This window comes from Dicentrarchus labrax, unplaced genomic scaffold (genome assembly GCF_905237075.1).
Source record: "Dicentrarchus labrax unplaced genomic scaffold, dlabrax2021, whole genome shotgun sequence".
Classification (NCBI taxonomy): Eukaryota; Metazoa; Chordata; class Actinopteri; family Moronidae; genus Dicentrarchus; species Dicentrarchus labrax.
The window spans coordinates 1,805,717-1,874,236 of NW_026136711.1; the positions used below are offsets into that span (position 1 = coordinate 1,805,717).

The 68,520-nt window shown below is 42.1% G+C and overlaps 1 long non-coding RNA gene across 1 annotated transcript; it reads right to left on the reverse strand.

Annotated features, from left to right (window-relative positions):
- Positions 1 to 21,756: 21,756 nt before the first annotated feature.
- LOC127372059 (uncharacterized) lies at positions 21,757 to 37,970 on the reverse strand. Its single transcript, XR_007886504.1, has 2 exons — positions 37,436 to 37,970; positions 21,757 to 22,306 (listed from the first exon to the last, which is right to left on the reverse strand). It is a non-coding gene; the product is annotated as an uncharacterized LOC127372059 (long non-coding RNA).
- Positions 37,971 to 68,520: the final 30,550 nt, after the last annotated feature.

Below are 68,520 nucleotides of genomic sequence, written 5' to 3' on the forward strand. Positions count from 1 at the left end.
AGTCTTACTGCTCGTGTGTGCGTGTGTGTGCGTGTGTGTGCGTGTGTGTGTTTGGCAGAAACCAAAGGTCGAGAGGTCACGGCGTAAACGATGGCAGGGCCTCGTCGAGTGACGTTTCTGGGCCCTGCTCGGCCGTACGAAGGGCTAGACACCTGCGACCGCTTCTGACTGAAAACTGACATCCCCCCAATAGTGGGGCTCAATTTTTGTGGCTCTGGCACCACAGGAAGTGCCTCAAATTTGGCTGTGAAAAGCCGCTACCCGCTGCACCATTTGTGCTGCGGCTACGGCTGGAAGCACATGTGCTGCCCGACTCCACTTCTCCCGGGGTGGAGAGGCGCACGGACTCGGGCTTGGTGCCGTCGGAAAGACGCTAGGCGGCTTTGGTGGGGTATGTCTGCCTCCCATATCTCTGGCACCTTCCCGTCAAAAGGTATTCACCGGAAACGTCCTGCACCGGGGTGCACTCATGTCGATACCCCTTATCCTACAGACCGTGGCTACAGGCCGTGGCTCCTGGCCTTAATTTATTCTAACCTCAGGGAGGGACATTTAAAGCCCATATAATGTACAAAGCCACTAAGCCACCCTTTTCACTTTCAATCTGTAAAAAATTTTCCTTTTATGATAAAGGACACTTGTGTGTCTTAAACTAATAAAAAAAATTAAAAAAAAACTCCACATGGACTTAAGTGTGCATGTCCAGGCACAGACCGCAAAACTGAGGAGTCAAATAGTGACAAGATGCAGAACGGCACCAAACAAACTAAAAAACGAAAGAGCGCCCTGATCCCTGACACAACTTCTGTGAAGAAGTCCAAGTCGGCCTCCAGTGCAGAGGAGGAGGACAACTCCCATACTACCCTCCTCCAGGTTGGGCCATAAACAAAAATCAAGCAAGGAGAGTCTCAAGGACAAGGTGAAGGGGATTTTTGGACCGGGACCCCGAGGCCACCGAGCACACCAAATGAAACGAAAACTTCCACGTTCATGGTCGCAAGAATTACGAAATGTTGAAAAAAATCAATCATGGTCTGAAGTTGCTGAACAAAGAAAGCAAGACCAAGGTGTCGGTGAAGCAGGAGTTCGCTCTGCCTTCAAGCGGAAAGAAACTCCTGCAAAGAGGAGAGAGCAGTGACAGCGACTGAGAGGCTTGTTGCTGTCCCTCCTCCAGCTTGGGCCATGAACAAACAACCTAGCAAGGAGAGTCTCAAGGACAAGGTGAAGGGGATCTTTGGGCTGGGACCCCCAAGGCCACCGAGCAAACAGAATGAAACCAAACCGTCCGAGTTTATCCCCCCCTCCCACCCCGCCCCCCACCCCATGGCCTCTGTCTCTCAGGTCTGTGTTATTAATGCTGATCCCACTCACTTGAGTCCCTTCCCTCTTGAGCGGGGTCCCTTCATGTCTGGGACACCAAAGCAAGTTATTGTTACTGTTTGTGTATGTTCTGTAGCTGTTTGGTAAGGTAGATTGTTAGGTTATGATTGTTCATTGTTCAATAGTAGTAGTTTAATAGATTGTTCAGATAGGTAGATTGTTAAAGATTGTTAGTTAGTTAGGTTGTTCATCTTTCATTGTTCAATAGTAGTAGTTTAGTAGATTGTTCAATTAGGTAGATTGTTAGGTTAGTTAGATAATTAGTTAATTTGTTTGATCAAGCAGGCAGTGTAAGACCCGATGTGGCATCCTGATTTTTTATTTACATTTTTCTTTAATCATACGCTGTGTAAGTCCTGATCATGGCATCTTGTAAGACATGACTTTTCTTTTGTCTTTTTGTATTTCTGTTCCCATTTAATCCTCCACATGGACTCTGCCTTGACGTGGCGTGGGGGCTTGTGTGCCTCAGTGATCCCAGGGACTCTGCAGATTGATTTTACACAGCAGAGCTATTCCTGTCCCTAGGACCCCTGAGGACAGACCAAAGAGTCCACAACTCACCCGATACCTGACTTTGTTCAGTTATACTTACCTTATACACTCCCCCACTTGGCGTGAGAACCAAAAAAAAAAATACAAACCTGTTCCAATCCACTCAAAATGGCCTGAAATGTGCTCCTACACACTTTCTGAAAAGTCCTCACTTGGTTTTCAACATAGCATCCACCCCATTCACAATTAATGGGCGCACGTTCGGTCCAATAACTCCCGAACCGGGCTACCCCACCCAATTCGACCATGGTGAACACGCAGGACTTGACCCTGTGTCTCTACGACCTACGGTTGCTGAGATACAGCAACGTTTCAAAGTTCAAAGTTCAAAATGGCCGTAACTCTTAAACGCAAGGTCCTACCCACTTGGGACCAACATTTATGGAAAAAGCGCCGCCGAAAATGGTGGGGTAGGTCAAGGTCCCAGATTTAACATATTAACCATTCCATGGCAATAGTGACTAGTTTATTTGTTATTATATATTTGTAAATAGTTACCACAGTATTTAATATAATTACAACTTAACTTAACAGAAAAAGGAAAATACTCACGTATAAGTTAATTAAAACACTGGGTTTCTCCTCAGATGGATTTTGGACACACTAGCGACTTTCTTGAGCTCGGTACCGCCAACACTCATGCCATTATTGGCCCCTTTAAGGAACACTTTGAGTTCAAAGACTTCCTTCATGACCCAGAAGTCAAAGTGCCAGTCTTTAGCAGTTGCTATGACTGGGGCAAGGGACTTTTGAAGACCAGGGATATGACATCGACAGTCTCTTTATTGAGCTCGAGAGCTTGGAGTCCATAACGGACCGAATTTCATACATCAGACTGCTACATGTGAACCATGTCTCAATAAAGAAACATTTTCACATGCTCAAAAAACATGTGGCAATAGCTGGATCCAGCCAAGCCCAACGCCTTCAGTGGAACAATACATTCAGCCACTGTATTGCACAGACCTCTCTGTGGTACCACGGTACCACCAATCACGTACCAACATTGCAGGCATGGAGTTCACAGACCGCAACCAAGCTGTGGACTTCATAAACAAGGTCAGGGCTAGTTTTACAGTGGAGCTAAGGGATCTAAACCTGAAAGATGGGAGCAGGGACTCAGTCCAAAAGAACAGCTTGTCTAACCCATCCAATTTTAATGTGTTGGCCCAGGACCAAAAGTTCATCTTGGACAAGGCCATAGCGAAGGCAACACTGGACCTTAATTATGATTCTACATTCTCTGTGGTCCTGTAATTGACAATGTTTGGCCGAAAAAGCCCTGAGCAAGCAATCTGACATTAGGAAGCAGGTCGTCCGTCTCTTGCCTGTCTCCAAATCCATTCCTGGGTCTCCCAAGGAGCTCTCATTTATAAGGCTAGACAAGGACCAGACCCATAGAGATGCCTACAAGGAATACATTAAAGCCTGTGAAGCAGAGTTAGTGCCTGTGAGGCCATTCGAGGGCTTTACTAAGAAAAGAAGAAATCTGCTGAGACAGTGAGTTCCTGTCTGTTAATGTGTTGTTAGTGGGAGTTACTGTTACTGCTCGTGTGTGTTCTGCGTAAACAAAAAATAAAAAGAATACGAAAAAATCCCACAAAAACAAAGGAGTGAGTGTGATACAGTGTGTGTGTGTGCATAAGAATTAGATTAGTAGTAGTTTAGTTAGGTAGATTGTAATGTTACAATTGTAGAACTTTAGTAGTAAATTGTTCAGTTAGGTAGATTTTTAGATAAGTGACTTATTTAGGTTGTTCATTGTTCATTGTTCATAGCAAAAAATAAATAAAAACCCAAAAAGAAAGTAGTGTGTGTTACTAGAATTCGATTAGTAGTAGTTTAGTTAGGTAGATCGGCAGAGAAAGTAACTGTAAGTATTTTTAAGAATGTATGCTTTGTTTTTCATTGTTCATGTAAGGTAATTAGTTAGGTAGGATTGATGCTTTGATTAGCACACAGCAGCTCTGTGATTTCACTGTGTTACTATAGTTACTGAGTCTGTCAGACTTTATGTTATAATACGAGGGACAGTGTGATCGTTAACGCTCGTTAGCCATTAATTAGGTTGGAGCCTGGTGGTTGTTTTTCATGTTGCTTTTTGTGTAGTCCCTGTCTTGAACATGCTAACGTTACTTCAGCTAGCGCTAGCGCTCAGGTGTGTCTGTGTGCTGCTGTATGTAAATGTACCGGAGGTAAAGATAGAGCTACCGTGAGAGAGAAATAGTCAAACTGTGATCAAGCCTCCTTAGAAGCTAACAAAATACAGGGAGTAAGTTATGATGATTATTTTTCATGATGCTTCTTGTGTAACTTTATACTGACGTGCTAACGTTATCTCAGCTAGCGTTAGCTTTGTTGTTCCTCTGCTAGAGCTACAGTGAGAGAGAAGTAGTCAAACTGCAGGGATTCATTAGTTTAGTATTATCGTGTAACTTTGATTAGCACCGAGCAGCTAAGGTTGCTCACTAGGTTGTTTTGTGGAGTCAAACCGCGACCAATAAAAGTTTTCGGATCTGTTTATTTAGCGTTACTGAAGTACTGCTATTACTGACGATATAAGTGTAGGTCCAGTGTAACATCCTATACTCATATAATCTCCTATTGTATTATAAACACTGAGGCTCAAATGTCTGTTATTGCACCGGGAACTTATTACAACGTCAGTTACAGTCAGTAAATGTCCTGTGTGTGTATCTGCTGCCATTAGATAGCTTATTTTATAACATAGGACTACTGTGAGCCACAATGAGCTGTTGTACTGTATTATATTATACTGTATATTATATGCTGCTTTACAAGTAACACTGAATCTGCCATGTCCTACAGGTGACCTGATGAAGCTCAGGTGTTCCTGGACCCATCAGAGGACAGAGACAGCTGCAGCTTCAGGACAGTCTATTGTTAGGGATAAATATTTCAATAGCAATACAAGTGCTGTATTATATCAGAAAAAGTGAGTGTTTTTATATTACTTAACATAAGTGTTATGATGCGCTCCCTCACAGAATAATTGTTTGCACATTAAGTGCGTGGTTTGGTTACACATAGGTTGTTGTTGTTAAAGGCTGCACACACAGGGTATAACCGTCAGCATGCTCTTATTGTGAAGGGAGTTAACAGTCAGGGAGAGGCAGCACAGGGTTCTTCCTCCCCAGGTTGCTGACCCCTTCCGATTAGAGACAGGAGCAGAGGACAGACATCGAGATGGGCCTATCAGGGGGAGCTAAGTCTAAACCACGGCTCCTCCCCATCGACACTTCTAGACCAATAAGATAACAGCACATTCTCGTACAAAACTCTCTATACCTGTTAGTTCGGCACTTCTTTTTTGGGACGTTGGCTGCAGCAACTCGCTCACTCTTAGAGTCAGTGAACTGTGGTTTTCAGAACAAAGAGAGTCCATGTACATGTTCTTTTAATTCCTCAATGCTCAAATACATTTTCTAAAACGGACTTCCGACTTGGAGTTCTCCTTACTTGCAAATCAACGAACGCGCTAACAATATCCAAAGGATGATGCATCAAGATGAACACTGACTGCAGAGCTCCATTACCAGCTCACACTTAATTATACTAGAAACCACCTTGATGGAGGACATGATGATGATGATGATTTACATAAAAGTTATAGCTTTGTTACTTACAACATGTGTAACTGGAATATGAATGAAACATAGTGTTTTCATTTTAAGAAGAGTTTTGGTCATTTTTAAGTTCAGTAATAAGTGTGGTTTTATATAAATAACATTAAGTTTATTATTTATTAAGTAATAATTAATCTTTCTTTATTATCAGGATATGTACCACAGTCCTTTAAAGTAGCTGTAATTAAACCCCCTTCTTAAAAAGCCCACTCTTGACCCAGGGGTTTTAGCCAACTATAGACCGATTTCTAACCTCCCCTTCCTCTCTAAGATTCTGGAGGAAGTAGTCGCCAAAGAGTTCTGTGACTTTCTACATAACAATAGTTTATTTGAGGATTTTCAATCAGGATTTAGAGTTCATCACAGCACAGAGACAGCTCTGGTTAAAGTTAATAATGACCTTCTGATTGCTTCTGACAACTGCTTGTCTCTGTAGTTGTATTATTAGATCTTAGTGCTGCATTTGACACCATTGACCATAATATTCTTTTAGAGAGACTTGAGCATCAAATTGGCATTAAAGGAACCGCACTAAGCTGGTTTAAGTCATATTTATCAGATCGCTCGCAGTTTGTACATGTTAACGATGAATCTTCAATAAATACTACAGTTAGTCATGGAGTTCCACAAGGTTCTGTACTTGGACCAATACTATTTACTTTATATATGCTCCCTTTAGGCAACATTATTAGGAATCACTCCATTAACTTTCACTGTTATGCAGATGATACGCAGTTATATCTATCAATCAAACCCAATGAAATTAATCAATTATCTAAATTACAAACATGTCTTACGGACATAAAATCCTGGATGACCTGCAATTTTCTGATGTTAAACTCAGAAAAAACGAAATTCTTGTTCTTGGCCCCAAAAACCTTAGAGACACATTGTCTAAAGATATAGTCACTCTAGATGGCATTAACTTGGCCTCTAGCACCACTGTCAGGAATCTTGGAGTTATCTTTGATCAGGATTTGTCATTTAACTCCCACATAAAGCAGACCTCTAGGACTGCCTTCTTTCATTTACGTAATATTACAAAAATTAGACACATCCTATCACAGACAGATGCAGAAAAACTAATCCATGCATTTGTTACTTCAAGGCTGGATTACTGCAACTCTTTATTATCAGGTTGCCCCAATAAGTCCATTAAAACGCTCCAATTAATTCAGAACGCTGTAGCACGAGTACTGACAGGAACTAGAAAAAGAGATCACATCTCTCCTGTACTAGCTTCTCTGCATTGGCTCCCTGTAAAATGTAGAATTGAATTTAAAATCCTCCTCCTTACCTATAAAGCTCTTCATGATCAGGCCCCATCATATCTTAAAGAGCTCATAGTACCCTTATTACCCCACTAGAACACTACGTTCTCTGAATGCTGGGCTACTTGTGGTTCCTATAGTCTCTAAAAAGTAGAACAGGAGCCAGAGCCTTCAGTTACCAAGCTCCCCTCCTGTGGAACCAGCTTCCAGTTGTGGTTCGGGAGGCAGACACCCTAACCACATTCAAGAGTAGGCTTAAGACATTCCTCTTTGATAAAGCTTATAGTTAGGGCTGGATCAGGTGAGTCCTGAACCATCCCTTAGTTATGCTGCTATAGGCCTAGACTATCGGGGGATTTCCCATGGTGCACTGAGCTCCTCCCCTTCCTCTCTCTTTATGCACTCATTCATGTCCCATTAATGCATGTTACTAACTCCACTTCTTCCCCGGAGTTCTTGTGCTTTCTCGTCTCGCAGGTTCTCATGGATCCTGGTGGAGCCTCCTGCCATGGTCCTGCTTGACTGCCATTGCCAATACTGTTGTTGCTGTGCACCTGTCTGTCTGTCTGTTTGTCTCTCTCTCTCTCTCTGCCCCTCTCTCTCTCTCTCTCTCTCTCTCTCTCCACCACAACTGGTCGAGACAGACGACCACCCACCTAGAGCCGGAGGATCTGTCCTAGGTTTCTGCCTTTTAACAGGCAGTTTTTCCTTGCCCTTGTCGCCAAGTGCTTGCTCATGGTGGTACTGTTGGGTCTCTGTAAATAATGTTATAAGGAGTTCGGTCTAGACCTGCTCTATTTGAAAAGTGTCCTGAGATAACTTCTGTTATGAATTGGCGCTATACAAATAAAATTGAATTGAATTGAATTGAATTGTATATAGCATGTAGCTTCAGAGATCTTTTCTGTCATACATATGCACATTTTGTCAGAATGCAAATATGTCCACTGGAATACCTGAATGTAAGAATACTAGTGATGAAATGTGTATTCACTAAAGGGCTGTGCTTAAGTATAAATTTGAGGTACTGGCACTTTTCTTTTATGCTACTTTCTTCTTCTACTGCACTACATCTCAGAGGAAAATATTTTACTTTTTACTTCACTACAATTATTGGACAACTTCAACCTTTAATGCTTTAATTATACTTTACTGATTATACTGAAATAATATTTTACTTGTGATCAGAGTATTTTTACAGTGTAGTATCAGTATTTCTTACTTTGTAAATAGACATGCTTTTAAGTAAAGGATATGATACTTCTTCCACAACTTAAGAATACGCACAGTATATGAAATGCATACCACTCTGTGTTTTTGCCAAGGCCAGGGATGTTCTGTGTCCAGAATGCTATCCATGCACACCGCTTGCTCGTATGGAACGAGACTGTTGTACTCCAATATATAAGATATTATCTATTGTATGTATATCTTCTTGTATTGTCAAGTATCTATCATACATAAGCTTGTATATATATATATATATATATATATATATGTATATATATGACACATGTTTACATTATTACTTTTCATTAATCATTTTATTGTTGTATTTTGTATGTAATTTTGCGCCTCATGTGAGCTGTTATGTCTGTTATTTATGATGTCTTATTTATTCTCCTGTACAGCACTTTGGTCAACTTTGGTTGTTTTAAAGTGCTTAACAAATAAAGTTAGATTGGATTGGATATGCACTGCATTCTCCCAACTGTAATCAGGTGAAACCTGCAGTCACAAGCACATGCACGTTCTTACTTACATCTGTCATGACCAACTGTCCTCCTGCCTTATCTGTGAAAACACAAGGCAAGCACACAAAGTTAAAGAAAGAAAAAAACTTGAGGCAGAAGCCAATTAAGAAGTTTTCCAATCCTCCCCCACCACCACACTCTACCCACCCCACCCCCCACCACTCTGTTACATAGACAGAAATCCACAAAGTAACACCATAAAGTATGGTATAATAATGTTGAATCTGTATTATACAAGACAAAAGTTAAGTTTTCCTGGTTTTTACACCCGGTTGGGCTGGTTGGAGTTGACGGAGTTGTTTGGAGTTTGGCTGCCCTTTGCCTCACGGACCTGGCAACACTGACCGCAGGCACGATCGAGGCACCTGAAAAATTCTGGGGCGAGGCCAGGCACAGCACTGCACGTTTAACGTTGGGTTATCAAGGTAAGGTTATATCGTCGTTATTAAACCAAAAACTTATGCAAATTATCCCAAAGGTCATAAGCCTAGATTCTCTAGATTGCCAAGAAGTTTATTTTGCCATTTTGTGCAGGACAATAGGATTTTTTCTGCAAAGTCCACGAGGAGTCAGACTTATTATATGTTATATAGAAGTATTAAAACAATATATCAAGGCAAAAAACGATAAGAAAGCATCAATTAATGACGTTTATTGACTTACATAACATGTTTGGGTTTTTTTTTTCTTAATTTTTTGCGTAGGCCTAAGCCACGGCACGCGACGTAGGGTTTTTCGTATAGATAATGTATGGCGATTGGCGAATCGATGATTCCATGATTAAAAACCACATTGTCATCTAGCAGACAGGCTCTCAGTGATGTATATAATATGTCGCAGAATAATGCCTGTATCTTGAATTCTATTGTTTGACCCCTGATGGACTTTTTGACTGCAGGCAGGACTTATGGACCTTAAGGCCTCCCTGCTAATTGACATGAAAGGAGCTGCCTTGGACTCCTGACTTTAGGGCACATTTTGGGGGCCTTCCTGGGGGATTACCATTAAATTATTAAAAAACCTTAAAACCACAACAAGCTAGACAGCTTTATCATTCAAGCTAGTCAGATAGCAATCAGCATCATTGTAGATTTAACTGTCACTTTTTTGTCATGGCAGAGTGTGGCCTTGTTCATCAGTTTGAGAAGTTTTGGAGTTTGAGACAAAAATGAGTAGACAAGGGGGTTATCTTGGAAGACTAGGCACCCACATTGAGATTTTCCACCTCATGAAGTGTTGTAACTACCTCAGAGTGATGAGGGACAATTGGAGCGTGTAGCTGGCATCGTATTGAACAAACGTTTCAACACAAGTGGACTTATTTATAGGAAATGGTCCAGTTTGAATGCCTGGAATGAATGCAACACTGTAAAGTTTATTATTGTGCCTTGCAAAGCAAGCACAATACTACTCTTCCCCATACTTACTTTTCTTATTATTCTTCCGTATGTTTTTCAAAAAAGGTGTCAAAACGTGCGGCTCGGTGAGGACATTAGTGCCATGACTTTTCTAAGCGTTTCACCAAACGGTTAACCAATAATCGCCAAAAACCAGGCCAAAAAATGAATGGGTGTGTATTGCGAGAATCTTCAGAGTGCGTGACATCATCGCTAGAGTGTGAGGAGAGCGAAACATTTGTCGAAAAATAAATTTGTAAACTGCTCTCAAGGCCACAGATGTCACTCTACAGAAATAATTTATTGATAGAAAGATAGGTAAATCCGTTGGGGTCGCAGTGATACCACCGCTGAAGCTGTCAGACAAATAGTTTTGGCGGGAGACGCACTGATGCGCCAGCAACTCCCTCTCAAGGTCCCATCTAGTCCCATGTTAAATGCAGAGGAGAAATTTTTAAAGGAGCTCGTTGAACCTCTTCTTTCTCAATCTCCAGAGGTCACATTTTTTAACTTCAACCACTGAAACTCGGGACTCCTATGGTGAACAAGATGAGGATGCTGACGGTGTTTTCGGTTTTCATTTCGGTCGTTCCTGGCCCATATGGTTCAAGGGGATTCATTTTAAGATTTTCTGTGTCTCTCAGGTGTTAGAGACAGAGAGAGAGTGCGCAGCTGCCGTGGCCTGCCCTGGTTGCCAGGACAACCAAAGGTCTGCCTGGGACACCCACATGGTTAGCTACACAGGATGACAAGGTATTAATATGCTAGCGCTAGCTACCTGGCTAGCCAAAGAGAATTAGAAGGTATTAAAATACTAGCTCCTTAAATATGTTACCCTGCTATGAGCCGTAACTTAATTTACATTAGCACTCCTTCAGGTGCATAATACAATTAAACACATTAACCAAAGCTAGCGCGTAGCTAGCGCTTAGCTCGTAGCTAGCAATTAGCGCGTAGCTAGCGCTTAGCTCGTAGCTAGCAATTAGCGCGTAGCTAGCGCTAGCTCGTAGCTAACAATTAGCGCGTAGCTATGGTTAATGTGCTTATGTGTGCTAGCTAAAGTGAATGAGTAGGTATTAAAATGCTAGCAGTAGCTAGCGTTAATGTTTTCCTCAGTGTTCACTGTATGCTAACAGGTAGGGGCTCTGCTGGACACTAAAGGTTTCAACAACCTACACTGCCTATGACTGCACATTAAGAATAGTTTTCTTTTTTAATTATATTTTACTCATCAATATAACTATTGTTATCAGTGTTATTGATACCATTTCTTCTTCTTATTGTTGTTGTTGTTATTATTATTATCATTATTACTACATACTTATTATTCCCATCATTGTGGTTATTACTTATTTAGTTACTTTAGCAATTTTAATTAAACCATGGCCCTTCCTGCATAAATCGCGGGACAATATTATGCCAAGCTCCATTTAAGAAATCTCATATATTAACAATTATTTGCGGTCACATAAAAGCACATAACTGTAGAAACAAAGGGAAAAAAAGTCATCATATCTCAACAATCTTCTTGTCAATTCGCCATCAATATAATCCATAAATACAAAATATTGGGCCGACTTTGTCGCATCAACTCATTACCAGGCTTGCTATTTCAGTGGGAGGAGATCATGGGAATAGATGGAATAAAACACGATTCATTATTAAAATACGGGGTGGTTGGTGGATAAAGTATACGCCGAATTAAACACAGGTGAGAATGCTGATTAACCGTGTATTATGTGTGTGCCATGGTGAAGGACAGAGGAGAGAGGATGCGATAAATAGAAAATATGGGTAAATATAGACGCACCCTCTCTGCTCTCTGACCTGCCTCTCTGTCCCCTCAACTCTTCCTTTCGTACGTCATCGCCGTAACAACAAGTTGCTCTCGCATTTCGTGACCTGATTTGACATTTAATAACTTTGATTGGAGGACAGTTATGGGACGAATGTTATTGGCTCCATTGAAAAACGTTCAAATAAATAATATGACATGAAATTACTAGTAGTGTCACTGAGTAGTGTCAATGTGTTTTGGTTCACAAAAACAATTTCCACAATATTTCCAATATTGCAAACTGTCAACATTTTGAACAGTCTTTTTTTTTCTCTCATATGAACACACACACAGATGTTGAAAGCTTGATCTGTCACACACCTAAGCGATGGTAGAGGTCACATACTGTAAACTACTCGGCAGTGTCAGTAATGTATGGGCCAGAGTGACGGGTCAGAGCAAGGCACAATCAAAATTTCTTTAGGAATTTTCTAGTTTAATAAATGTCATACAGAATGTGCAGGTGTAGTGTATTTAATAATTTACCATAAACATGTTGGATAAAAATAGATCTAGGAAAATCTACTTCCTATGTCATAAGAAGTAGAAAAAACATACACAACATAATTTCCAAGTTTAAATTCAATCAGTAATGTTCTTACCTTCCATGTTTCAATCTATTGTATAATGAATGCCTGTAGATGAAAACATGGACTTCCTCTGTCAACAGGAAGTGGGAGCTACAGAAGTAGGAGCTACAGAAGTAGGAGCTACAGAAGGAGCACTGGTGAGTAAGTGGTGAGTAAGTGTTAGCTCTGTAATTTATAGATTTTTCTCATTTTTATGCATTTTTTAACTTTTAAAAAGTCGTTTTTATTGCATTTTCTTTTAAAATGAAAATGTTATGAGATAGATGTAAATGTGGAATATCAATTTTATTTTCCAAATTTCAATCTACCTTCTACTTAATTCATAAAATCAAATAAAAAATAATAAAAGCTTGCAGCTTTGGTTTGAATTCTAATTCCTAGTTCAGCCAGATTCAGCATCCAAAGCACTAAAAAATCCTTTAAAAAGGTCCTTTTTATGCAGGTGTCAACAGGAAGTCAGGCGTGTCAACAGGAAGTCGGGCGTGTCAACAGCAAGTCACTCAGCAATGCCAGGCATGTTAATTTGTTTGCTGTACTTGTGTTTGCTTTCTAAAATTAATTTAGTCAGACAGAGGTTAAACTTTCTAAAATTGTTTATATCTAACTGACACATTGATAGATCATGCAATAGAAATGAGGATGCAGATGCCAAATGAAGGCCCCTCCATCCGACTTGAGATCCAACAACAACAACAACAACAACAACAACAAGGATCTCCCCAAGATGCACCATATAGGCATGTGCAGTTTCTACTTTAAATATATATAATTATTAGGGCTGGGACTTTATTGCGTTAATTACGATTAATTAATTACAGAAAAAATAAATAAATAACACAATTAATTTTAAATTTATTTTTGCATTCCAAACAGTGCGTAACGTTGCTCGTTGCGCGAGTTCCAGGTGTGTTGTGCCAATGTAGGTATCCCCGCCAGAAAGTGTTTCCCCTGGCCGCGGGAGCGTGCATTCATTCAGCGAAGGCGTAGGAACAGCGTTGCGCTTGCTTTCACCCAAGTAAATTAAAACTAATAACAATTGCATTGTTTAATTCAATGTTCTGGTGTTGTAATTATCTACGAGGTTTTGCAACATGGCCCACCCATCAAAATAAATGCTTTTATTATTTTGTACGTCGTACTACGTACTGAACGGGAAAACCATTTCCTCATGTGATTTGACATATAACACGCTGTAATTCAAGTCCTGGTATGAAATTTGTCGAACTAAATAAACGTCGATATCCAAAATCAAGATCACTGTGATTGTTTTCTGGCTTCAATTACGTCTATGAAATCTACTTCACTCGAAATGTATTATAATAGACAGATGAAGCCTGACCATCAAATAATTTATTTTATGTGAACTTCAGATACTACTCTATATCCTCTGTGATTATGAACAAGTTTCTTCTCTTCTAGCCAAAGATATGGGGCGAAACATATTATTTCAGACTGTTTACCTGTCTGCCAGATATTGTACCCCCCCCAAAACATTTTTTTTTTAAAACTTCAAAGACAGCAGAGACACGCGGAGCCTGTGGTAGGGCATTCAGACCATCACGGACTACAAGCCCGCGCCCCAGATCTGCAACGACAACATCTCTCTGCTCAACAACCTCAACAGCTTCTTCGCACGGTTTGAAGCTACAAATAACACAAGCCCACAGAAAACTCCACCCCCCTCCCCATGATCAGGCTCTGTGCCTGTCTGCTGCCAGTGTGAAGAGGTCACTCTCCACCATCAACCCCCCGCAAAGCAACAGGCCCAGACAACATCCCAGGCCGTGTGCTGAAGGACTGCTCAGAGGAGCTTAAGGACATCTTCACGGATATCTTTAACACTTCTCTGAGTCAAACTGCTGTCCCATCACATTTCAAGGCCACCATCATCATACCTGTACCAAAGAAACCTGTTCCATCCTGCTTCAATGACTATCGCCCTGTGGCACTGACCCCCATCATCATGAAGTATTTTGAACGGCTAGTCATGTCTCATATCAAGTCCATCCTCCCCCCCATCCTGGACCCCTTTCAGTTTGCATACCCAGCCAAACGTTCCACAGAGGATGCAATCTGCTCTGCTTTCCACCCAGCCCTCACCCACCTGGACACAACAGACTCACATGTGAGAATGCTTTTCATAGACTTTAGTTCAGCATTCAACACCATAATTCCACAACAACTCATCTATAAACTGCACCAGCTGGGGCTCAACACCTCCCTTTGCAACTGGCTGCTTGACTTCCTCAGTGAGAGGCCACAAACGGTACGAGTCGGCAACAACACCAAGAGCAGCATCACGCTCAGCACAGGGGCCCCCCAAGGCTGTGTGCTCAGTCCCCTGCTCTTCACCCTGCTGACTCACGACTGCACACCAACCTACAGCACCAATCACATGGTGAAGTTTGCGATGACACAACTCTGGTGGATCTCATCACCAAGAACAACAAGACCCACTACAGGAAGGGGGGTCAACCTTTTGACCACGTGGTGCAGAGACAACAACCTCCTGCTGAATGTCAGCAAAACCAAGGAGATTGTTGTTGACGTCCGGAGAGACCACACCGAACACCCACCACTGACCATCGATGGTGCTGCTGTGGAGAGAGTGAGCAGCACCAAATTCCTGGGGGTGCACATCAGCGAGGACCTCTCCTGGATCACCAACACTGCATCACTGGTGAAGAAAGCCCAACGGCCTCTACCTCTCCTTCGCAAGCTCAAGCGAGCAAAAGCTCCCCCACCCATCATGTGCACATTCTACCGGGGCACCATTGAAAGTATCCTGTCCAGCTGTGTGGGGCGGGAGCTGCACTGAATACAGCAGGAAAGCACTGCAACGTATAGTCAACACAGCTGGTAGGATCATTGGTGCCCCACTCCCTTCCTTACAAGAAAGCTACCTCGATTGTGAGCGACGCCAGCCACCCTGCACACACACTGTTCAGCCTCCTGCCTTCTGGAAGAAGGGACAGGAGCCTCCGTGCCCGCTCCACGAGACTCACAAAAAGCTTCATCCACCAAGCTTTCAGGAAGCTAAATTCCATTTAAATTGAAAAATGTTGCTTCTCGTGTCAAATATTGATATGCGATTAATTTAAATTAATTAATTACAAAGCCTCTAATTAATTAGATTAATTTTTTTAATCGAGTCCCACCACTAATAATTATTTCAAATAGTATGATGCTGAATCAAGTGATGTTTGTACTATAATACAATAATGTGGTTTTGTTTTCCTTTTAGATTGGGAGTGCTATGTGGACGAGCATGGGACCTGTGGGATGTGCTCCTACTTCTTATAATAATGATTGTAATTATTTTGATGTACTTCATTCTCATTATTGTTCTCCATCAGTACAAGTACATTTAGCAAGTTTGGGGTCATTAAGATTTTTGTTTTGTTTGAGATGTTTATTTTGGTAATTATGTAAGTAAAAAATATTATTTATAAGATTTTGTTTTTCAATTTGGTTTCCTTTATTAAAACAGTTCAAACTGCAAAAAGTTTATTTTTATTCCCTGATTTTGTGTGCTGCAGAACAACTGTAAAATAAATGTTTTCATCACCCTTCCTGTACAGAGCCAAGGCACACACTGACAATAACAACAACAACAACTACAACAACACTAACAGACAGAACGATGATGTGGAAGAGCCAAGACGCCTGTGTGCTTGTCTGGGGTCTTATAATTATTAATCATGCAAATAAATGATCATGAAATTTGGGTGGGGTTATGTTTAGGGCTTAGGATCAAGGATAGGTTTAGGATTTGGAATTATGGTTATGTTTACGGCCTGGATAAGGGTGAAGGGTTAAGTTTAGGGCTTAAGATCTGGGTTGGGTTTAGGGTTACAAATCATCATAGCCAAATCCTAAGTGTGCTGGGGTGCAGATCCCATCAGGTGCCACCGGAGGGCAGGCGCTGCCCCTAACCTGGCAGCACAAGTGATGCCACACCACATATGACTCAACCTGTAGCGGGTTTCCACAGAGAGTTTCTAAGTGTGTTGGTGTGCAGGAGGATTCCTGATTACAAGTCTATTTGATAAGTTTTTAATTATATTTGTATATGTATATAAGAAATCATGTATCACTTCATCTCTTTGTTCATTTATTTTAATTAATCAACTGTATACAGATAGTCAAGTGAATTTTTGCTCTTTTCAAAGATTAATTGAGCAGGAAGGAAACGTTGGGGTCAAAGGTCAAGGTATGTATACATGTACATATTAAATTGTTTGTTTGTTTCTGACTTGATATATTCATTTTTCATTAATCAACCGTATCATTAGACAGACATGTCTATTTTCTTTTCTTTTCTGGCAGATTGAGATCATGTCGGCTCCCGCAAGTCTGTCTCCCCCACACCAGACCACAGATACTGTTATGGTTTGGTTTATTATGTCTTTGTTGTTGTGCTTCTCTTTTTGTTCTCTCTCTTCCCCCTCCCCTTTCTGTTCTCTTGCAGAGCTTGTGTGGGGCAGGGTGGTGTGGCTGGCTTCCTCCTGTTGGCACACCTGTTTTCACTCAGGCCATTCCCTCCACTTCATTAGCCCGGTCTCTTCTCCGGCTCTCTGCTGTTCTGCTACTTACCCACGTCTAGTTTTGCCTGTGCAAGTCTTCTGAAGACATCCTCCTGCCAGCCAGCTCCTTGCCTCACCTGCCCGTTTCAGTTCCGGTTTTGTTTTGGATAACTATTAAATATCTTCAGTTCCCACACACCAGAGACTGTGTCTTTGCTTTGGGGTCCAAGTCTCTAGAGAACCTAACAGATACCACAGCCTTCTTCACGTGGCCTCCAAGACTCTCGAAGTCATTGGCGAGATTCAGTGGCGCTCCCTCTGCTATTCGATACACCTGAAGGTGCACTGAGAGCACGGCATGCCCCGGATGGAAACAGTGTTACAGAGGCTCCTAAAGGAGATGAAGAGAGGTTTGCTCCTGAAGACCCTGACCTTCATCTCCTGTGTGGCCATCATCCAGAATGGAGATAAATGTGCTTGGGGGCGTGTCGCAGGCGGGGTTGCAGCAGCTACAGATCCAGGGGGAATACAAGAAGAAGAAGAATCTCAGGATTTGGAGCCTGCATCCAACCGTCCCCTACAAGGTATGCATTGCCTGGCCTGTCCGTGTCATTTCATAGCACTTGTTTGTGATATGTTATTTGTGTTTTTATATGTTTATTTATTTTGTATTATTTTTGTTGTTTTTGTTTTTTTCCCAAGCACTCCACCATCCCATCCCTGTGACCACCACCGAGTGAGGAGAAGGAGGAGAAGGCCTAACTATAAGCTTTGTCAAAAAGGAAGGTCTTAAATCTACTCTTAAAGTTGAAGAGGGTGTCTGCCTCCCAGACTGAAACTGGAAGATGATTCGACCAAAGATGAGCTTGATAACTGAAGGCTTTTGCTCCTATTCTGTTTTTTAAGACTTAGTAAGTAATCCTGCATTCTGAGAGCGTAGTGCTCTAGTCAGATAATAGGGCACTATGATATTAATCCTTGATAATAATCGCATGAATGCTGGAGTCATACTTAAAAAACTCCCTGTTGTGTGAGACAAAGGTGTCATGACTGTATCCCATAGACCCATATTTGGCCAAACAGGTCTCAGTCATTCTCTAGCCAACTATGTATTTTTAAATAAATTAAGTGTCTCAAAGTTGGGTGTTTTTGCAATAAAATATGGGGAAGTTGTGTGGTCGTGGTGGAAGTAGCTTTAGAAATGACTAAGGGTCTAGAATCTGGTTTGGACATGTAATATAAGTGCTTCCTGACAAGTTCAGCTCATTTGGAGCTATATTGGCCTAAAACTGTTGGAAAAATTCAAATGTATTGCAGATGAAAAGACTGAGAGGCTTCAAATCACCACAGGACTAGAGTGCAGAATCACTGACAAAACTTTCAGCCTTCTAGCTTGAGAGGAAAAAAACTCTCCTCTGGCGGGGGAGTACATTTGGAGAAGTAGTTATCTCACAGTAGTGTTTTCTGTGTATATACATTTCATTATAATCACTATATACTGTCCTCACCATAGCCCTCCAAGGCAAACTGTGATTTGTGAATTTGGTCTATACAAGTTTGATTTGATTTATGCTATGTATATCATTGCTTTGGAAATTAAAGACCTTTCTTTATTGAAATACCTCACAGGAAGTGGATGGTGCTTTGTTTCAAGCAAAGCAGGCCCACTACGTGCAAAGGCTGAGAGAGTTGAGGGCAACAAACCCAATGCCACCAATGGTGTCCAGGCTGGACCTTGACCTTAAGGTCGGTGACAATTTATAATGTACACAGTGTGCCAAGTGCACTTGATTCTGTTCATGTGCTATAAGAGTACAGGTGTAAGTTCTACTGCACCTAGGTGAGGCACCCTTTCTCTGTGGCCTCTCCTGAGGTTTCTTCCATTTCTATTCCTTGTTAAGGGTTTTTATTTTGGGGGGGAAGATAGAGGTCACCCTCTATTTACAGATTGTACATGCCTCTGAGGCAATCTTTCAGTTTGAGCTATCCAAATAAAGTTTGAATGGAGGTCGACACCAGTGACTTGACTTACTTGTTGCAGTGGCCCAGGTTGGTGTATGACTCATAAGTTGCTAAAATGGTTCTCTTTGTTCTCTAGTTGGCCAACTGCATTGAAGAAGGCTGGGTATAAACCAACATCAGTCAAGAATATGCTCAGCAACGCAAAGACCTTCCCCTCCCACGTAGAGCTCTTTCACTGAAAAGAAAACCTCCTGACAGCCACCCGGATTGGCCAAAGACTGCATCAAGAGACTGCAGTCGGACTTTCTGGGGTAGGTGGTGGTTCATAGGCGGGGGGTCAAGAGGAAAAAGAGACATAAGTGAAGTAATAATTAGTTGAAGTTTTAAGGTAAATGCCTAATGGTTTGGGAAGAAAGCCTAGTAAATTTGGAAGCTGAAATTGGAAGGGTGATGGTTTTTCGAAGGAACACTACTAAATCTGGAAGCTGAAATTGGAAGTCTTAAAAGTCTTTTCATTAAACAATTCCCCAGTTTGCAATCAATAAAGTAAATCTTTCTATCTTTCAGGGAAGCTTATTTCATTGACAAAAAACAAAACAAACTGAAAAATCTTCCTATTAATGTCTGCTCAATGTTTGTCATGTGTATGACCAGGGAAACTGGTCAGTGCCTCGGAGGAGCAAACATTCATCATGGTGGCAACGATGAGGACCCCTGCTCTGCTGAGTAAGTATCCTCCTTATCCTTTGCTTTGTTACTGATGGGTTTTTCTTTTGGTGAAGGACAGATTGTAAAGCCCTCTGAGGCAAACTGTAATTTGCGAGTTTGCAATATGAAATTTGATTTCAGTCAAGCTAATGCACAACTTTAATTGTGGTCCCAAAACACCCATTAAGAGTCTCAAGAGCTTTAGGAAATCCCAAAGTATGACAAAGGTAGAAGAGGAGGCTCCTTTCTTGCTTTCGTGGGCCATACAAAAATGGACAGATTCCTCGTCCTTGCGACCATTCAAAGCGCTGTCCAACTCTAGTCAGCATTAACCCCATTCACACACATTCATGCATGTACTGATGGCTATGCCACCAGGAGCAATTGGGGTTGCTCAAGTATGCTTCGACGTGTCCACCATCTTTTCCAGTTGGTGGATGACCACTCTGCCTCCTGAGCCACAGCTGCCCCTAATGAAAGACTAATAATTTTTTTTCTTTTCCAGAGCAAATGCAGGAAAAGGTACAATTGGTCACCGTAGAGCTCCTGCAGGGTTACCTTATCGTCACTGGACACTGGCCAGTGGTGTACTGCAGCCTGACAAAGAAAGAGGTCTGGGAGCGAGAAGAAAAGGAGGGCTTTTACATGGTGTGGGTGAGTTAAACATGATTACCTGTGGCAAGGAAATTTAGTTGACCACAACTAGACTTGGTTATGTCTTTGAAGATATTTCACCTCTCATACAACTTTTATCATCATCATATATGATCATCATCACCAAGTCAAGTTGCATTATTTTTTATGTGTATTTTAGATTGAGAGTAACAAGACCCAGGCCACATATGGGCACGCCCAGATGGTATTCATCAGAGTGCTCGATTGAGTCTACCCAAAAGTGCCTCTTGTTTTCCATAATATGGAGGGAAAAGAGCACTGGAAGCTGGGCCTTCTGCTGAATGCGGCGTGGAGCGACTCAGGACTCACCAGTACTGTGACATTCAACCAGATCCACTCCAGGGTGAGAAGTCAGGTGAGCGGCACCTTTCACCCTAACCCACCACCCTCCACCATCAATCAGGGTTAAGTGTTAGCATAACCTTACTCATGTCTAAGGACCATTACTAAATCCAGGAGCTGAAAGTGGAAGTGTAATGGTTTTTTAAGGGGAACCAAAAGTCTTTGGAAGACTTATAACCAAGTCCATTTGCATTCGATTGAATTTCCCTGTGGTTCCTTTGTGTCGGTCCATGCTGCCTTCAACACCAGGCCAAGCCTCCGGTGCACTTTTCCCTCATTGTTGGGAAATATCAAAGGTATTTTTGAATATGCACTCTAAAGGAGTCTGATGAATCTCCGGAGCCATCCATGCTCAGTAGAATTGAGCACCATCTGGGTGTGCTTTGTCTAAGTCTTATGACTCTCGATCTAAAAAATAGCTTAACAATAGCATAGCATAATTTGAGTGGTGTTGATGACGATCATAATAATAATAATAATAATAATAACTTGTATTTATATAGCGCCTTTCAAAATACCCACGGCGCTTTACATGAGAATTAGCAGGGGTTTGGGGTGGGGTTAAAGGAACAGATTAAGGGAGAGAGGGAAGGAAAGACTGAGTGACAGACTGAGCCAAGACTGATGGGAAAAGGCCATGGCAAAGAGGTGGGTTTTGAGGAATGATTGAAAGGTGTCCAGGGTTGGCTAGATAGGACTGAAACCATGTAAGGGCTGTACCGGTTATGCCAAGGTCATGGGATAGGGATTTGAGAAGGATTGTGTGGGAAACAGTGTCAAAAGCTGTGTAGAGGTTGAGGAGAATGAGGATACTGATTTTGCCAGAGTCTGCAGCGATGAGAAGGTCACTAGTTATTTTGATGAGGGCGATCTCTGTGCTGTGGTGTGCTCTGTAGGCTGTAGGCTAAATTATAATTCATTTGAAAGCCTTGTTCTTAGTCTTTCTCACCCAAACTGGAAAACACTGCAGCCAGTTCTATTTATTATAGTGTACCGCGCTCCTGGACCGTACTCTGATTTTAGATCTGAATTTTTGAGTTTCTATCAAGTTTAGTCCTTAAAACAGATAAAGTAATTATTGTAGGTGATTTTAATATTCATGTGGATGTTCAATTCAATTCAATTTTATTTGTATAGCGCCAATTCATAACAGAAGTTATCTCAGGACACTTTTCAAATAGAGCAGGTCTAGACCGAACTCTTTAACATTAATTACAGAGACCCAACAGTACCACCATGAGCAAGCACTTGGCGACAAGGGCAAGGAAAAACTGCCTGTTAAAAGGCAGAAACCTAGGACAGATCCTCCGGCTCTAGGTGGGTGGTCGTCTGTCTCGACCAGTTGGGGTGAGAGAGAGAGAGAGAGAGAGAGAGAGAGAGAGAGAGACAGACAGACAGACAGACAGACAGGTGCACAGCAACAACAGTATTGGCAATGGCAGTCAAGCAGGACCATGGCAGGAGGCTCCACCAGGATCCATGAGAACCTGCGAGACGAGAAAGCACAAGAACTCCGGGGAAGAAGTGGAGTTAGTAACATGCATGAAAGGGACATGAATGAGTGCAGAAAGAGAGAGGAAGAGAGTAGCTCAGTGCACCATGGGAAATCCCCCGATAGTCTAGGCCTATAGCAGCATAACTAAGGGATGGTTCAGGACTCACCTGATGTTGACAATGACAGCCTTAGTAATGCATTTATATCATTAATAGACTCAATTGGCTTCTGTCAGAGTGTAAATAAACCAACTCATTGTTTTAATCACACTCTTGACCTTGTTTTATCATATGGCATTGATATTGAACATTTAATAGTCTTCCCACATAATCCTTTCCTACCTATGACCATTATTTAATAACTTTTGAATTCATACTATTAGATTATAAGCCATTAGGCAAAACGTCCTACAGCAGATGTCTATCTGACAGTGCTGTAGCTAAATTTAAGGAGGGGATTCCTTCAGTGTTTAATTCAATGCCATGTCTGAATTTAACAGAGTCCTATAACGACTTTAGTCCCTCTGAAATTGATAATCTTGTCGATAGTGCTACAGGCTCACTACGATCAACATTAGACTCTATCGCTCCTATAAAAAGGAAATTATTAAAACATAGGAGACTAGCACCTTGGTATAACCACCAAACCCGCCAGTTAAAACAAATAGCTAGAAAATCTGAAAGGAAATGGCGCTCTTCCAAATGATCAGAATATCGCTCAAATTGGCAAGATAATCTTAAAATTTATAGAAAGGCCCTCCGTAATGCCAGAGGAGCCTATTACTCAGCACTAATAAGAAGAAGAAAATAAGAATAACCCTAGGTTCCTCTTCAGCACTGTAGCCAGGCTGACAGAGAGTCACAGCTCTATTGAGCCACATATCCCCATAAACTTAAGTAGCAATGACTTCATGAGCTTCTTCTATAATAAAATTATTACTATTAGAGAAAAAATTAATCACCAACTGCCATCAACAGTTACCAGTGGCTCTCCAAGTTCAGGGACTTCTGTCAATGTAAACTTAGATATATATTTAGACTGTTTTTCTGCTATCGATCTTCATCAGTTAACTTCAATCATTTCTTCATTGAAGCCATCAACCTGTCGATTAGACCCGATCCCAACTAGGCTGCTTAAAGAAGTTGTTCCCTTAATTGGCACTTCTTTACTGGATATGATTAATCTTTCTTTATTATCAGGATATGTACCACAGTCCTTTAAAGTAGCTGTAATTAAACCCCTTCTTAAAAAGTCCACTCTTGACCCAGGGGTTTTAGCCAACTAAAGACCGATTTCTAACCTCCCCCTCCTCTCTAAGATTCTGGAGAAAGTAGTCGCCAAAGAGTTGTGTGAATTTCTGCATAACAATAGTTTATTTGAGGATTTTCAGTCAGGATTTAGTGTTCATCATAGCACAGAGACAGCTCTGGTTAAAGTTAATAATGACCTTCTGACTGCTTCTGACAATGGACTTGTCTCTGTACTTGTATTATTAGATCTTAGTGCTGCATTTGACACCATTGACCATAATATTCTTTTAGAGAGACTTGAGCATCAAATTGGCATTAAAGGAACCGCACTAAGCTGGTTTAAGTCATATTTATCAGATCGCTCGCAGTTTGTACATGTTAACGATGAATCTTCAATAAATACTACAGTTAGTCATGGAGTTCCACAAGGTTCTGTACTTGGACCAATACTATTTACTTTATATATGCTCCCTTTAGGCAACATTATTAGGAATCACTCCATTAACTTTCACTGTTATGCAGATGATACGCAGTTATATCTATCGATCAAGCCCAATGAAATTAATCAATTATCTAAATTACAAACATGTCTTAAGGACATAAAATCCTGGATGACCTGCAATTTTCTGATGTTAAACTCAGAAAAAAACGAAATTCTTGTTCTTGGCCCCAAAAACCTTAGAGACTCACTGTCTAAAGATATAGTTACTCTAGATGGCATTAACCACCCACCTAGAGCCGGAGGATCTGTCCTAGGTTTCTGCCTTTTAACAGGCAGTTTTTCCTTGCCCTTGTCGCCAGGTGCTTGCTCATGGTGGTACTGTTGGGTCTCTGTAATTAATGTTAAAGAGTTCGGTCTAGACCTGCTCTATTTGAAAAGTGTCCTGAGATAACTTCTATTATGAATTGGCGCTATACAAATAAAATTGAATTAAATTGAATTGAATTGAATTGCAGGGGTTCGTAGAGCTCATGGTCAGACAGATGTTGGTGAAGCTGGGCAGCCACTGCTTTATCCAGAACCTTGATGAGGAAAGGCAGGTTGGAGATCGGCTGGAAGTTGCTGAGATCATCAGGGTCCAGACCAGGCTTCTTTAAGATGGGAGTGATGGAAGCAGTTTTGAAACTGGGGGAAACAACACCAGATGCTAGGATGGAGTTTATTATGTCAGTGATGAAAGGGCAGAGGGCAGGGAGGTAGGCCTTGGAGTTGGCATGGGGTCCAGCAAACATGTCGAAGCTTTGGCCTTTGATATCAGACCCGAAACTTGTCATCATATATGATGATGACGATGAAACTTGTATCAGAATCAAAGACTTATAACCAAGTCCAGTTGCATTTAATTGATTTCCTTGAGATAACTATGAACTGGATGATGGAGAATATTCACAGACTTGCTTTTGGAAGGAACATTACTAAATATTTAAGCTGTAATTGAAAGCATAATGGTTCTGGAAGTGGAAGTGTCATGTCAGATCCACCCCAGGTGGCTTTTTAATGCTAAAAAATGAAACAAACATAACATTTTGAAGACTAATGTTCACCCTCTGTTTGTCATCTGTATGTGACAGTGAATTTATAAACCATTTCCTCCTTCCAAGGCACGGAGACAGCTGTCCAAGGATGAGTTTGGTCAGGTTGTGGCTGCCATGTGCCATGACATGGCGATGGCAGAAAAATATGACTGTGCTCTTCCGTTCATTAAGGAGGCCATGGAGGTTTGCAGCCTGAGGATGAAAGCCCTCATGGAGGAAACGGTGGACCCGCATCCTGCCTCCACCTCAGACTCTGGGGGTGAGGAACCAATGTATGCTGACAGCATGTACTCTGTGTCTGAGCTCTCTGAAGGAGAGAAGGAGTTAATGAAGATGAGAAGGCGGCTTTTCGGAGCAGCAGGGAGGGAAGAAAAGCAAAGGAAAGAAGGACAAGGGTCAGAAAGATGAGGAGACGTGCCCAAGCCTTTGAATCAGACACCGACCCTGAGTGCCTGATGATCATGACGGATGCAGCGGAAAAGCAGGGATCAGAAATGGAAACATTTTACTGAATAGAAGAGGAGGGGCAGCGTGCACACGGACCAAGGGGAGGGGAAATTGTCTAGGTTCCCATCCAATTGAGGATTTGTAGTTAAGCATTGCTGAGTGGAGTGATATATTTTATATCTGTATATATTGTACTTATGTATATTTTAAATCTGTAGATATTTTATATCTGTATACATTATCAATTATTTTATATCTGTATATATTTATTTATTTTATATATTTTGTTGTGCCTGTGCTGCAGGGGCTGTAAGATATGTGGAACTGGGACATTAACACATGCTGCCTCACCTCCTGGAGGTGAAAGGTCAAACTATATAGAAACTTAGTAATCATGTCATCAGAACTTCTCATCTTCTCTGCAGGTTAGAGGTTGTCAGTTGGGAGCAAAAACCTACAGAAAATAGTAACAATATGATGCCTGGAAATGTGGACTACAGTCAGACAACTGAAATTACAGTTAAATGAAACGGCTGCAAAGAGTTTTTGTAAGAAAAGTTTTCATTTCCATCAAATTGTAGGAGCAGTGACAGTACAAAAGGTCTTGCATTGTATAAATAGAAAAATAGATTAAGATTATGATAAAATTTTAAAAAATCTAATAAAACGCTTGTCGCTCACAGTATTTTAGCAAACAACTGTGTTCAAACATGTCCTTGTTCCCACAGGTCACAAACATAATGACCGATAAATTATGAGTCCACCATGTTGCTGTTAAGTGATGGGCTGGAGTCAGCTTTGTTATGACAAACTAAGGCACTAATGCCAGACCCATCAGCCACACACTGACTGTAATTGTCAGCCTGTGTTTGACGTTTTGAAATTGATTCAGTCTCTCGGCTTCTGTGTAGTTCTGGATGGTTTGGTGATGTGTCCTCGGTCTTTCTTGTAGATGGGAATACACATGAGTTTTGCCTTCTCCTGGATGATGTTGGTCACTTAGAGCAGTATCATCACTTGACTTAACACAGCAGAGGGTGGACGCTGCGGTGAGAAAAAGAGAGAAAGTTTACAACACAGAAGAAGAAGACTACTGATTTTGCCTAATCTGAGGCTGGACTGTCACACACAGAGGAGTCATTAACCACAACAAAACATGTATAACACATCTATTGTTTGTGCTGGGATGTAAGAGCACCACTTCTTTCCCTCTTTCACTATGATGGACATTACATGGAACACAGAGGGGAGATCTCAGTGTTAGCCTGAAATAAAATTAGTTATAAAAATCCTGTCTTGAGGCTACTGTCCATGTGATCACTGTCAGACAAAACTCATAACTCTATATTTATAGACAATTTTCATCTTTTAGTACAAAGGGTAAAACAAAGGACAAATACAAAACACTGAACAATTACACATATTCAAGGTTGGGTATTCAAGGTCTAGGTGATCAGTATCCATAAGACAAAATATTATACACAACACGTGGATGTCTTGAACATTTGGCTTTCAAACACAGAACATTCAATTTCGAGTTCTTGTCCACACTTGGGAGTTCTATGCATTACTTTGGATTGTGGAGGAAAGTATTGTCACTTACACAGGAGATGTTTCTCCCGTTGGCCATACTGAAGAGCCCTCCACCTGTCATAGAAGACTGTGTCAGTAGGAAAGCCAGCATCGGCCATCTGCTTCTTGGTTGGTGGCTGGCCAGTCAGATTAAGTGGAAAGGCCTGTAGGAAAGCTGCAAGGTCCTGTTCAGCTCCAGTCTCCCCGTTGTCTGCATCTTCTCTTCCTCGCTCCAGTGCCCGGTTGCTCCTCTCCTCACCTGAATCCTCAGAAGAGGAGTTGTAAGATTGAACAGGTCAAAGGATAAACACTGACAAACACATGCACCAACAGACACAGTGGTCGACTGACGTGCGTTTCAGATGATGGCACATACTGTCTGAGGTTCCTGAACAGGGTGCAGGTGTCCACGATGTTATCCAGGTCTTCATGCAATAGTGCACATTGGCCATGGGTGTGGAATGGGCCATGTAATAAGCCACGCCAGCTTTCTGCTCCTCGTGAACTGGGAAGCCACCTGAGTTTCACAACCCTCCTGATTTCCTGGCTGGTCACATTTGGGAGTTTGCAGCTGCAATGCAGAAGACATCTCAGTTGACTCTCACTTACAAATCTGAATTCTGAACTGTTCACTCAATGTGCAAATTAGGATGTCAATTTTGTCCCATTCTCTCTCTCTCTCTCCACAGTGCATATAGCAAGGTCATTGCTGGCACTCTTAGTGGGCCTACCATTTATGGCCAGAAAAAAATATCCCATCATCATCAACACTGATGTTGATGTAATCAGGGAAGATCCATTGACAGTAGCCCTCGAGCATCTGCAAAGACAAGACATGAGCCAAGTTAATATCTGTGTCGTTAATAATACTGCAATTCACAACGAGCGATTTCAGCCTATTAAAGTACTTACTGCTGCCTCCCCCATACTGAGGGAAAACGTGGGAACATGCATGGTTGCTTTTGGTTTCAGCATGCAGACCTCAATACTGACTACATGTTATACTGTACTGCACGCTACGAAACACTCGTGCAAAGTGTCAGGAAAACACACTTACTGCCATTCCTTCCACTGCATCGGGTGTTTGAAAATAACTGAGGATGATGACGGTGTTGCAGTAACAGCAAAACAGCGTCTTCTCCTCTGGAGCCACATAGAATAGAATAGATTTACTTAATTGATCCCAAAAACTGGGAAATTGTCTTGTTACAAGCAGCAGAAGTATAAACGTAAAAGTGCAGGTAGTTAAAATAAAATACAATAAAATATAAAATAAATCCTAATATATACAGAATATAAAAAATATCAAATATACAGAATATAAAATATAAAAACTATAAAAACAGGAAAAGAGTGAGACTGGAAAAACAATGTGGCAGTGAGCAGGTATGCAAAAACAGGACTATACAGCAGAGAGTTGTGAGTTGACTCTCACAGACAGATGTGAGTTATTGTACATTGTGTTAGCTTGTGGCAGGAATCATGACGACACCCAGGTACTTGTAGTCCTCCACCGCTTCCACATCCTCTCCCAGAACACACAGTGGCTGTGAAGTAGTCCTCTTCCTCCTGAAGTCAATCACCATCTCTCTGGTCTTGTTGACATTCAGCCTCAGGTGATTGCGTCCAGCCCACTCCACAAAGTTGTCCACCACTGCTCTGTACTCCCCTTCATCAACTTATACAGCCGACCACAGCCGAGTCATCAGAAAATTTCTGTAAGTGACATGACTCAGAGTTGTATTGAAAATCTGTGGTGTATAAGGTGAAAAGGAAAGGGGACAGCACAGTCCCCTGTGGAGCTCCTGTATCACTGACCACCGCATCAGACAGGACACTGCCCAGACAGACAAACTGTCACCTGCCTGTCAGGTAGTCAGTAATCCAGGAGACAATGGAGGTGTCGACTCCCAGCACCCGCAGCTTCTCACCCAGCAGCAGTGGCTGGATAGTGTTGAAAGTGCTGGAGACATCAAAGAATGTGATTCTCACAGTGCTGCCACCACTATCCAGGTGCGAATGGGCTCATTTCAGCAGATAGATGACAGTGTCGTCAACTCCCAGATTGGGCTGGTAAGCAAACTGTAGAGGGTCTCGCAGCTCCTTCACCTGCTGCACAAGAGAGCTCACCATAGGGAGGAGAGGGGGAGGGGTGTAAACAGTGTGGGTGAGTGGGGGGCTGGAAGGCTGCGAGCTAAACCTGTTAGAGAAGCCATTCAGCTCGTTGGCTCTCTCCAGACCGCCTGATGGTTGGTTGCCCTTCACTTTACATCCAGTGATCTGTTTCATCCCAGTCCACAAATCCCTCACATTGTTCTGCTGGAGTCTGGCCTCCAACTTCCTCCTGTAGCTGTCTTTACACCCCTCAGCATCTCTCTGAGTTCATGCTGCACTCTCCTCAGCTCCTCTCTGTCACCAGACCTAAAGGCCCTCTTCTTCTTGTTGAGGAGTGCTTTCAGGTCACTGGTAATCAATGGCTTGATACCTGATGTATTCTGTGATGCAGTCTGTCTTGTCGTCGATGTCCTCCCCGTGTGGCTCAAAGAGTACATCCCAGTCTATTGTCTCAAGGCAGTCCTGCAGTGCCCCAGCAGCCTCCTGAGTCCACATCCTTACTGTCCTTGTGCGAATATACATAAATAACATAAATAAAAAAATTTCAAGCAGCCTCCCATGATTGCCCAGCATGTCTTTCTTTGCCACACACAGGACTTTCTGGCAGTCATCAAGGCTCCTCTGATCCCTGAACCGCACTAAGCTAAGTCACTAAGTCATATTTATCAGATCGTTCGCAGTTTGTTCATGTTAATGATGAATCTTCAATAAATACTACAGTTAGTCATGGAGTTCCTCAAGGTTCTGTACTTGGACCAATACTATTTACTTTATATATGCTCCCTTTAGGCAGCATTATTAGGAATCACTCCATTAATTTTCACTGTTATGCAGATGATACGCAGTTATATCTATCGATCAAGCCCGATCAATTATCTAAATTACAAACATGTCTTAAGGACATAAAATCCTGGATGACCTGCAATTTTCTGATGTTAAACTCAGAAAAAAACGAAATTCACATCTCTGTTACTTACTTCACTTCTTCCCCGGAGTTCTTGTGCTTTCTCGTCTTGCAGGTTCTTATCGATCCTGGTGGAGCCTCCTGCCATGGTCCTGCTAGATTGCCATTGCCAATACTGTTGTTGCTGTGCACCTGTCTGTCTGTCTGTCTCTTGCTCTCTCTCTCTCTCTCTCTCTCTCTCTCTCTCTCACCCCAACTGGTCGAGACAGACGACCACCCACCTAGAGCCGAAGGATCTGTCCTAGGTTTCTGCCTTTTAACAGGCAGTTTTTCCTTGCCTTTGTCGCCAAGTGCTTGCTCATGGTGGTACTGTTGGGTCTCTGTAATTAATGTTTTAAAGAGTTCGGTCTAGACCTGCTCTATTTGAAAAGTGTCCTGAGATAACTTGTGTTGTGAATTGGCGCTATAGAAATAAAATGTAATTGAATTGAATCTCTCCTGTACTAGCTTCTCTGCTCTGGCTCCCTTTAAAATGTAGAATAGAATTTAAAATCCTCCTCCTCACTTATAAAGCTCTTCATGGTCAGGCCCCTTCATATCTTAAAGAGCCCATAGTACCCTATTACCCCACTAGAACACTACATTCTCTGAATGCTGGGCTACTTGTGGTTCCTATAGTCTCTAAAAGTAGAACAGGAGCCAGAGCCTTCAGTTACCAAGCTCCTCTCCTGTGGAACCAGCTTCCAGTGTTGTGGTTCGGGAGGCAGACACCCTCTCCACATTTAAGAGCAGGCTTAAGACATTCCTCTTTGATAAAGCTTATAGTTGGGGCTGGATCAGGTGAGTCCTGAACCATCCCTTAGTTATGCTGCTATAGGCCTAGACTATCGGGGGATTTCCCATGGTGCACTGAGCTCCTCTCTTCCTCTCTCTTTCTGCACTCATTCATGTCCCATTAATGCATGTTTCTAACTTCACTTCTTCCCCGGAGTTCTTGTGCTTTCTCGTTTCGCAGGTTCTTATCGATCCTGGTGGAGCCTCCTGCCATGGTCCTGCTAGATTGCCATTGCCAATACTGTTGTTCCTGTGCACCTGTATGTCTGTCTCTCTCTCTCTCTGTCTCTCTCTCTGTCCCTCTCTCTCTCTCACCCCAACTGGTCCAGACAGACAACCACCCACCTAGAGCCGAAGGATCTGTCCTAGGTTTCTGCCTTTTACAGGCAGTTTTTCCTTGCCCTTGTCGCCAAGTGCTTGCTCGTGGTGGTACTGTTGGGTCTCTGTAAATAATGTTATAAAGAGTTCGGTCTAGACCTGCTCTATTTGAAAAGTGTCCTGAGATAACTTCTGTTATGAATTGGAGCTATACAAATAAAATTTAATTGAATTGAATTGAATTGATCCCGAATGAAGCGGTCATACCTAGAATAAAATACAAGACAACAGTGAGCAGGAGAGTTACGCATGTGTCTGTATCACATAATCTTGAAATAGCAGGCAGATTAACAACTGATCGGACTTTACAGGCAACCCGGCTGAGAGACATTGCCACGGGTTCCCTGAAGGCCGCAAGGAGGTCAGTCCACCTGACACCTCAGGCCTGTGTTAGTGACGCTTTATAACACCTGGCTGACCAGATAATGGATATGGAGAAGAAACATCCAGACTCCCTGCTCATTGTTCTGGTGGATTTCAACAGAGCAAACCTCAGCCATGACCTGCCTAAATATAGACAGCATGTTAAGTGTCCCACCAGCGACACAAACACTCTAGACCACTGCTATTCAACATTGAAAAATGCCTATCGCTCTGTCCCCCATGCAGCCTTGGGGCACTCTGATCACTGCATGGTTCATCTTCTATCAACTTACAGGCAGAAGTTAAAATCTGCTACGTCTGTAGTAAAGACTGTCCGGAGATGGACCACTGATGCAAAGCTGGAACTACAGGCCTGCTTTGACTGCACAGATTGGAATGTTTTTGAGGCTGCAGCTTACAACCTGGATGAACTCACTGACACTGTGACATCATACACTATCTTTTGTGAGGACACGTGTGTGCAGACTAAAGCCTTCTGCACATACAAAAACAATAAACCCTGGTTCACTGGTTCAAAACTCAAGCAGCTTCGCCAGGTCAAGGAGGAGGCCTACAGAAGTGGGTCCTGTACAACCAGGCCAGAAACACACTGACAAAGGAGGTCAGAGGAGCAGAGAGGCATTACAAACAGGTTTTCAGCCAACAACCCTGCATCAGTGTGGAGAGGTCTGCAGGGTGTCACCAACTACAGGAGACCCTCCCCCCACACTGCAGAGAGTCCTCAACTGGCCGACGAGCTGAATGAGTTCTACTCCAGGTTTGAGAAATCACTCACACCCATCAACGTGCTGCCCCTGAGTGGCAGTAGTTGCAGCAGCTCCTGCTCAATTTGAGTTTCTTTCACTTATTTTTAGCAGTTTTTAGCGACTATACCAAAGTTACTGTGTTTGCTCTGTATTTTTTTTTTTTTTTTACACTTTCCGTGACCGGAGGGCCCCATGCCCAGCCACGGCCCTATTGTTTACAGTCGGGATCAGCTGTTAGCCCTCCGTAACACAGCGGTGCTGCCCCAGGATAGACCCGACGTTCCCTTTGAGTTAAAGAAGAGGAGACGGGGGACCCGTGCTGGAATTCAATGCCGTAGGAACAGTCGCTTCTGACCCGTCCTTCCGGCCATCGTTATGGGGAATGTGAGATCTCTTCCCAACAAGATGGACGAGTTAATGGTGCTTACCCGGCACCTATGGGAATATTGTGATTGTAGCATCATGGTGTTTACGGAGACATGGCTGAACTCACTAACACCGGACACGATCGTTTCTCTGGAGGGATTTAATTTGCGGTGCGCAGACAGGACACGGGAGAGCGATCAGAAGAAAGGAGGGGGGCTGGCTGTGATTGTCAACGATAGATGGTGTAACCCCGGGCACATCACTGTCAAAGAGCAGCTGTGTACCCCCCCCCGCTAATGGTGACGCAGCCTGTGATGTCCTGCACTCAGCTGTGAGCAGGCTGCAGACACAGCACCCACAGGCCCTCCTCCTCATCTCTGGGGACTTCAACCATGCCTCTCCTTCCTCCACTCTGCCCAAATTTACCCAGTATGTCACCTGCCACACCAGAGACAATAAAACACTGGACTTATTTTATGCCAACACCAAGGAGGCATATTCATCATCACCTCTCCCTCCATTGGGGAGATCAGACCACAGCCTGGTTCATCTCCTGCCTATGTATAAACCCTTAGTGCACAGGCAACCAGCTGTGACCTGCACAGTCAGAAGATGGTCTGAGGGACTGTATCGAGACGACTGTGTGGGAGGAACTCTATGATCTTAATACACTGCATCACGGACTACATAAACTTCTGTGTGGAGAACACTGTACCCACCAGGACTGTACGGTGCTTCTCCAACAACAAACACCGTCTTCAACCTGAGCCCGAAGCTGAGGAGAGTTCCACAACTGTGGAAAACATCCTGTGTGGTACCGGTGCTAAAGACGCCGCACCCGAAGGACCTCAACAGCTACAGGCCAGTGGCGCTGACATCGCACCCGATGAAGACCCTGGAGCGGCTGGTCCTCATCCATCTCCGCCCCCTGGTGGAACCATTGATGGACCCGGTACAGTTTGCCTACCATCTTGGCTTCGGGGTGGTTGACGCCATCATCTTCCTCCAACATAGAGCTCTTTCTCACCTGGAGAAGCCTGGAAGCACTGTGAGGATCATTTTCTTCGATTTCTCCAGCGCTTTCAACACCATCCAGCCTGTGCTTCTGAGGGACAAGCTGGAGCTCACAGGAGTTGATCATCACCTCACATCCTGAATTACAGACTACCTCACCAACCATCCACAGTATGTGAGGTCAAAGGACTGTGTCTCAGACATGGTGGTCTGCAGCACAGGGGCTCCACAGGGAACAGTTTTGGCTCCTTTCCTGTTCACCCTGTACACTGCAGACTTCAGACACAGTTCAGCCACCTGCCATCTCCAGAAGTTTTCTGACAACTCTGCCATCATCGGCTTCATCTCAGAGGACAATGACAGGGAGTACAGAGAACTGAGCAAGGACTTTGTGGACTGGTGCCAGCGGAACCACCTCCAAATCAACGCGGCAAAAACCAAGGAGCTGGTGGTGGATTTCCGCAGGCGCAGCCACTCCCTCCCGACACCGGTGAACATCCAGGGAATGGACATTGAGACAGTGGACTCTTATAAGTACCTGGGTGTTCGCCCAAACAATAAACTGGACCATCGCTGACAGGAAGAGACTGGACAAGCTGATAAAGAGGGCCAGCTCTGTCCTGAGCTGCCCCCTTGACTCAGTGCAGGTGGTGGGATAGAGGAGGATGATAGGAAAGCTATCATCAATGATGGAGAACGACTCCCACCCCATGCAGGACACTGTTACCGCACTGAGCAGCTCAATCAGCGACAAACTCCTTCATCCCAAGTGTGTGAAGGAGAGGTACCGCAGGTCCTTCCTTCCTGCTGCTGTCAGACTGTTCAACCAGCACTGCTCTCAGTAGACCACTCATACACTCAGACTCAATAATAAACTGTTATGTCAAATAGATACCCAAGTTAACGTGCAGATTTTTAAATTATCCAATGTGTACTGTTGCCGTTGTTTTTTTGTCACTGTATGTTGCTCTATGTCACTGTTGTTGTTTTTTTTTCCTGTTCATATTGTATATACTGTAATATTTATTGATTCTATCCCCTTGCTGCTGCAATAAGCGGAATTTCCCCACTGTGGGAAGAATAAAGGATATTCTATTCTATTCTATTCACCCACTTTGACCCTGACACCAGACAACCATCACCACCCCTGCTCCACCCTCACCCCCTCCCCACTCACCACCCACCATGAGGATGAGGATGAGGATCTGTGAAGGGGATGTGTACCAGCTCTTCAGGAGACAGGAGACCAGGAAGGCCCCAGGTGCAGACGGCATCTCACCCTCATGTCTATAAGTCTGCGCTGACCAGCTGTCCCCCATCTTTACAAGGACCACTGGAGATGTGTGAAGTCCCCTCCTGCTTCAGACACTCAACAATAATCCCGGTCCCAAAGAAACCCTCCATCTCAGGACTGAATGACTACACCCCCTTCGCCCTGATGTCTGTAGTCATGAAAACATTTGAGAGACTGGTATTGACCCCTTGACTGCAAACAGGTCAGTGGAGCATGCAGTCAACATGGGCCTGCACTACATCCTCCAACACCTCGACTCCCTTGGGACCTATGCAAGGATCCTGTTGGTGGACTTCAGCTCAGCGTTCAACATCATCATTCCAAAAGTCCTCCAACCAAACTGACCCAGCTCACAGTTCCAGCCTCCACCTGTGAGTTGATCACAAACTTCCTGACAGACAGGAGGCAGCAGGTGAGGCTGGGGAAAATCCCATCCAGCACCTGGACAATAAGCACTGGAAGCCCCCAAAGATGTGTGCATTTCTCTCTCTACACCAACGTCATCAACAGATCACTTGAGTGCAGAATCACTGACAACATTTTCAGCCTTCTAGCTTGAGAGGAAAAAAGTTTATACACATTATCTAGGCCCACCAAGGACCATGTCCTGTGAATTTCAGCTTTCTATGTACCAGGACCAACAAGCTGGGGGGCTCGTGAATCAGCCTGTGTAGTTTTAGGTTAAAGGGACAGAGTTGCAGAGGTTGTTTTTTTTTATGTATATACTGAGAGGATGGTCTCCAATGACCTTTGACCTTGACTGAGGCCTCCCCAGACCAGTTGCTCTTTTGACCTCATTTGGTCACCAAAGCAGATGGAGGCCTGAACCTTGAACTAGGAGATCCCTGAGATGTGTAAAATCATGTTATCCAGGAAACATGTTATGTTGCTACTACCATACTGAAAGTAGCTTCAGTAATAACTTTGGGCCTCCAACGTCTAGAACCTGGTTTGGACATGTAATATAAGTGCTTCCTAACAAGTTCAGCTCATTTGCAGCTATACTGGCCCAGTTATGTGCCTAAAACTGTAACTGTGGGCAGATGAAAAGACTGAGAGGGTTCAAACCACCACAGGACTGGCCCACGTGGAGTGCAAAATCACTGACAAAACTTTCTAGCTTGAGAGGAAAAAGGTTTTTCTGGTTGGACCAAGAAAGATCCAGACCCTTGGACCTATACACCTTTAGACCATCTGTAGGTGTTGGTGCTGGATTGGCCTGTTAAGTGAATCCTTGGGGCTACATCCACCAAAGTTTATACACATTATCTAGGCCCCCAAGGACCATGTACTGTGAATTGCAGTTGCAGATTTTTTGTTTATGTATACAATGAAAGGATGATCTCCAATGACCTTTGACACTGACTGAGGCCTTCCCAGACCAGTTGGTCTTTTGACATGATTTGGTCACCAAAGCAGGTGGAGGCCTGAAACTTGAACGAGGAGAAATAACTTAGAAATAAATTAGGGCCCAGTTTAGAAATGTGTAGTCAGTGATTCTGCACTATTGGTCAGATCCAACAATACAGCATAGACCCAACATTTCTTTATTAGACCCTATTTCTTTGCTGATCTGTTCTGTACACGTGCCACTCATTGCACGCCTGTCCAACCTGGGAGAAGGATCCCTCCTCTGCGGCTCTTCCTGAGGTTTCTTCCACCTTTTTTCCCCTGCTAAAAGGGTTTTTTGGGGGCAAGTTTTTCCTCACTTGAACTGAGGGTCTAAGGACAGAGGGTGTTGTCTCTGTGCAGATTGTAAAGCCCTCCAAGGCAAACTGTGATTTGTGAATGTGGGCTATACAAATAAAATTTGATTTGATTTAATTTGGTATTTCCTACAGGTTTTTATCACAAAAGGGTCTAATATGGAGATTCAATTCAATTCAATTCAATTTTCAATTCAATTCAATTCAATTTTATTTGTATAGCGCTAATTCATAACAGAAGTTATCTCAGGACTCTTTTCAAATAGAGCAGGTCTAGACCGAACTCTAACATTAATTACAGAGACCCAACAGTACCACCATGAGCAAGCACTTGGCGACAAGGGCAAGGAAAAACTGCCTGTAAAAGGCAGAAACCTAGGACAGATCCTCCGGCTCTAGGTGGGTGGACGTCTGTCTTGACCAGTTGGGGTGAGAGAGAGAGAGAGAGAGAGAGAGAGAGAGAGAGCCAGAGAGAGAGAGAGAGAGACAGACAGACAGGTGCATAGCAACAACAGTATTGGCAACGGCAATCTAGCAGGACCATGGCAGGAGGCTCCACCAGGATCGACAAGAACCTGCGAGACGAGGGAGCACAAGAACTCTGGGGAAGAAGTGAAGTTAGTAACATGCACAAATGGAACATGAATGAGTGCAGAAAGAGAGAGGAAGGGAGGAGCTCAGTGCATCATGGGAAATCCCCCGATAGTCTAAGCCTATAGCAGCATAACTAAGGGATGGTTCAGGACTCACCTGATCCAGCCCTAACTATAAGCTTTATCAAAGAGGAATGTCTTAAGCCTACTCTTGAATGTGGTTAGGGTGTCTGCCTCCCGAACCACAACTGGAAGCTGGTTCCACAGGAGAGGAGCTTGGTAACTGAAGGCTCTGGCTCCTGTTCTACTTTTAGAGACTATAGGAACCACAAGTAGCCCAGCATTCAGAGAACATAGTGTTCTAGAGGGGTAATAGGGTACTATGAGCTCTTTAATATATGAAGGGGCCTGACCATGAAGAGCTTTATAGGTGAGGAGGAGGATTTTAAATTCAATTCTACATTTTACAGGGAGCCAATGCAGAGAAGCTAGTACAGGAGAGATGTGATCTCTTTTTCTAGTTCCTGTAAGTACTCGTGCTGCAGCGTTCTGAATTAATTGGAGCGTTTTAATGGACTTATTGGGGCAACCTGATAATAAAGAGTTGCAGTAATCCAGCCTTGAATTAACAAATGCATGGATTAGTTTTTCTGCATCTGTTTGTGATTGGATGTGTCAAATTCTTCTAATATTACGTAAATGACAGAAGGCGGTCCTAGAGGTCTGCTTTATGTGGGAGTTAAATGACAAATCCTGATCAAAGATAACTCCAAGATTCCTGACAGTGGTGCTAGAGATGTTGGGTTTATACCGCAGATGTTGGTTGTTGGAACCAACATCCCCACATTTTATTGCAGTCATGACACCTCTGTTTCACACAACAGGAAGTAACTTAAGCATAACTCCAGCATTCGTGAGATTATTGAAGATCACTTTCTCAGTATCTAAAGGCTAAAACACCCAACTTTTACCTCTGGGATCCTTTATTTATTAAAAATACAAAGTTGGCTAGAGAATGACTGAGACCTGTTTGGCCAAACAGTATTACGTTTCCACCTTATTTCGATCACTCCCACAGGGAGGACTCTTTTAGTTTTCTTGGCACACTATTCATCAGCTGTCAGTTCACTCTTGATGAGTTTGAAAGGTGCTTCTATGGTGAACAGTCCCTGTTTTTTTGGGGAAAGACCCTCAGTTTGTTTTTCTCTGTGTTCAGCTCAGGACATGAAATTTCAATAAGTTATATGTGGGCTATCAGAATGGCGTTTTCTGTCCCTGCTAAGTGTAACTGTCCTGTGTATTTGATAATAGTATCTTACGGCCATGTCTAATTTATATAATATCAAGATCTGTTCTTGGAACATCCGTTGCCTCCAAAAACCCGCCAAGAGGATGGCGGTATTATCATTTTTGAAAAAGAAAGATGTATCTATCGCCTTCCTCCAGGAGACTCACCTTTAGGATAAGGATAATGCTAAGTTGCAAAGGAGTTGGGTGGGGCAGGTCTTTGCTACTTCATATTCTTCTTTCAGTAGGGGCATACCCATTTTGATCAGTGAAAATCTGGCATTTAGGTCTCTTGACTGTGTTAAAGACAGCCAGGGCTGGTATATAATTGTTAAAGGAATACTCGCAGGAAAAGAGGTAACATTTATGAATCTATATTGTCCCCCAGCCTATTCCCCTGATTTTCTCACCAAAACCTTTGCAGTTTTTATGGAGCATGCTTCAGAGATTTTAATTGTCACCTTAATCCCTCTCTTGACAAACTCCCATCTGCTATTTCTCCCCCCTCTAAGCAAGTGAAGGTGCTCGCTAATATATGTCATGATATATATATAATATTTTGATGTATGGAGGCAGCTTCACCCTACTGATTCAGAGTTCACTTTTTTTTCGGGGCCACATAAAGCTATACCAGAATTGATTACATCTTCATCCCCTCATCAAAAATGTCTCTTACTTTATCATGTTCCAATGGCAACATCGTGTTATCAGACCATGCCCCTTTTTATTTGGTATATTCTCTCGCTGAGGACAGGGCATTGTCATGGCGCTGGAGATTTCAACCTTATTTTCTTCAAAGATGTTGAGGACGAAGTTTATGTCTTACTTTACTTCAGAATTTAAGATTTTTTACTCTGTCAACTCACCATCCACAGATAATCCCTCTGTTCTCTGGGAGACATGTAAAATATACTCATGTGGACTGATTATGTATTTTGTAGCATCCAAAAGACATGAGAAGAATGAACAGCGTAAACGTCTTGAATCCCGACTAGGTCAATTGGAGAAAAATCACACATCTAGCTCGAGTCCTGATTTACTCAAGGAACTGTAATCTGCACGTGCTGCATTGAATACTTTTCTGATTCAGGACTCTGAGCAGTCCCTTAAATTTGCCAGGCAGAAACTATATGAGTTTGGGGACAAACCTGGAAAACATCTTGCCAGTCTTGTCAAAAAGAGGGCAGATTCTCAAAATATAGTCTCTATTACTGACCCTAATGGTGTTAGATCGTTTGATAGAACCATTAATAAACACTTTGCATCATTTTATTCCAACCTATATAGTTCTGAACAGCCTGACAATGCCCTAACCCTTATGCGTCAGTTTTTTGCAGATTTGAGACTCCCCAAAGCTACGGATGATCAAAAATTACAACTAAATGCCCCAATTACTAGAGAGGAAGTGCTACTTGCTTTGAAATCTATGCCATCCGGTAAGGCCCCGGGCCAGATGGATTTGGATGTGAGTTTTATAAGGAGTTTAGTGATATTCTCTTAGACCTTTTGTTGTCTATGCTCAATCATTCATTTGAAAATGGGATCCTACCTCAGTCCCTCAGGGAGGCCAATATTTCTCTCATCCTTAAAAAGGAAAATGCCCCCGAAAAGCTGCGCCTCATACAGGCCAATAGCCCTACTCAACTCTGACCAAAAACTACTCTCCAAAATTCTGGCCTCACGTTTAGAGAAGGTGCTGCCCCATATGTCAAGGAGGACCAAACCGGTTTTGTTAAGGGCCAGAACTCCTGTGATAATCTGAGGAGGCTCCTTAATTTAGACATCATCCAGCTAACCCAGAGATGTCAGGACCTGGCCCTCGTGCTGTCTCTTGACGCTGAGAAGGCATTCGACCGGGGTCGAGTGGTCGCATTTGTTCTATGCTTTGGAAGAATTTGGCCTAGGTGATAACTTTGTCAATTGGATTAGGGTTCTGTATAATACTCCGTCGGCGGCGGTTCTGACTAACGGGCTGAGATCCCACAATTTCCCCCTCAACCGCGGGAATAGACAGGGCAACCTTCTCAGCCCCTTGTTATTTGATATTGCTATTGAGCCGCTGCCCCAGGCAGTAAGGCAAAACACTTTAATTTCTAGTATTTTCGTTTGTGAAAGGGAACACAAAATCACCTTGTACGCTGATGACATTTTAATACATCTATCGCAACCCCAAACTTCTGTTCCCTACTTGCTTAAGGTCATTTCGTTGTCCACCATCTTTTTGGGATATAAAATTAACATTGCAAAATCCGAAGCTATGCCCCTGGGATCGTTAACTTGTGTTCCAGATATGACTGAATCCTTTTACTTAGGAGTGCATGTAACACCTACTTTTGGTCAGAAGTCCAACTCCCCCCCCTCTTGGATGCTATAAGGGCTGACTTAGACACCGCTGGGCCCCTCTCCCTCTTTCCTGGCTAGGTAGGGTGGCTCTTATAAAAATGAACGTCCTGCCCAGACTGCTGTATCCACTGCAGATGATCCTTATAATATTGTCAAACAAGGTTATTAAGGTGCTTGAAGGCTGGCTAACCTCCTTCATTTGGAGCAAGAGGAGGCCCCGTCTCAAGATGACAATACTTCAAATGGCAGGTTATGATGGAGGGCTAGATGTACCAAATCTTAGATTTTACCAACTGGCTTCACACCTGCGGGTGATTACAAGCTGGCACAACTATAATCCAACCTCCATTTGGCATGATATTGAGTCCTCTCAGTCAAAGTGTCCCTTGGTAAATATATTGTTTATGAATAACCCTGAATCTGTCAATGCTCTAACCCTATTACTCTCATTACCATCAGAGCCTGGAGATCCATTTGCTCTATAGGAAGCCGGGCTCAGTTGACATCTCCTCTCACTCCCATTCTTGACAACCCGGACTTCCTGCCAGGTTGTAAGGACCAGGGCTTTAAAGTATGGAGCACCCAGAGGCTGAAGAAAATAGGTGATCTATTTAATGGCCAAATTTTACTATCCTTTCAGCAGTTGCAACAACAATTTGGATAATTTAATCAAGGTGACTTTTACAGATATTTACAAATGAGAGATTTCATAATTAAAAACACCACCTTAATGACTTATAACACCACTTCATGTGTTGAGAAGGCCCTGTTTCTACAGATTAGTAAGAAATGCATTACTGTTTTTTACAGAGCCCTAAACCCTAATTCTCCTCATACCTCACAAGCCACCAAGCAAGCTTGGGAGAAAGATCTTGGCATTGCCATAGATGATGCTGACTGGCGGGAAGTCTGATCAAGAATGTTGCTCCAAAAAAAATCATGGCACAACATCGTTATGGACTGCATTGCTAGTGAATACATCACATGTATGTTTCACTCCAAAATAGATGCTTTCCATAGGGTCTGAAACCCTTACTTGCAACATATTGGACCCACGCTTTCATCCTGCTTGCTTTGTGGATTTCCCAAATCAGCCTAGCCTGTTTCCATAACATTGTTCTAAGTGCTCACTTTCTAACAAGCACCTTCCTGCCTTGTTATGCTTGTATGCTCTGTATTGATTGTCATTTGGATACTGCTGTGTCTTGCTGCAGGAGATTGATGGGGAGGGGGCTGGTCAGAAAATGTGCCCACTGTCATTTATTTTTATTTCCATAACATTTTTCTATTTGTTGTACCCACATTGTTTTTTTTCCTCCTCTTTTCTGTCATGTCTGAGCAGTTCTGTGTGTTTTGAAAAAATGCAATAAAAATATTTTTCAAAAAAAAAAATACAAAGTTGGCTAGAGAATGACTGTGACCTGTTTGGACAAATATGGCCCCCCATGGGCAGATGAAAAGACTGAGAGGGTTCAAACCACCACAGGACTGGCCCACATGAAGTGCAGTATCACTGACAAAACTTTCAGAGAAAGAAAGTTTCTCTGGTTGAACCAAGAAAGATCCAGGCCCTTAGACCTATACACCCTTAGACCATCTGTAGGTGTTGGTGCTGGATTGACTTGTTAAGTGAATACTTGGGGCTAGATCCACCAAAATGTATACACATTATGTGTATCTGAACCTTGAACGAGGAGATCCCTGAGATGTGTAAAATCATGTTATCCAGGAAGCATGTTAATTGCTACTAAAAGACTGGAAGTATCTTTAGAAATAACTTAGGGCCTCCAACTTCTAGAACCTGGCTTGGACATGTGATATAAGTGCTTCCTGACAGGTTCAGCTCATTTGAAGTGTGATGGAATTTTGCATTCTTTGTAGTAACATCTAGAAAATCTTACACTCTTATATAGTTTGATCTTGTACTTTCTGTAGTTTCTGGTCTGGTCAACTCTGCTGTTACGGCCCCGCGGTTTATAACCCCCTAAATAGAGAGGAGATTATACCTAGATGTAAAATCCTGAAAGGGGTTTACAATCTATTTTGTATTACTCCAGATTGTTTTCTAATCTGTTAAGGAAGTTCTGTGTTTCTTCATCAAAGGGCCAGAGGCATGTCAAACTGTATAATATACATTTCTTCATCGAAGCCATCAACCTGTCTATTAGACCCGATCCCAAATAGGCTGCTTAAAGAAGTTGTTCCCTTAATTGGCACTTCTTTACTGGATATGATTAATCTTTCTTTATTATCAGGATATGTACCACAGTCCTTTAAAGTAGCTGTAATTAAACCCCTTCTTAAAAAGCCCACTCTTGACCCAGGGGTTTTAGCCAACTATAGACCGATTTCTAATCTCCCTTTCCTCTCTAAGATTCTGGAGAAAGTAGTCGCCAAAGAGTTGTGTGACTTTCTACATAACAATAGTTTATTTGAGGATTTTCAGTCAGGATTTAGAGTTCATCATAGCACAGAGACAGCTCTGGTTAAAGTTAATAATGACCTTCTGGTTGCTTCTGACAATGGACTTGTCTCTGTACTTGTATTATTAGATCTTAGTGCTGCATTTGACACCATTGACCATGATATTCTTTTACAGAGACTTGAGCATCAAATTGGCATTAAAGGAACCGCACTAAGCTGGTTTAAGTCATATTTATCAGATCGCTCACAGTTTGTACATGTTAACGATGAATCCTCAATAAATACTACAGTTAGTCATGGAGTTCCACAAGGTTCTGTACTTGGACCAATACTATTTACTTTATATATGCTCCCTTTAGGCAACATTATTAGGAATCACTCCATTAACTTTCACTGTTATGCAGATGATACGCAGTTATATCTATCAATCAAACCCAATGAAATTAATCAATTATCTAAATTACAAACATGTCTTACGGACATAAAATCCTGGATGACCTGCAATTTTCTGATGTTAAACTCAGAAAAAGCCGAAATTCTTGTTCTTGGCCCCAAAAACCTTAGAGACTCATTGTCTAAAGATATAGTTACTCTAGATGGCATTAACTTGGCCTCTAGCACCACTGTCAGGAATCTTGGAGGTATCTTTGATCAGGATTTGTCATTTAACTCCCACATAAAGCAGACCTCTAGGACCGCCTTCTTTCATTTACGTAATATTAGAAAAATTAGACACATCCTATCACAGACCGATGCAGAAAAACTAATCCATGCATTTGTTACTTCAAGGCTGGATTACTGCAGCTCTTTATTATCAGGTTGCCCCAATAAGTCCATTAAAACGCTCCAATTAATTCAGAACGCTGCAGCACGAGTACTGACAGGAACTAGAAAAAGAGATCACATCTCTCCTGTACTAGCTTCTCTGCATTGGCTCCCTGTAAAATGTAGAATAGAATTTAAAATCCTCCTCCTCACCTATAAAGCTCTTCATGGTCAGGCCCCTTCATATCTTAAAGAGCTCATAGTACCCTATTACCCCACTAGAACACTACGTTCTCTGAATGCTGGGCTACTTGTAGTTCCTATAGTCTCTAAAAGTAGAACAGGAGCCAGAGCCTTCAGTTACCAAGCTCCTCTCCTGTGGAACCAGCTTCCAGTTGTGGTTCGGGAGGCAGACACCCTCACCACATTCAAGAGTAGGCTTAAGACATTCCTCTTTGATAAAGCTTATAGTTAGGGCTGGATCAGGTGAGTCCTGAACCATTCCTTAGTTATGCTGCTATAGGCCTAGACTATCGGGGGATTACCCATGGTGCACTGAGCTCCTCCCTTCCTAGGTGTTGGTGCTGGATTGGCCTGTTAAGTGAATCCTTGGGGCTACATCCACCAAAGTTTATACACATTATCTAGGCCCCCCAAGGACCATGTACTGTGAATTGCAGTTGCAGATTTTTTGTTTATGTATACAATGAAAGGATGATCTCCAATGACCTTTGACACTGACTGAGGCCTTCCCAGACCAGTTGGTCTTTTGACCTCATTTGGTCACCAAAGCAGATGGAGGCCTGAAACTTGAACTAGGAGAAATAACTTAGAAATAAATTAGGGCCTCCAACTTCTAGAAACTGGTTTAGAATCGTTTAGTCAGTGATTCTGCACTATTGGTCAGATCTAACATTACAGTTTAGACCCTTTATTTATTAAAAGTACAAAGGTGGCTCGAGAATCACTTTGACCTGTTTGGCCAAATATGGACCTCATTGGCAGATGGAAAGACTGAGAGGGTTCAAACCACCACAGGACTGGCCCACATGGAGTGCAGAATAACTGACAAAACCTTTAGCCTGAGATCCCTGAGATGTTTAGCTAAACCTTGTAAAGATTTAAATGCTAGGATTAACCAGCACTGCTCTAAGTAGACCACTCATACACTCGGACTCAATAATAAACTGTTATGTGCAATAGATACTCAAACATGCAGATTTTTTAAATTATCCATTATGCACAGTTGCCATTGTCTTGCCGTTGTTTCTGTTTGTCACTGTATGTCGTTGTTTTTTTGTCTTTTTCCTGTTTATATTGTATTTACTGTTATATGTATTTATTAGTCTTCTATCCTCTTGCTGCTGCAATAACCGGAATGTGGGACGAATAAAGGCTATTCTATTCTATTCTATTACCGGACTTATGAACTGCGGAAAAATAAATTCCACTATTTTTCAAGTTGAGCAGTTCTATTGAACACATCAAATTCAAGGAACTCTGTATGGTGACTGAACATTTTAATGTTGCATACGTTTTAAACAGTTTCTATTTCCTCCTGCCTTCTCCTTTCTTCACGTCATTCTTGAAATTTCCTTCTCTTCAAAGGTATCTTCCAGGTTTTTCTGCTGCTCAACTTGATCCTTCTTCACTTTCCCTCTCACTCTTCTCCAGATGCTCCTCTTTTATCTTTTTCTTTTGCACTTCTTTAACTTTACTCCTCGTCATCACCACAGGCTCATCTTGAATCTTTGTTTCTCTCTTCTTTCCCTTTTCACTCTTACCCTCCATGTTCTCCAAAGTCTTCTCTTGAATCTTTGTTTCTCTCTTCTTTCCCTTTTCACTCTTACCCTCCATGTTCTCCAAAGTCTTCTCTTGAATCTTTGTTTCTCTCTTTTTTCCCCCTTTTACTCTTACCCTCCATGTTCTCCAAAGTCTTTTTTTGAATCTTTGTTTCTCTCTTCTTTCCCTTTTCACTCTTACCCTCCATCTTCTCCAAAGTCTTCTCTTGAATCTTTGTTTCTCTCTTCTTTCCCTTTTCACTCTTACCCTCCATGTTCTCCAAAGTCTTCTCTTGAATCTTTGTTTCTCTCTTTTTTCCCCTTTTACTCTTACCCTCCATGTTCTCCAAAGTCTTTTTTTGAATCTTTGTTTCTCTCTTCTTTCCCTTTTCACTCTTACCCTCCATCTTCTCCAAAGTCTTCTCTTGAATCTTTGTTTCTCTCTTCTTTCCCTTTTCACTCTTACCCTCACCACTCATCTTATTCACCATATTGACTCGGTCACACACAGTTTTTCTTGAGTGAGTTGACAACATTTTTGCTGTTTCTGGGCTTACAAAAACCTTCTGCATCTAAAAAAAGAAAAAGAAATAAGGTGTGAAAATATATTCTAGATCATGTAGTTCGTCTAGCTCGGATGTTCAGGTGTGTTTTAGTGCAGTGTTCTTACACCAGGATGGACTTTGACTGCCACCTTGTCATTCTGTGGGAAAAGGTCAAAGCATGTTGTAAACACTTTAGAAAGCTACTAATTATTGACAAAAAGCGAGCAGATCTACTTCGCAGTCAAAGTAATCATTTTGATTTGTTGGCCTTATAGAAACAGATTTTATCTGTCTAAACATGTCTGTTTACTGGAAAATACTTTTTCTGACTAGACATGAGTAACAGCTTTTCTTGTTTGTGTTATATGTGGTATATGGCGGTATATGTTTACATTATACTTACTACAGGTGTCTTGAGAGTGACAGGACCCAGTGAAACCAGGGCTGCATTTAGTTTTAGGTCTGGAAATTGGCTCATCAATGGCCGTGTATCCTGTTAATTTAGCAATATGAATTAAAGAACAAATGAAATAGACAAGTGTGGGTTTTAAAAGTCAAGTTTCAAGTTTTTTATTTTGCTAATGTGGTAAAACTTTAGCTTTTTGTGATATGATTATAGCTTGTTTGATGTACTGAGGTCACCGTATAGACGGATCATCCTCATCAGATGAGCTCACCATCTTTTTTTTAGGAAGAATAAAGTATATTAAGCTCATTTTAGAAGGATGTATTTTAATTTGTGTGTGGAAACACTGCAGCTACTCTCACCTGCTGGTCTGACGGCACAAGGGTCTTGTTGTCGTGCAGCTGGTTAAGCCTTTTTCTGACAGGCTTCTCTTGGCCCAATGGTTCCTGCTCCTCCTCTTCAAACCCCTGATTTTGTGCAGGTTCGTTGTCCTCCCTTTCATCCTCCGAAAAAGCAATGGTCATGGTGTTGTCTTTCTTGTGTTTCTCTCTGCATTTCCTTGTCTTTGCAGCATATGTAGAAATTGCCATCATTGACAATCCTCTACTCTGGAGTGTGACCTCTGCTGGGTCCTCCGCTGTGCAAAGAAATGGATAAAATGAATACAAGTTGATGGATACTACAAGTAAAAATAGGTTTGGCATTGATTTAGATTGTTTAAAAAACCTTGATAAAATCTTTTGGCTGTGTTTGCATCATGGCACATAAAAGTCGCCACTTTCTGGTAGGTTTTATGGCCCAACTGTCGCTTGGCCTAGAGGAATGAATGTAAAAAGAAATACACACAAGTACAAAATTCATTAACTTTTCACCACACTTAATTGTTTTTAAGATAAAAAAAACATGTGAAGTTATCTCACATAAGTGGCAACAGAGGAGCGCAGCATGTTGAAAGTTGGGGCTGTCCCCAAGCCCATCCCCTCCCAGGCCTCCTTGAAATATTCAGACAGCTTCAGAAGGATGCCTCCACTGGTTGTGTGAAAGAAGGTAGAAGCCTCTTTGCCTCCTTCAATTCTGTTTCGAAGCAGGTTGTAACGCTGCAACCAGGAATACTCGCTTGGCTTGAGGGGTACAGCTGCTTCACCAAAGTACCTTTGAGTCTTGTGCTGTCCAACCTAATAATTCAGGAAAGTTGACTTTTCACTCTGACCAACTGATATAACAATGTGTATGTCTGTTGCGTCCTTTCAGTTTTTGTAATAATGTTTGCACTTACACGGATGATGCGGGCACCCTGCTTAGTTTTTTCTGCTGCCTTGATCTCCTTTGTCGTCATGTTGATCACAACACCCTTTCGGTGGCCTGTTGTTGCAATAATATAGCCACCCAGCAGTCCAAAAAACTCTTTCAGACATGCTCGGTCCTCTGGATGCTTTTCAAGGTCAACTGTAAAAGCAGAGGAAGGACATTGTATGCATTAACTCGCAATGATGATGTTCTTTACCTAAGTACCACACATTGGCCACACAAAAGCAGCAGAGACCAGCCCATATATAAAAACCCAGTTTGTAGATGCTAATCCCTGTAATGTAAAATCTGCAGAACGGTATCTTCACCCACCTTATTCTGAGTTCTTAGAAGAATTCCCTGACTTTCTGTCAAACTTAGCAATGAATTCAGACAAAGTCATTATAGTATGTGACTTTAACATTCATGTGGACGTTGATGATGATTGTCTGGCTAACGCGTTCAAGTCACTTTTGGATTCAGTCAGCTTCTCTCAAAGGGTAAACAAACCCACTAACACTTTTAATCATATCCTAGATTTAGTACTTACTTATGGAATAGAAGCTGACCATGTCACAGTTCTTCCTCAGAACCCCGTCTTGTCTGATCATTCTTTAATAACATTTGAATTTACTTTAACAAATTATATCCTACCAGGCGAAAAAATCCCACTACAGTAGAGGTTTATCTGACACTGCTGTTTCTAGATTTAAAGAGCTTATTCCTGCAGAGCTTGCTGCCACATCTTGTAACAATATAATGGGCAGTAATGTTGATTTCACCCCCACACAGGTGGACTATCTTGTGGATAGCACTGCAGCAGCACTCCTTGGGACACTTGATGCTGTAGCTCCCCTGAAAAAGAAAGTTATCAACCAGAAAAGAATGGCTCCCTGGTACAGCCCAAACCTGCGCGCTTTGAAACAGAAGACCAGACAGCTGGAAAGGAAAACACATTCCAGCCAACATGAGGAAGACCGTCAAGTCTGGAAGGATAGTTTATTAATATATTAAAAAAAACTCCGTAATGCTAGAAGCAATTACTCTTCATGAAGATTGCCAGTAATGGAGCACAGATTACAGTAGAAGCACCTCCCAGACTTATTACATACTTGGACAGCTTCTCTCCCATCGACCTCTCAGACTTAACTTCTCCAATTACCTCTTCCAAGTCAGCCACATGTCTGCTGGATCCCGTTCCGACAAGACTACTTAAGGATGTCTTCCCCTTAGTTAACATTTCTTTTCTGAACCAAATCAATCTTTCCCTAGTCACAGGCTACGTGCCACAGGCCTTTAAGGTGGCTGGGTCTAAGGGCAGAGGATGTTGTTATGATGCCATGTAAAGCCCTTTGAGACAAACTGTTTGTAAAAACGGGCTATACAAATAAAATGGCCTTGCCTTGCCTTGCCAAAGTTTGAGTCTGGAGAAGCCCCATAACATTAAATAAACCTTATTTTTACAAATCTGAATCTTATGCTGAGCAATGATCCATACCCAGTACTGCAGTGATCTTCTTCGGAGCCTCATCTATAAACCATGCATGTTTCTGTGCCTTGACCAGTCTCTCTGAAATTTTGAATAGTATTTATTATATGCATGTTCCCTGCTTTTAACAATGTGATGTTAATGTTTGGAGGTGGGGTTATGAATGTTAAACATACCAGATTTACTTCGCCTGACACTGAGCTGGTGCCCGACCACATCCCGGCCAATATCTCTGATCCGGGCCCTCACCTCTACCAAGATGGCGTTGATTTTTTTGTTCCAAGTCTGACAGATGGTGGTGCCATGTTTGAAATGTATTTCATAAAGGCCACAACATCCATCAGATAGCATCTCTGGGTTGTTGGTTTGAAGCCTTTTTCTTGAAGGACTGCAACAAAACTTGAAGACAAAAACACAAAAACAGTCATGTCCTCTACCCTTCAATGCACAGATGCTTCTTACAGTGTAGTACTTACCCACGGATTCTAGCATGGTTACTCAGGAAAAGAAGGTCAACATTTGGGATTGCTGAGTCTGCCATGTACTCTAGAAAATCGACAACATGTTTGGCTCGCTGCTTGGCGTTTTCAGAAGTTTTCTTACCAGGGTTGGCACCTTCTGTGTGGCCCCTAAATTCCTCGACCAATCTTACTGAACAAGAAAGAATATAAAGCAAATCAAATATTTTTGTATGGATCTGCACATTAACACAACATCCCCTATCTTTCAAGTTCAATACTAGTACTGTGAGTATGATATGACGGTATCTTCACCATAGCAAGGGGCTTTGCTGTGGGAAAATGGTGCACGTCTGCGATGCTTTGCTGCCTGAAAAAAGCACATGAAGCAGATTTTCTTAATCAAAAGTTACTGAAAAAATTGGTCATATTTAAGAAGTACACCAGAGGAATAACTCAACACTCACAGTTGCACGCATTGTTGAAGAATGTAGCTGCTTGAGCTCATCGTTCCTCATCTGGAGCAGGTTCTTTGCCACCATTAGTTCAGCAGAGAGAAGCTGGCAGTTCCTGCACCCAGGATCAGGGGCCCTCAGGACAGAACGCCTTCTTCTTCGCTTGGCCTGTTGGTCAACTGTTCCTGTGTAGCAGGAAGCCTGGCTGGTTGAGCGAAAAGGATCCAGCATAGCTGGTGCTTCTGGGTCACAAGAAGCCTGGCTGGTTGAGGGAGAAGGATCCAGCATAGCTGGTATTTCTGGGTCACAGGAAGCCTGGCTGGTTGAGGGAGAAGGATCTAGCATAGCTGGTGCTTCTGGGTCACAAGAAGCCTGGCTGGGAGAACAACACATGGGGACCGAAAGAGGAGGCACAATGGCAGAATGTGCAGCATGAGGAGCAGCTTGTGGTCTGGCCTCTATCACCCTCCTGACACCCTCTTCTATTGCTGCATCATCCACCTCGTCAAGATGTGAGACCATTGGTGGTGTGGGGTTCAAAGTACGTAGGAGGGCCAGTTCTCTCGCAATGTATCTGTCCTTAGCTTTCTGGATGTACACTGTAACCATTGGCTTCTGCAAAAAAAGCAGAACATACAATTAGTAAATCATTTCATTCTGTCTGAAAAAGTAACATTATTGATATCTCATTACCTTTAGCATCATGCATGTATTTAACCAGCAATATTCTTTCTGTGGGATGTGTAGCACTAAATAAATACAGAATTTCCGAATCTATATTAACCACACAAGGATCGAATGAAGACCACAGACCCACCACACAGCAAGGAAGAACAAGCAGCACTACAAGGACCAAAGTTGCTGGGCTTAAGCTGTCAACCTAACTCAACAACACACATAAATCACACAGAGGGACTACCTTCAGGCTGTGGATCCTTTGCAGATGCTTGTCGAGTCGGTTAATATATTTAGACTGGCAGACACGCACTGGGCAGTCCAGATTTGCACGAAAACTGTAGAAGCAAGAAGAGTCTTTGATTTAGTAGGAGAAAAAATGTTTGAAGAAAGAAAATATGCAGACATTTCTTTGTAACATGTGGAACCACTTAACACTTAAAAATTTTAAAAAACATATGACACTTGCTAATACAGATTATTCATGACCTGCCTTGCATCTTTTTTGAGAGACTTTTGCAAAATCAGTTGTAGCCTCATACATCACGGACCGATATTTACATTTGCATTACGTTATTTGTTACTGAAAAAAGCACTTTTATTACAGTAATTTTTTAAAAGCAACAACTCACTATACAACAGTGATTAACAATATTGTTTTGGAACGTATTTCAGTGATAGTGAAAAAGAATCATAAGAAGCCTCTTTAAGAGCATCCTTAAAAGGAAACAGGACACTTACTGTCGATGAGAAAACTTGCTCAGAAGACTCAACTCTGTTTTGTTGACCACCTTTTCTGTGCTTCTCAGGTGCTGGACTATATCAGCATACAGTTCCCTACAAATGGGACACTTGCGCTTGCACCTCTCATACTGCTTGCTTGGAGGGCTGCAGTCAGAAGATTCCTGTTGCTCTGGTCCTGCTGTCTGAGGCTCCTCATCAGGTTCCTGTACATGGGCACAGAAATATTGCTCATAAAAGCCCAACAGTAGAGTATTATCACTTTATCATTACTTTAATTATCTGGGTGTAAGTTTATGCATTTTTTACTTTACAAAATAATATTTCCCACATTCCTGGGTAAATTAGTAATTTTAGCTTCTTTTTTCCATGTTTGTCTCATGTAAAGAATGAATCGATCCATAATGTCATGATTTGGTCTTTATGATCTTTTGTTTAATGAATGAAGTTTTTTATTCCTGCATTTGGGTCCTGCTCCATTGTGTTTCCTTAATCGGACATGACCAGTGTTGGGCACATTACTTTAAAAAAGTAATTAGTTATAGTTACTGGTTACTTCTCCCAAAAAGTAAGTAAGTTAGTAACTGAATTACTCTACTATAAAAGTAACCAGTTACCAGGGAAAGTAACTATTGCGTTACTCTCTTTTTTTCAAAGTTTAAATATGTCTAACAATTTGGCTGCATCGTTCGCTGAAGATTCTCGAGTGAGTAACAGAACAGTTCCACTCCCGGCTGGCACGCTCACTGCTGAGCTCAACTGAACTAAGAAAGGAATGAAACAGTTCATGAAGTGCAAAAATGTCTAAAATGCCATACCCAAATTAAAATGATTGTAACTTCTGAACTGCTCTGGCTACATGTACGCACGCATGAGGTCTTGCTAGAAAGAAAACTCCGTAGTTTCTTGTGCAACTGAAACTGAAACTGCAACAGAAACACTCCAGGTGACACAGAGACAGAGTAATGGCCCTCTGAAGTCAGTAAAAATGTAAAATTTTGGGCCGTCTAAAATCAAAAACGTTTTTATTGTGCAGGAGGCAACAGTCCTATAGTGCTCCACCAGAGCTCAACAGTCTCACAGCCTCTGGGAAGAAGCTGTTCCTCAGTCTGGTGGTACGGCACCTGATGCTCTGCAGCCTCCTGCCTGAGGGGGAGGGAGACTAACAATGTGCTTGTGGGGTGGGTGGGGTCTTTCCAGATGCTGGAGGCCCTTTTCCTGCATCTGTCTGTGTAATGGGGGGTAAGCTGCCTCCCACAGTACCACACAGTAATGCAAATCAAATAAAATTAAATAAAATTTTATTTGTATTTCCCAAATTCACAAATCACACTTTGCCTCGGAGGGCTTTACAATCTGTAGAGAAACGACACCCTCTGTCCTTCAACCCTCGATTCGAGTGAGGAAAAACTTGCCCCCCAAAAAACCTTTTAGCAGGGAAAAATGTGGAAGAAACATCAGGAAGAGCCACAGAGGAGGGATCCCTCTCCCAGGACGGACAGATGTGCAATAGATGTCGCATGTACAGATGTGTCTGCTCCTCCTGAAGTCCACGATCATCTCCTTTGTCTTCAAGGAAATGGAGGTCCTAAGTCGCGAAAAACTGCGAAAACTCTCTTAAGGAATGAATGGGAGGAGGTCAAAAAACGAACAAATCATTGGACTTTTCGTACTGCCTACTGCTGTCTACTGCTCCGGCATACTTTCACCTAGAGACTCCATTTAAACTTCAAACAGTAGACACAAGTCTTGTGTATTAGTGTACTATTCCACATTTCGATAGGTCATATAGTTTTTGATCAATCACTGTTCAATCATTTTTGGAGAGATTTTGAGATTATAATGGGCGTGTATTGCGAGGAACGTTCGTGTCAGAGTGCATGACATCATCGGTCAGAGTGGGAGAGAGCCCAAAAACATTCCAGATTTTTTCTCTTTCCACACTCCTCCCGGCCACAATTTACACTCTACACACATGATTTTTTCCAAATTTGTAGACAAACTTGTTCTGTGTCTCACAATCTTACAGAATTTGAATTGGCAGCCTCTAAGTGCGGCCACATCTGTCTCTGCTCCTCATTGACTTCAATCAAAGATTTTCTGAGATAAGCAGAACGGACCCCTGTTTTAAACTCGCAAGTGTCTCCAAAATATTTACTGTAAAAACATCAAAATCATACCAAATTGTTCAGGAAGTCCTTACAGCGATGATGGTCTGTGTTTGTTTTCTACCGTGTTGTCAGAGTAAGCCCAAATGTGAGACCAGTGCAGAGGCAGAAAATCGCTCTTTTTCTCCATGTTTCTGTGTGTGCCTGGGGGGCCCCTATTGTCATTGGCAACCACCTCAAGTTGCCGTGGTAACCTCTGAACCTCAGGCCTCTGCTATTTCTGCTGTTAATCTGCTGACCCTTGTCTCCTACTTATTTATGTCAAGTCTCTGAAGAATCTCATCATAATGTACACACTCCGGCAGTAGCCCCTGTGGCCCTTTCAAAATTTCCCCAGAGGGGAATTTTCTAGTTTTCACTGCTATGCGGACGACACCCAATTATATCAATGAAGCCAGATGAAACCAATCAGTTACTTAAACTCCAAGCATGTCTCAAGGACATAAAGACCTGGATGACCTGCAATTTCCTGCTGTTAAACTCAGATAAAACTTAAGTTATAGTTCTTGGCCCTAAAGACTTTAGAGATGCATTATCTAATGATATAACAAGTGTCTCTAAAAGACGCAGAAAAACTAGTCCATGCATTTGTTACCTCCAGGCTGGACTATTGCAATTCCTTGCTATCAGGCTGCCCTAATAAGGTATATACAGCGCGGAAAAAAAATATGTACACCACTTGCACGCATTGGGAGACCACAAGATTGACATGGCTAGCAACTGCAACTCCATCATTCCTCTTCAGCACTGTAGCCAGGCTGACAGAGATATGCTGGCCTACTTGTGGTTCCTATAGTCTCTAAAAGTAGAACAGGAGCCAGAGCCTTCAGTTACCAAGCTCCTCTCCTGTGGAACCAGCTTCCAGTTGTGGTTCGGGAGGCAAACACCCTCACCACATTCAAGAGTAGGCTTAAGACATTCCTCTTTGATAAAGCTTATAGTTAGGGCTGGATCAGGTGAGTCCTGAACCATCCCTTAGTTATGCTGCTATAGGCCTAGACTATCGGGGGATTTCCCATGGTGCACTGAGCTCCTTCCTTCCTCTCTCTTTATGCACTCATTAATGTCCCATTAATGCATGTTACTAACTCCACTTCTTCCCCGGAGTTCTTGTGCTTTCTCGTCTCGCAGGTTCTCATGGATCCTGGTGGAGCCTCCTGCCATGGTCCTGCTTGACTGCCATTGCCAATACTGTTGTTGCTGTGTGTCTGTCTGTCTCTCGCTCTCTCTCTCTCTGCCTCTCTCTCTCTCTCTCTCTCTCTCTCTCTCTCTCTCACCCCAACTGGTCGAGACAGACGACCACCCACCTAGAGCCGGAGGATCTGTCCTAGGTTTCTGCCTTTTAACAGGCAGTTTTTCCTTGCCCTTGTCGCCAAGTGCTTGCTCATGGTGGTACTGTTGGGTCTCTGTAATTAATGTTAAAGAGTTCGGTCTAGACCTGCTCTATTTGAAAAGTGCCTGAGATAACTTCTGTTATGAATTGGCGCTATACAAATAAAATTTAATTGAATTGAATTGAATCATTTCATTGAGGGAATTGCCGTTCAGTGATCGAAGCAGTGTTGATAAATTGGCTATTAAAGTAGATGTCAACAAAAGTGGGGAAAACACATAGTCGCGGACGAAAACATGGCTAGCATGGTGTGAAGTGGCTAACGCTCTGTTCTGCTACCCCTGTGTCCTAATTCACCCTGATGCCAACACGGACACCGCCTGGACAAAGACAGGTGTCACTGATATGCACCATTTTTTCGGAAAAGGTGAAGAAACATATGAACAGCTGCCTAAAACCTTGGGCCTTTGGGAGAGTAAATATTGAAACACAACTGGATGAGAGCTACAGGATAGCTGTGCATCGTCACAACGATGAGGTGAACAAGAACCGGCATATCCTAGGCCGCCTTATTGACTGTAAAATTCTGTGCCGTGTTTAAGTTAGCTTTGCAAGGCAAGGATGCTTTCCATGGAGAGAGAACTTGTTAGGAACATGCCTGATAGAGGGTAATTGAGGGTAATTGATCACTTTGCCAGCTTGAAAGAGAGGCGAGCAAAATGTCAATACAAGTGATGAGTGAGTGTATTATTAAATGGTGAGTTGTGTTATGTTGTACTCTCCAAATGTTGAATTGTAAATAGTTGTATTGATTGCATATTGTCAGCCAAATATATACTCAATAAGTTCTGGAAAAATTTGATTAATTACAGTTTTGATGATATATAATGTATTTATAATTTGATTTGATTATCACTATGGCATCCATGATGGCTGTAAATTGTAGACTGTGCTCACAATGATTTCATGGGCAAACTAGTAGATGACAATGTATCTGTTGATGACCACGTTGAACGTGTTTTATTGTAAAACCAAATGTATTGGATTTAACTTGATATAGCTATACATACAATACTGTACCGTATGTACAATTCATGTCTAGTGGTTGAATTAAACAGTGCAATGTAACACTGTAAAGTTAGCTATCTGACTTTCATTTGTTATTATTTTACTCATTGAACGGGTCATCTTAGCCATCATCGCAACAGTTGCCCCCCTGAGAAATTTGTCAGGAGCCGTCACTGGCTCTTAGTTTTGCTGCTATAGGCCTAGACTGCTGGGGGACAAATGACACACTAAGCCTCTCTCTTCTCCTCCTCATCTTCCTCTCCAACTGCATCAGTCATGTCACATTACTGAAAACTACTGACAACTTCTTCCCCAGAGTCCTTGTGCTTTCTCATCCTGCAGGTTTTCATGGATCATGGCTGCGCTTTGGTCATGGATCGTTGGCTGCACCCTCTGCCATGGCCCTGCCTGACTCCCACTACTGCTGTTATTAATATCAACCATATCTTATCATTGAGATACATTATACACTACCATTACTGCTAAGCTTTACTGATGTTAGTGCCAATCACTTTCCTGTTATATACATCTCACAATTGTTAATGTACTGCATCATTATATACCTTTACTACTGTTAACCATTTATAATTGTATGCAATGTGATTTTGTTGATCTGTTCTGTACACGTGGAACTCACTGCACGTCTGTCCATCCTAGAAGAGGGATCCCTCCTCTGTGGCTCTTCCTGAGGTTTCTTTTACCTAATGGAAGAAACCTCTAATGTGGCAAGTTTTCCCTCACTCGAACTGAGGGTCTAAGGACAGAGGTTGTTGTCTCTATACAGATTGTAAAGCCCTCCGAGGCAAACTGTGATTTGTGAATTGGGGCTATACAAATGAAATTTGATTGATTGATGATTGAGTTTCCAGCTCATGTTAAAGATAAGTCGGTCTCTCGGCTTCCATACATGACTGTCAGTCAAACAACACTTAGCCAGCTTCTAACATTGTACCGTATTGAAGACAGGCATGATAGTGATACAAAAACACCATAAAACATCACCAGAATCAAGCTACACATGAAAAGTAAAAATTTTGATCCCATTTTCCCATATGAGTGAGACTCTTACCGCTAACTCCATGCTGCGCACAAGGTCGCATATAATCCTGTAACTTTTCCCATCAAAAAACGGCAAGATATGACTTCTCTCCGCTCATCGCGATTTTGGGCTATGTATGTTCATGCTGCTCTTGTACAAAAATATATAGGAGATACAAGACAAATGTTATTTTTGCAAAGTCAAGAGCTACCTGAATTTTTGATGATGTGTTTCCCTGGGAGATAACATTTAACAAAAAACTTACATACACTGGCATGGAGGTGAGGACATCAGTCTTAAGGTATAAATCGATATTAAAACAGGCCAAATCGATGTTAAAAAAGGCCAATTTGTTTTCGCCCCCGACAACAGGTCCCCGGCGGACCTCATCCTGTCACTAGAGTTTCACTCTTGTCATTTTCTGAAACTTGGCAGCCCTGCAGATATCCAACATTATTCATCTCCACGTATTTTGGGATTTTACCTGATTGCTGGTTGCTGCCACACCTCCGTCCATGATTCCTCCTCAACTTTTGCTCTCTTCCTGCCCTTCACACACGGAGGATATGGGTCTGCTCTGATTGGCTGAAAAGTTAATGACTGCAGTGATTGGCTGCTCCAGTGAGTCAGTCATGTGGATTTGGTTCATTTTTCTGAACTGGCCTCAAAGTTTCTGCATCATCCTACATTGTGTTCTGCTAAATCTGCACTGGTTTTGAAAGATTTCAGCTCTTCTGCAGGTAAGAGTCAATTTATGGTTTATAGCCCACTTTCTGTTTCCTTTTTCTGTTACATTGCTGTAATGCTGCACAATTACACCACACTTTTACTCTTTTTCTTGCTATAATGCTGTTCAGGTGTGGATTTGTGGCCCACTTTGATCTCTTTTGTAGATAAAGTTTTACTTTAGTTTAGTAATCTCTGAGCTACGATTGGCAGAGGTGGAGGTAAAAGTTCTGCGAGTGAATCTGTCCATTTTGTCTGTATAGTAATAACTGAGGACCCACTTTTGCAGTAAAAGATTAAAATTTGTAAAATGTCTGATACTATGTATTCTGCTTTTAAGTAGCACACTACTTTAATATTATAGAGCTGTGGCAATTATGAACCCAACTTACTGTAAAGCTGTCTCTCCATATTTAACATGGGTCAAATAGATCTCATTTGACATAATCAATAAAAAATTTATTACATCATTTACAGAATATACTTTGAAATATTTTATATACTTTGTATATTTATTTCCACTCCCCCTGGGATTTTGTGGGCTTTTTGTGATTGTTGTAGCTTAAAATGTCTGATTTTGTGGAACTTTTTCAAAAGTGATATTTGTCGGCTTTATTTTCTTTACATCACAGGAGAAAGGGTATTTTAAACTAAAGAAATCTGCACATGTAAGGGTCTTTTGTGCCAACAGTTAGAATATTATTCATACTGCGCTCATCATTGCAGCTCAGGTGTGAGGAAGAAGACGACCTGTATTGCAGAATGGAGACTACCGACTCTGTGAGTAGCGTTCAGATATTCATGTCTCTGTTTTATGATTAACTGCATGCTGTTTAGGATGCTGTGTGTAACTGTAAACTCTGGAGTATACATTTCATAGTTTGGCAGCTGGAAACCTTTGAATGTAATTCTGTTGAATTACAGAACCATCTTAACATTTAGAGTGTGAGTAAAAACCCAACATAAATGTATCTGTCCCTTAAATAAAAAAATCTCATGATATGTCTCCAGGTGCTGCCTCCCTATTCAGAGGGCAATGAGAAGAATACATCTACTGAGAAGGGTCTGACAGCCTGTGTTGAAGCTAAGGTGAGGAGTATTTAGCTTGGTATAGTGATTTGTACAGACAGTATAGTTATATTTAAAGGATTTCTGTCCATGACCTCTAAATCACAAAATCTACTCTTTAGGATTTGGGCTCCTCACAGAAAGAAAAATCAGAGGACAATGGATCCATGGGAAAAAGAGACAAGGTTGATGTTGAAGGAAAGGTGAGTGGAAGTAAACTGGTTTAATTTTGTGTGCATGAAATCAAGTCATACATTAACCGATATCTGCCTGTGCCCCATCTTAAGGAGCCATGTTCCTTGCTCAAAGAAAAGGAGAAAGATGCATCCCACGAGAAGGTCATGACAGAATTGTGAAACAAAGGTGAGCAGTATGAAGAAGGTTTTAGTGCTGTTTACTACATTACAGATATATTGGAAAACAACATCTTTTTGCATCCTTTTAGGAGCCATGTTCTTCAGAGGAAGAAAAGTCCAAGGATGAAGAATCCCTTAAAGTTCTGTGTTTGTTAACATTAATATTAGACCGGTTTGTTTGTGAACCTTTACAGAAAAGAATGTCCAGGAGCCAAATCCATTAGGACACAGTGAAGTTCCTAAATATGTTTTGCCATGTCCTTGAGGACAGAATAAATGTTCTTGAATACATATAAGTTTTCGAGAGTTTTCATGTTTGTTTAGTCTTTGAAAAGGGTCTCACAGGTATACAAGTTGGTTGATTTAGACTTTAGATACTGAGAAAGTGGCTTTCAACAATCTCATGAATGCTGGAGTCATATTCCAGTCACTTCCTGTTGTGTGAGACAAAGGGGTCATGACTGTATCTCCATACACCCATATTTGGCCAAACAGGTCTCAGTTGTTCAATAGCCATCTAAGTATTATTAATAAATAAAGGGTCTCAGAGGTAAAAGTTTGGTGTTTTAGCCTTTAGGTACTGAGAAAGTGGTCTTCAACAATCTCATGAATGCTGGAGTGATATTTAAGTCACTTCCTGTTGTATGAGACAAAGGGGTCATGGTTGTATCTCCATACACCCATATTTGGCCAAACAGGTCTCAGTCATTCTCTAGCCAACTTTGCATTTTTAATAAAGGGTCTCAGAGGTAAAAGTTGGGTGTTTTAGCCTTTAGGTACTGAGAAAGTGGTCTTCAATAATCCCATGAATGCTTGTGTCATACTTAACTTACTTCCTGTTGTGTGGAACAGAGGTGTGATGACTGTATCTCCATACACCCACATTTGGCCAAACAGGTCTTAGTCATTCTCTAGCCAACTTTGCACTTTTAATAAAGGATTTCAAAGGTACAAGTTGGGTGTTTTAGCCTTAAGATACCGAGAAAGTGGTCTTCAATAATCTCATGAATGCTCGCGTCATACTTAAGTTTTCCTGTTGTATGAGACAAAGGGGTCATGACTGTATCTCGATACACCCATATTTGGCCAAACAGGTCTCAGTCATTCTCTAGTCAACTTTGAATTTTTAATAACTAAATAATAATAACAATAATATTTTATTTTTTTACTCTCTTTATTGATTTCTCATTTTGAACATAAAACATAACAGTCATACAAACACCATACACATTTACACAGACACATTTACGTTTAAAAATAATTTAAATCATATTAACTGATATATCTCAGAATGAAAAATAGACAGATAAAGGGGGTCAATTTGAAAACCAAGATTATACAAATATATATATTTGAAAAAAAAAGAAAAAAAAAGAAAAGGGGAGGGTAAGTAATGACAGGAATTAAAATAAATAAATAAAGTAATAAATAATTAAAAGTTATTTCCTTCTATTGGGGGTAAAGAACACTTCTAAAACTTGCCATCAGACTATGTGTTGTGGTTAAAATAATCAATAAACGGCTGCCAAATTCTATAGAACTTTCTTTCCTGATTTTTCAGTAAAAATCTAATTCTCTCCAGCTCCAAACGTCTCATAACGTCTGTCATAAGATTTGAATGACTTGGGGCTGTCTTTTGTTTCCAATTAAGTAGTATCAGTCTTCGTGCAAGTAGGGTGACAAACGAAATTATACTATGTTCCATATTGCTTTTCGTCACACTTGGATCAATAATTCCTAGAACCGCCACCAATGGGTCTATATTAATAGGTCTATGTAAAATATTTGATAGAGTCTGAAAAATATTGTCCCAGTAATTTGATAGCTTTTGGGAACTCCAGAACCTATGACCCAGTGTTGCAGGTCCGAGTCCACACCTGTCACATGAAGGATCTACTGAAGGAAATATTTTATGTAGCTTTTGTTTTGACCAATGTAAACGGTGTATTATTTTAAATTGCAGGAGACCATGTCTTGCACATATTGAAGAGCTATGAGTTTGTGCAAGGGCTACCTGCCATTGATCTTCCGTGATCCCATAATAACAATAATACATTTTATTTATAAGCGCTTTTCTAAATACTTTACATAAAAGCAGCAAAACAACATCAAATAGTAACAAAACATAAAAGTAACAAACATTAAAAACACATCAGACTAAGCTAAACATTAAAAGCAATATTAAAAGGTGTGTTTTTGTAAGTGATTTGAATGTTGGAGGGTCGGTACAGTCACGGATGTGTTTCGGGAGAGAGTTCCAGAGGGGAGGGGGCAGCTACAGAGAATGCTCTGTCGCCCCAGGTTCGGTGCTTGGTCCAGGGTGGAGGAGTCAGAAGGTTTGCTTCAGATGAGCGAAGGCTACGGGATGGATTGTGGCAATGGAGCAGGTCAGTGAGGTAGGAAGGAGCCTGATTATGGAGGGCTTTGTGTGTGTAAGGAGGAGGATTTTGAACTGAATGCGCTGTGGAACTGGGAGCCAGTGGAGGTTCTGGAGGACGGGAGTGATGTGATCACGGGTGCGGGTGTGGGTGAGTAAAAAGGGTCTCAGAGGTAAAGGTAGGGTGTTTTAGCCTTTAGGTACTGAGAAAGTGGTCTTCAATAATCTCATGAATGCTGGAGTCGTACTTAAGTTACTTCCTGTTGTGTGGAACAGAGGTGTCATGACTGTATCTCCATACACCCACATTTGACCAAACAGGTCTCAGTTGGTTCAATAGCCAACTTAGTATTATTAATAAATAAAGGGTCCCAAAGGTACAAGTTGGATGTTTTGGCCTTTAGATACTGAGAAAAAAGATAGATAGATAGATAGATAGATTTTCTTTATTGATCCCAAACTGGGAAATTGTTTTGTTACAGTAGTATAAGAAATTTTTGAGCATAGAAAAAAGAAATACTGTACAATATAGGTAGAATAGAAGGAATACAAAATATATACAAGAAAGAGTATTCACTGTAGTCTATGAAGTAAAATATAATATAAACATAACTGTAAACATATATATATATATATATATATATATATATATATATATATATATATATATATATAAGTGTTGTTGGTAAATGAGCAATAATAGTTAAGACAATAAGAATATATATATATAAAAACTGTGCAAAAGTATATACAACTGTCAAAAAACAGTGTAGCAGTACCCGGAAGTAGTATGAATAAATAATAAATAAACAATAAATAAACTGTTAAGGTGCTGAGTGAGAGGAGGACCAGGGTGTAAACAGGACTATACAGCAGAGAGTTCAGAGTTCTCTCTGTCAGACAGAGGAGTGTTGTAGAGTGCGATGGCTTGTGGCAGGAAAGACTTCCTGTATCGGTCCCTAAGATCTCCAACATCTTGTTGCACACACTGAAGGATCTCAGCTTCCTCAGGAAGTAGAGTCTGCTCATCCCCCTTCTTGTAGACAGTGTCGGTGATGGCTTTCCAGTCCAGTCTGTCGTTGATGTTGACACCCAGATACTTATAGTTCTCCACCGCCTCCACATCCTCTCCCAGAACACACAGTGGCTGTAAGGTAGTCCTCTTCTTCCTGAAGTCAATCACCATCTCTCTGGTCTTGTTGACAATCAGCCGCAGGTGATTACGTCCAGCCCACTCCACAAAGTTGTCCACCAGTGCTCTGTACTCCTCCTCACTTCTCTCCCTTATACACCCGACAACAGCTGAGTCATCAGAAAATTTCTGCACGTGACATGACTCGGAGTTGTATTGAAAATCTGTGGTGTATAAGGTGAAAAGGGAAGGGGACAGCACAGTCCCCTGTGGAGCTCCTTTATCACTGACCACCGCATCAGACAGGACACTGCCCAGAGTGCTGCACAAGAGAGCTCACCACAGGGAGGAGAGGGGGAGGGGTGTAAACAGTGTGGGTGAGTGGGGGGCTGGAAGGCTGCGAGCTAAACCTGTTAGAGAAGCTATTCAGCTTGTTGGCTCTCTCCAGACCGCCTGATTGTTGGTTGCCCTTCACTTTACATCCAGTGATCTGTTTCATCCCAGTCCACACTCCCTCACATTGTTCTGCTGGAGGCCTCCAGCTTCCTCCTGTAGCTGTCTTTATACCCCTCAGCATCTCCTTGAGTTCATGCTGCACTCTCCTCAGCTCCTCTCCGTCACCTGTCCATGAAAAAGGAAGGAAATAGCAGGCAGATTAACAACTGATCGGACTTTGCAGGTAACCCTGCTGAGAGACATTGCCACGGGTTTCCTGAAGGCCGCGAGGGAGGTCAGTCCGCCTGACACCTCAGGCCTGTGTTAGTGATGCTTTATAACACCTGGCTGACCAGATAATGGACATGGAGCAGAAACATCCAGACTCCCTGCTCATTGTTCTGGTGGATTTCAACGAGCAAACCTCAGCCATGACCTGCCTAAATATATACAGCATGTTAAGTGTTCCACCAGGGACACAAACACTCTAGACCCACTGCTACTACTACTACTAAATTAAAGAATGCCTATCGCTCTGTCCCCCATGCAGCCTTGGGGCGCTCTGATCACTGCAGGGTTAATCTTCTACCAACTTACAGGCAGAAGTTAAAATCACTACGCCTGTAGTAAAGACTGTCAGGAGATGGACCACCGATGCAAAGCTGGAACTACAGGCCTGCTTTGACTGCACGGGTTGGAATGTTTTTGAGGCTGCAGCTTATGACCTGGATGAACTCACTGACACTGTGACATCATACACTATCTTTTGTGAGGACACGTGTGTGCAGACTAAAGCCTTCTGTACATACAAAAACAATAAACCCTGGTTCACTGGTTCAAAACTCAAGCAGCTTCGCCAGGTCAAGGAGGAGGCCTACAGAAGTGGGGACAGGGTCCTGTACAACCAGGCCAGAAGCCACTGTGGTTCCTGCTTTGTCCTTTGACCTCCTTTGTCAAACAGGTTTTCAGCCAACTGCTAAAGCATACATCAGGGTATAATTATGGCCTATTCGGCCTCGAAAAAGAGAAAAGACAGCAGCAGCTAAAAATGAGAAAGAGCTGGCAGAATTAAAAGGTGCACTTTGCTTAACATCAGACCTGTTACTGTTGCAGAGGAAATGCGCAATACAGGCTGCTCTGGACACTATACTAACCCAGCAGGCTAAGAGTGCTCACTCTTCTCAAAGCAAAGGCTATATGAGTATGGGGATAAGCCCAGTAAGTATTTGTCTCATTTGACCAAAATTGAAAGGGACCCTCAAGTGATTCCTTCAATTTTAGATGGGAATGGCTCCCGCCACCTTGATAACAAAAACATTAATAACACTTTCGGGCAATTTGCCGCTAGGTTGTATGGATCAAATCATCCACAGGGAGTCTCAGATGGGATGGAATCCTTTTTGGGAACCTAACCCTTCTAACCATCTCTGATTCCCAAAAACGTGAATTAAGTGCTCCCATCTCCAGGGAGGGAGGCCTTGTTGGCACTGGAGGGCAAGGCACGAGGGCCTGATGGCCTGAGCAGTGAATTTTATCGAGAATTTCAAGATGTGCTTGTGGACCCCTTCTTGGAAATGTTGGAACATTCTTTCATCGACTGGTAACCTCCCCCATTCACTAAGAGAAGCCGATATCACCTTAATTTTAAAAAAGGAAGTCCCCTGAGGACTGCTCAGGATACAGGCCAATTGCTCTTCTGAATCAGGACATTAAAATACTATCCAAACCATTCAATTCAATTCAATTCAATTCAATTTTATTTAACATAGCCCCAATTCATAGCAGAAGTTATCTCAGGACACTTTTCAAATAGAGCAGGTCTAGACCGAACTCTTTTTAACATTAATTACAGAGACCCAACAGTACCACCATGGGCAAGCATTGGCGACAAGGGCAGGAAAACTGCCTGTTAAAAGGCAGAAACCTAGGACAGATCCTCCGGCTCTAGGTGGGTGGTCGTCTGTCTCGACCAGTTGGGATGAGAGAGAGAGAGAGAGAGAGAGAGACGACAGACAGACAGACAGGTGCATAGCAACAACAGATATTGGCAATGGCAGTCAAGCAGGACCATGGCAGGAGGCTCCACCAGGATCCATGAGAACCTGCGAGACAGAAAGCACAAGAACTCCGGGGGAAGAAGTGGAGTTAGTAACATGCATTAAAGGGACATGAATGAGTACAGAAAGAGAGAGGAAGAGAGTAGCTCAGTGCACCAGCAGGAAATCCCAGGTAGTCTAGGCCTATAGCAGCATAACTAAGGGATGGTTCAGGACTCACCTGATCCAGCCTAACTATAAGCTTTATCAAGAGGAATGTCTCAAGCCTTCTCTTGAATGTGGTGAGGGTGTCTGCCTCCCGAACCACAACTGGAAGCTGGAAGCTGGCACTCCGTCTCGAGAAAGTTCTACCTTTTCTCATCAGAGAGGATCAGACGGGCTTTAACAAAGGTAGAAGTTCTAGTTACAATATTAAGAGGCTTCTACATATTATCAATATTTGTCAGACACAGGAAATTTATAGCATGGTCGTTTCGATTGGGCCTAGAAAAGGCATTGACCTTGTCGAATGCTCATACCTGTTGAACGTCTTACATAAATTTAATTTGGGAGACAATTTTGTAAGATGGGTCAAACTATTATATAAAAAAATCCCATTGGTCAAAGTATTATATAAAAAATCCCATGACCGCAGTCATCACCAATGGCTACAGATCTGACAACTTTCCCCTGCATCGCTCAACACATCAGGGCTGCCCCCTTAGCCCTGCCCTTTCTGTCGACGTTTTGCTTTATGTGCTGGAGCCCAAAATTTCTGTTTCAAGCCTTGTTGATGTAATCACTTTGTTTGGATGTTTTTCCCGGGTTACAAAATCAATTTCTCAAAATCTTTGGCTATGCCAATGGGAAGCCTTAGAGATAGAACTAACACAATACCCTCATTCCCATTCAAATGGTCCATTACAGGTTTCGTCTGCCTGGGCATTCACATCACACCTTTGTTTCATGAAATGTTTAAGGCTAATTTTAACCCCCTCCTAGACTCCATAAGGAAGGACCTGGACAGATGGACTCCACTCCCCTTGTCATTGCTTGGTAGAGTTTCTATCATTAAAATGAAATATTTTGCCAAGATTATTATACCCCCTACAGATGATTCAATTCAATTCAATTCAATTTTATTTGTATAGCGTTAATTCATAACGCGGAGTTATCTCAGGACACTTTTCAAATAGAGCAGGTCTAGACCGAACTCTTTAACATTAATTACAGAGACAGACAGACAGGCGCACAGCAACAACAGTATTGGCAATGGCAGTCAAGCAGGACCATGGCAGGAGGCTCCACCAGGATCCCCTGAGAACCTGCGAGAAGAGAAAGCACAAGAACTCCAGGGGAAGAAGTGGAGTTAGTAACATGCATTAAAGGGACATGAATGAGTGCAGAAGAGAGAGGAAGAGAGGTAGCTCAGTGCACCATGAAGGAAATCCCCGATAGTCTAGGCCTATAGCAGCATAACTAAGGGATGGTTCGGGACTCACCTGATCCAGCCCTAACTATAAGCTTTATCAAAGAGGAATGTCTTAAGCCTACTCTTGAATCTGGTGAGGGTGTCTGCCTCCCGAACCACAACTGGAAGCTGGTTCCACAGGAGAGGGGCATGGTAACTGAAGGCTCTGGCTCCTGTTCTACTCTCAGAGACCATAGGAACCAGAAGTAGCCAAGCATTCAGAGAACGTAGTGTTCTAGTGGGGACCAATAGGGTACTATGAGCTCTTTAAGATATGAGGGGGCCTGACCAAGAAGAGCTTTATAGGTGAGGGAGGAGGATTTTAAATTCAATTCTACATTTTATAGGGAGCCAATGCAGAGTAGCTAGTACAGGAGAGATGTGATCTCTTTTTCTAGTTCCTGTCAGTACTCGTGCTGCAGCGTTCTGAATTAATTGGAGCGTTTTAATGGACTTGTGGGGCAACCTGATAATAAAGAGTTGCAGTAATCCAGCCTTGAAGTAACAAATGCATGGATTAGTTTTTCTACATCTGTCTGTGATAGTATGTGTGTCTTTTCTAATATTCTAATATATCTAATATAATATTCTAATATATCTAATATAATATTACGTAAATGAAGGAAGGCAGTCCTGGAGGTCTACTTTATGTGGGAGTTAAATGACAAATCCTGATCCAAGATAACTCCAAGATTCCTGACAGTGATGCTCGAGGCCAAGTTAATGCCATCTAGAGTGACTATATCTTTAGACAATGAGTCTCTAAGGTTTTGGGGCCAAGAACAAGAATTTCGGTTTTTCTGAGTTTAACATCAGAAAATTGCAGGTCATCCAGGATTTTATGTCCTTAAGACATGTTTGTAATTTAGATAATTGATTAATTTCATTGGGTTTGATTGATAGATGTAACTGCGTATCATCTGCATAACAGTGAAAGTTAATGGAGTGATTCCTAATAATGTTGCCTAAAGGGAGCATATATAAAGTAAATAGTATTGGTCCAAGTACAGAACCCTTGTGGAACTCAATGACTAACTGTAGTATTTATTGAAGATTCATCGTTAACATGTACAAACTGCGAAGCTGATCTGATAAATATGACTTAAACCAACAGTGCGGTTCCTTTAATGCCAATTTGATGCTCAAGTCTCTCTAAAGATATTATGGTCAATGGTGTCAAATGCAGCACTAAAGATCTAATAATACAAGTACAGAGACAAATCCATTGTCAGAAGCAGTCAGAAGGTCATTATTAACTTTAACCAGAGCTGTCTCTGTGCTATGATGAACTCTAAATCCTGACTGAAAATCCTCAAATAAACTATTGTTATGTAGAAAGTCACACAGCTCTTTGGCGACTACTTTCTCCAGAATCTT